Below are 72,089 nucleotides of genomic sequence, written 5' to 3' on the forward strand. Positions count from 1 at the left end.
ACATCGGAGAGAGAGCATGACATTACAAAATCAAAACAATACCATGCACTTTTTCCACATAAAACACATGGGCATGTCATGATCCTGCCACAAGGCCTGAAAATCATGACAAGGAAGGCAGAATCATGACAGGCGTGGATGGAAATAAAGAAGTAGACTTGCTAGCAAAGAAAGCATTAAATCATCCACAAGTAGAAATTAAGTTAGCTTTAAGTGAAGATGAATTCAAGAGAGTGATATCATCTGAAGTAAGGAAGAAATGGCAAAAGTTATGGTACTGTGGGTCTAAAGGAAGACACCTTTTCCAGATTCAGGAGTATGTTGGAAATGAGAGAAAAAGATAAGGAAGTAAGAAGAAGGATGCCATTATTTCAAGACTAAGAATTGGACTTACAGCATTAAACTATACTCTTTTTCAAATAGGTAAGCATGAATCGGGAAAGTGTGACAAATGTAGAGAATTAGAAACAGTGAGGCATATCCTCAATGACTGTTCTGCAGATGAAAGGGAGAGATTAATACAAGAATTAATACAATTAATTAATTATTGTAGCAAACGAGTCAAGGTAATCAAGAGTACATGAAATATTATTTAAATGCCTAAAAAACACAGGAAAAATAGATGGAATATAGTGTTTTTTTTGTATTTCTTCCTTCCAAATCTATGTACACTCAAAACTTTAGATCATTCGGTGGTGGTAATGTTCCTTTTTGTGGGTTTTTCCAAACTGCCATAAAACACCAGAAGAAGATGAATCTGTCCAAGTAAAGACGTTTACAAATGTGTCCGCTGCAGCTCGATATACGCAACAATTGAAGATATTACAAGAAATGTATTTTTTAGTATTAAACACGTTTCTATAACGATTTCTTCAGGCTCCGAAAATTCTTCAAAAAGAACACAAAGAAAGGCTTTTTCAGCTGTCAAAGTTATATTCTTGCATCATCACAACAGGGTGTGTCAGGACTCTGTCCCTCCTGTCACAAGTTTTCTAACTCCCTGGACAGAGTTGTGACAGTACCACGTCTTCGGGATTTGTAGTGTTATGTGTGAAGACATGTGGCTTTTGCTGTTACTTTGTGGCGCGTGTCCTTCTGTCATGTCGCTCAGCCCCGCACTCCTGTATCCCGTTATCATGCCCTTGGTGTTTAATCACTGTCACATGCCCGTCACCTCACTTTTGTAATTATCCCTCGTTAGTTGTTCCATATTTAAATCCCTTTTATTTCTCTGTTCCTTGTCAGATTGTTGACGTTATTTCATGGTGATAATTCATGTCAAGATGTCGTTATGGTAACGACAAATGCATACTTGCTGATTAAAAAAAATACAGCCCAATGAAATCATATAAATTAAACGTTATATGGGTTATTTCAATCAACTTCATAGAAGAATGTTGAGTGAAACATGTTAGTTCAGAGAGTCTGCTTTTTTATTCCTGTTTGGGTGGACGAGGATGTCCGAATTTTTTTTAAATCTCATATATGACAAAGAAGTAATGACCATTCTTGATGGAAAACATTAGTGAAACACGCAAATCTTCCAAGAAGGGCGAGCGAAGATGATTTTAAAAGGATATGACAAACCATGGACTATTTGGCGAAATAAATAGAAGAGCCATGAGCAAAATAACATGGCTCTGAGACGAAAGGAGTTTATCGTATACGACAAAAGGCCCACAGTGGCTCATCCTAAAAGTTAAACCTCCATTTTTCTTTTTGATATTTGGCGCCAGTTTATCAGGAAGTGACAGTTTTGTTCTCTTTGACTCGTTGGATGGAAACGGGGCTTTATTCGCAAATGTTTTATATGAAATTCCAGTTTTGCGCATAAATTTAATTCACATCTTTGGATGGAAACATGGCTACTGGCTGCATCCTTAGGTAGCTGACTTGTTGCCACTCTGCCCCATGAGGTAAAGAATTCATGGACAGCATTTAAGCATGAAGGCACTCAATGAAAATCCTTCAAACAGCCTTCAGAGGTAGCAATACAGAATTCTGTTTGAAATTTAAACAGAGGTCGCCTTTGTGATAACTAATCAATTACATTAAAACTACAATACTAATTTCTGACCAGAAATGCAAACCAAAGTTATAAATGAGAAAATTATGTTTTTAGTGCCGCCATTTTTTATTTAGAACTCGACCCTCCTCGACCAATCACATTCCCCGCACGAGCGCACGCATAGAATTGTAGGACATTAAAGGCATTGAAGGATACATCCATGCTACCTTCAAAAATCGACCTGATGGAGGTATCTCAGGAGACAGGAAGTCAAGAAAACATTGGATTCGGGCATGTCTTGATGCCTTCCTACCTTGAAATGCAGCCTCTGAAGGCAGCATTTTAGAGCTTTGGGACGCAGCCAATTTCTGACTGTTTCAAGGCTCAGCCCTCTGGGGAGGCCCCAATGGCCGTCCGTGAACTCGTGTTCCGTGTATGACCGTAGCGTAGACCCAATGCAAATGTACCTGTTTTTAAGATAGACTTTGTTTTTTTAAGACATGCAGTTTCTGTCAATCTCATATTACTTTTGAGTACCTATACAGTAGTATTGCATGTGTTGTATCTTCAAAGAGTATTTATTCATTTTGATCAATTTTACAAAAGAGAGATACAGCTGTATGATTGTTTCCGGAACAAGACGAGTTGTATAATACCTGTCCGGTGCGCAATACCTGCATGGAGTTGTAGTTGCAATTGTGTGGCCTATGTGCTTGCCATTTTGTTGTCTCAAGTTTAACAATTCTAAATGTCAATTTCGAAGAGCGCATTGCATATTTCGCATATCTTTTTTATAGCTAATAAATTGTACTGATCTAAAGCATTCTGTATGAAAGACACATGTGCAGAAATATCTTGGAGGAAAGCAAATGTTGTCTGACGTTTTGATGAAAAGAGCTGGAAATACACGGATCATACATAATATTCAGTGGGAGTTAATAAATGAAGAGTATTAATTTATTTAATAATAATACTTATTTTATCGTAATACTACGAGTCAGCAAATTTCCTTGGGTGCAGATCTGGCCCAAATTAACTGTTGACCTGTGGCCCATTTAAGAAAATGTTCCCCGGCCCAGATTTGGTTCACATCTTCTAAGCCAGGGGTGCCCAAAGTCAGTCCTGGAGGGCCTGTGTCCTGCAAAGTTTAGCTTCAACCCTAATCAAAAACACCTGAACAGCTAATCAAGGTCTCACAAAGCAGACTAGAAACTTCCAAACAGCTGTGTTAAACCAAGTTGGAGCTAAATGTAACGGGACTGTAAGTCTCGCCTCGTAGGGGGAAATTAAAACACTACCCTGGAAGACTTAAGAGCGGAGGAATCTTATTCCCCTTTCCGGTGCTTTGAGCCTCAGTATGCACGTTATGTGTATATGTTTTACCTTACACTATTGTCAAATGTACTACAGGAGTAGGCAGTGTAGGCTTCAGGTGAGTATGTCAACACGGTGGCTTCCTGAAGTGCATGAAGTGAAGAATAAATTTAAATTCACATCCCCACCCACCTAATCCTAACAGTGTAAGTGAGACGCCCCTACCCCAAGGTAAGTTCAAAAATAACTGTCTAATGTATAAATATTAACAATTAGTCATTTATTTTTGTCTCTTTGTAAATTACGTTTCTGCTGGAAGGTTCTATTTCAATAACAAAATAAAAAAAACTTTTTCTTGAAAAAGCTTCAAATGAAAAACTATTTCAAAGCAAACCTCAAACACCTCAAAAGTGTTCCCTCAAATAAATGACAATACAAGACCACAAACTTATAACATACAACTGGTATTGATGATAGATCAACACAGATGATTCACTTCAAAGAATTAACTGAGTAAGTAACAGTGACATTTAAATGATTCTCATTAATCAATTTTACAATTCAGTTATAACACATTTCAAATTGAAAGTTGAAACACTCAGTTCTTTATCAGTGAGGTGTTCGTGTATGTGTGTGTGTACCGAACCGTTGTACCGGTCTGTGACAACGACAATCTTGATGTGATGACTTGTGATGACTTGAAACACAGCTGTAACGGTCAAGTGAACAGCTGAGACAGGACAGTGAGATGTCGTAAGGATGGCAGGGCAAATAAAAACAAGAAAGTTTTCGCTTGACCCGGGAAAAGAAACTCAGGAAATGTTCGGAGCAAAATGGCGCAGCTCAGTTCAGCTCGCACGCGGCGCGCATAGCTAAATGAACTGGATCACAAAAAAACGTCTTTCAAAAACGAATCACTTCTTCAAAGTCGATCGATCAGCTCGCATACGCACTCATACGTGTTCTGAAGAAAACTCACGGCCTAGCAACTCTCTCTCGTGCTCTCAGCCGGTCTCCAACAACGTTCTCTGTTAGACGACGCAATCTCCCAAAACCTCCGTTTCAGCTGCGTCTACGGTATCACAATGTTGATGTACACTAGACTCACGAAACTTATTCCGAACGTGCACTACTGTCTTACACTACAGCTGCAAAGGAAAAATGTCGATCTCTAGTAGAAAATCATGGCGTGTCTCCTTCACCAAGAGAAAACTGATGCTCTTCCATTATTTCCCAGACGTCTTTTTTATCTTTCCCCGCGCACGGCAGAGAAAATCCCTGTCATAATAAAAGTCCCATAGAGAAAAATACCTCTGTTACATAAACTCTGCAGGACTGTGGCCCTCCAGAACTGACATTGGACACCCCTGTTCTAAGCCATAACTTGACGAGATCTGTGCCATAATTCCACCAGCAGTGAGCCATATACTAAAGAATGCAACAAGAAAGCAGCATAACCATTTATTTATTTATTTTATTAAAAAAAACTTAGCATATAAAACAGTCACCCTTTTTTTTCAAAACGTAAAAATATTCCTAGTGTACCGAGGGTAAATGATCGTCTGTTATAAGAAGAAGACCCTGAAACGAGCACCATCTGCAGTAAAACTTCACGTCCTGTGAACCTCTGGGTTTAGCACACATTTAAAATTACCGCCTGTCAAAGTGATAGGTCAGCTGTGATTGTGAGAAAGCATTGGTTTTCGTGTATCTTGTGACCGATTGCTTCAGTACGTCTGCGCTAAATGTGAAGTCTTATTGGGCTTTTTCGAGTTGACCCATACTAGCCTCCCACCGACTGGCGATATCAGCGGGTCGCAGTTGGGGGGGGAGTAAAATGACCACCGTCGGACACATCGTGCTTCCCGTAGGAACCCCAGCAGACAACGGGATATTTGTTTCTTTATTACGGATTAAGTTAATGTGATCGGAAAACTATTTTTTGCATTAAGATCAGAACAATTAACATAAGATGTGATACAAAAATCTCATTTGTGAGTATAATCGTTACCGAGTGTGTCAGAATAAACACGCAACACATACGCCTGAACATTCTGGCCAATGAGAATAAAGTGTGTCGTCATCAAGGCTTTCGCAGCCGATTTTGTCCGATTGCAGCATCTGACCTAGGCGGCTGGTCTCGTTTTGCTATCGTGGTACTTTAATGGCACATGTGATCTCAAGGCGGCTGCAGCGCCGATCAAAAATCTGACAAATTAGGTGTGTTTGAGCTCATGCGGCACTGCGAAGACCGATCGGCGAGATTAGCCGCTGGCAGTAGAGGGACGAGTTGAAGAGGAGTAGTCAAGTCGGACCACAGGAAATAAAGTCAGACACCTGCTGATTGCCGTAGTGACGTTCGCGCCATGTCTACATTTCAAAGTGCGATTGAAGTGGATTAGAATAGTGGATTTGTCCAATAAACTAACGTTTAAGTTAAAAAGAAGCAACCATAAACTCTTCATATTGCATATGTTATGTGCTGCTTAACACTTTGTGCCTAAAAACATAAAATAATATATTATTAAATTACAAACGGAGTATTTATTCATTTCATTTTTATTTTATTAAACAACACAAAATAACATGCTTATTATATTTTTTCGAACAGAGTTTTAGCTGTTTTAAAAACATGCATTAATAAGTTTTAGTTGAACTGAGGGTGTTATAATAAACAAGAAACGCACGTGATCGTTGTCTAGCAAATCATGAAAAGCTATATCGTCATCACAGCCTGGTGCAGCCGCTCCTGGGATGCTGCGCCGGTTGAGCAAACCGGCTGACCTCGAAACGTTCTCGAGCTACTTTAATGCCACACGTGAAAGTCACTTGGCGTCGGTTCAAGTCGGACAAAATTTCTAACCGGCATGCACTGCTTCAAGTCAAATTTCGATCGATCTGCGCAGCGCTGCGTCAAGTCGAACACACTTAACTGTGCGTTCAGACCGCCACCGTCGAGAGCCCCAAAGTGGCCGGAAGTCATTCATTTTCAATGTGGTCCGGCAGCGAGGAGCAGTGCGGCGCGTCTTGGCCGTTGACGGCGTAAAGGAGAGCTTTATGGTAATGAGCTATGACGCGGTTCGGCTGCAACCAATTGGAAAGTAGAAGTCTACCGATAGGATTCCAGAGAACGCAGGCCTATAATTAACTTACTGTGGTTCCGACCACAATTGTTCCAAAACAAAATAGAGGAGAGATTAATTATTGCTGTGGCGGATTTCCCACTCATACACGACGAGTCCCTGTTTGCGTACAATGACACAAATAAATAAAAAATGCGGGACAAAGGTTCCTGGTGAGTTGCTAATTATGTTTATTAACGTTTTACATTTTCTGTAAATAAGCGGGAATTCCCTTGCTAACTTTAGCCCCAGTGTTACTGCTGCAGAATATTATTTCGTTAGCAAACGTGTAACTACAATAAAGTTATTTCCACCGATCAATTTCATGGTCAGTCTGAACAAGATCAACAGGCTTGTTTGCTTTGCGGTCCCTTTAAATGCAATATAAGATTTTGATTTACGTCAGAGCGTCAGCGCACCCAAGACTTTTTCTACTGCGTTGTTGGCGGGGCGACCAGAGCGATTTTTGACGCTCACTACGGCGGCGCTCTGAACGTACAGAAGGCTCGTTTGAGATGCGTCTTTGCTCGCCTGAAATGAAGACGAGAGTAGGACACTTTTTTGTGTTCCTGTAAACGTATCGCGGACAAAGCAGATGCAATTGAAAAAAAAACTATATTTTCACATGAAGATGAGGAAAATCCTTTTATCTATTATTACAAGTATTTAAATTTGCTTTTAAGACAGTGGCCCTAATAACAAATGTTTGCCTTTTTGCTAGGAACGTCCCTAGAATTCGTAATTTTTTTGAAGAAGTGGTCAATTTGTACAGTCCTTCTGACTTTCCAATTCATTTCAGACTTTCTAAAAGGCATGTGGAGGTATATAGCCTATGGTGTAAGAAGCAAGCAACACATCATGTTAAGATGCTGTACAGTGTAATATAATATAGTTATGTGTGTAGCATTTGTCTTGATGGATTGGCTTATTTATTTCATGGAATAATGTTGTTGAAATTTTTTTTACACCAACATAAAATACAATACAGTAAAAATGACAACAAAGAGGACTTAAACATTTTAACCCTCTAGAAAATCAAACATTCAACTACACAAATGTATCCAAAATCATTTGCTTTTGTCATGTTACATGTATTCAAATATCTACAGGTACTCTTTATTAATTTGCATTTTTATTAGATATTGCTGAAAAGATATAGAAATCAGAAATGATCCGTCAGGTGAAGATGGAAGAGATCTGTTTTAATCGATTCTTAAAGATGGCGACAGAATCTGCTGATCTTGTAGCAGCAGGCAGATCATTCCACAAATGTGGAACCGTTCCAGAGAAGGTTCTTGACAGCGAGTTTTTACCTTTTTGGGATGGCACCACAAGACGTCGTTTGCAGAGCATAAGGATCTGGCGGGTACATAAGTCTGCATAATTGAATTTAAATAATGGGGAACCAAACCAGTGATGGTCATGTAGGCCAGGAGCGGAGTCTTGAATTTGATGCGAGCGACTATAGGGAGCCAATGTAGCTTAATGAAGAGCGGAGTGACGTGTGCTCGCTTCGGTTCATTGAAGACCACTCTTGATGCTGCATTTTGGATAATTTGTTGGCAAGGCCTTCACATAGGAAACTGAAACAACAATTAAAAGAAAGAAAGTGTTACTGTAAAAATGTTATGAGTAAATTTGAGCCTAGTTTGATTTGTCCGGAGTGTGGAGAGTCCATTTTTAGACAGATTTTTCTAATGAGCGTTATTTCATCATTAAACCATTATCTTTGAGGAAACTGCAGATTTTTTTGCAAATTTAAAGCTTTATCAATGAAACAATTTATAAAATCCTAAATCAAACGCAATCCTGACACAAATTGCTACATAGTTCAATAAAATAACATCACTTACCTAAACACAAAAAGTTATGATGAAGGAAGATAAAGGTGCTGTGTGGACTGCAGGATGCACTTGATTTTTGCGAGAAAGTACAATCCAAATATCACCCACAAGTTGATGTTTTCCACCGTGTCATGACTTTAACATATGTGTTTCTCGTGTGTTCGTTGTCATCTGGGCCATATACCCCCAAACAAGATGTGAACCAATTGAACATTCCTGCCATTTTTAAAGTTATGGAAAAACGATTATGGCGCAAATATATATTTAATCATGCCATAGCTAGGCCAGAACTGATTAATGATTTTCACATATGGGCCAAATATGCTTGCTATGTTTGAAAAGCAGGCTTGGAGAAAAAGTGACGGACAAAACTATGGGGAACTGGACAGTAGAGCTTTGTGTCTAGCAAAACCATTGCATCATTATAACAACACTAAAGAGCGAGCTCTTACTTTCTGCTGCCAACTTTGAATTATGTTCACTGAAACGCGCTTTCACCAAGAACATGATCCAAAGCACTGATAGACAGCTTGTATGTATCTCCATCTACCATAAATATGCACATAAATATTTCACCGTCTGTGTAATGATAAACTATAGCCAATACGTCCGTTTCTTGTTAAGCAGTGCATAGAAAAGTTGCTGGTGGACGCAAGTAGCCATTCACCTTGCGTTGCACAAGACACTGTTATCTGTCAAATCTGTAATTTCTTTTACCTCTGCTCTTGTTGCTTCTTTAGAGTTATCTCGTCATTTAAAAAAAACGATTTGACGATTCCCCGCCAAAGACGAGTTATTATGGCAATCAGTGTTTGTACTGTTTTACAGCTCGTGGCGCTATTACACACCTATGGGAAAAAGTACAGAATCCCAGAACCTAGGACGTATATGTTTAAGAGGTTTTTAATGATTGGAATGAGTGGAATCTGGGTGGAATCTTTGTCAAAAAACGTTAATCATCTCAGCTGTTAATTCAAACTGATGCATTCTTGAAGAAACCTACCCACATCAACGGAGTGATAAATGAAGATAGAAGAATACGGTTTCTTTTGTTTAAAAGCTGAGACTCAAAATGGCTAGTCATAAATAACAAAACCTATATAATGTTAATAATAATAACGTTAAATGCAATTAATACAATTTACTCCCCTGACTAGAATACAATTATGTATAATGCCGTGTGTTGTGAAGTATAATACAGTCTGTAATTTATTGGAGTTTTGTAAATTTTTTTATTCTTTGTTGAATAACATTAACATTAACATTAGTAATTATATGGGGCCAGGCCTAATACCAGGAAAGTTAGAATCCTGTTTGTCTGGGACACTGGTGTGGGTGTGTGGGACACAGTATTTTTAGTCTGGTGTGTGGAGTGCATTTTTGCCAAAGGGACCCCAAAAAAGAGCAAATTTACAAGAAAAACAATGGACAAATGTGTAATTTTAAAGGGGAAAACCGTTATTTTCCTGTTTATTTCTGGCACCCCAGCTGTGCCCAGCTGACAGATTTTTTTTAACAAGATTACATTTTTTACAGTTTATTTTTGAAATATGGTAAAAACTGTAAAATTACAGAAATTCAGAACATGTAGAATGAAAACGGGTTTACAGTTTATTACTAAATGAATCGGTGTATCATGTAATTTTACAGAGGTTTTTTTTACTGTATATTTCTGTGGCTCCACCTGTTTTATGCATGAAAACTCCTTACCACTTGTGCAGATGTCACTACCATTGTAGCACCAAGACACATTAGTTAAAAAAGTTCTGGCATAGCCATGTCCAGATCGGTGCCTTCTCATACACAGATTGTTCATCACGTCTGCCAGACACGTTAAAAAATCCAATAAATCTCTCTTGAATTGCTGCATTTCCATCAACATATTGCACAGAAATTGACAGTTGAGCTTGTTGTTATATCTGTTGTTTCGTCTACTTGCCATGCAAAAAAGAAAGCAGCATTGATTTCATTTTTAAAAGTTAGGGAAATGACAGAGGTGATATAGTGAATTAGATCATTCTGAATACGATTTGATGATCCGGAAAACACAGTGTTTCTCTGCAAATGCATCTCCAGCAACTCATCATGTTTTGCCTGATATTCAAGATATTCTCTGTAGTGACCCTTATTGTCTGAGCTAGCGTTTTCATAGCGACCGTGGACTGCAAGTTCTTGTCGGGCAAGCAGGGCTGTGGTGTCAATTAAAGGCTGAGTAGGCAATCCTGTCCAGAAACATTTTTTTGTCAAGCAGACACGTCATCAGCATGCTCATGTGTGATGTGTAGGCAGCAGGACAATGGCGGACAGAGAGCAGGTACTTGAAGATGTTCGTTATTGTAGTAATGTAATTCACTTTGTACTGTAATGTTTTCTCACCAGTGGCGATCCATGACTCCTCTTCAAGGGAAGCAGTAATGCGAAGCTCGGTAAAACATGTAATGTATTTAGCTCGTCATGTCAAAATAAGTGCCTGCTGCAGACGAGTTGAAAGTTTTATTTAAAACAGAGACACTTGCGTTTGCTAGAGTCTCGTGTAATCAGAGTTAATTGTTAATGAAGTGTCTTCTGAATGAGAGCGTCTCTTTTATCGTAAACCCTATCGACGGTCTGCTGCAGGCACGTATTTTGACATGATGCGTGATGCAAAAAGGTTCACTTGAGGTAGGTTCACACAACACGTATTTCGAATTCCTGTTCCCTATCAAAAGCTATACTCGATGCTGCGTTTCAAACGCTATGGGAGTACAGTCTTTTTTCGGAGATGTGTTCCTCCCTGTGAGAGGATCTAAGCAGGTGACAGGCTCCACTCGACTGGCCGCAGGAACAAGAGGCCCCGAAGTGTTCAAAGCTTGACGACAGATATCTGTCGGGTGGCCAGAGGGAGGAGCCCCATAATCGGGCTCTCCCTTTCTTTGAGGATCTCCACGGCGAGCTATCTCGCTCATGGCAGAAACCTCACTCCTCCCGTGTTTTTGTGCCATCGACGTTGATTTATTCGACCATCGTTGGTGCGAAGACACGGGAATACATGGCGAACTATCTCTCCCATGGGACATAGTCATCCCTGAAAAAGCCTTCTCTTCCCACCAAGCCTTGCAGAGTCACATCTGCGCTGGTGGAAGAGGCTTTTCAGGCAGCAGGTCAGGCTGGTGCTGCTCTGCACACCATGGCAGTTCTGCAGGCGTACCAGGCTGACCTACTGGACGATGTCAGCACTGGCGGGGTTATTGACAAAGCAGCGTTTTCAGACTTACGCTGCGCCACAGATTTGTCTCTCCGTGCAACCAAGCAGACGGCCCGTGCCATCGGCCGTTCCATGGCTGATTTGGTTACTGCAGAAGGGCACCTGTTGTTGAACCTCACGTGCATCAAGGACATAGCCTTTCTCCTTGATGCCTCGATCTCGCCTTCTGGACTGTTTGGAGATGCGGTTAACACTGTTGTCACCAGGTTCCGGGAGGCGAGACGACATGAGGAGGCTTTCGTCAAATATCTACCCCGCCATGCTCAAGCGTCTGGAGAGTCACCCACCCACTCTGGATCAGTTCCCCAGTCCCGGCCAGGCATACAGTCTTGGGTGGGTCCTGTCTACCTGAGGCGTGAGGTCCCCAGGGAGAGTGTGGCGAGTCGCGCCCCCCCCCCCCTCGCAGAGGCAGGGGAGCGGCCCACCGTGCCCCTCAGGCCACCTCGGGAAGACCTGACCTGAGCCACTTTATCTCTTCTAAAGACATGTGTGCCCGGGACCGTGGGGGTGTGCCCCCCCGGGGAGGGGTGCCCAAAGTTCCAAGAGAAACTAGAGGCTCCTCTTCGGTACTTTCAGAGAGTTCTAGGTCTCATGGCGGTGGCTTCCACTGTGATGCCTCCGGGCCTCCTGCATATGAGACCATTTCAGTTGTGGCTCAGAGCCAAGGGGTTTCATCCAAGGGCCAACCCCCAGAGGCATATAAGGATGACACACCAGGGGCTTCGCACCCTTTCTATGTGGTTCAGACCTCGATTTCTGACTTTAGGTCCCACTCTCGGTCCGTGTTGTCGTCGCAAGATGCTAACGACAGACTCCGCCCTCACGGGTTGGGGTGCGGTCTTAAATGGCCGTCCAGCCCAAGGGATCTGGAGAGGTCATCTTCTCAATTGGCACATCAATTGCCTCGAAATGATGGCTGTATTTCGGGCCCTGAAATACTTCCTCCGGCAGTTGCGAGGCTACCATGTCCTAGTGCGGGTGGACAACACTTCAGTAGTCTCGTACATAAATCACCAGTGCGGACTGTGGTCGCGCCACCTGAACAAATTGGCCCAGCAGATTCTGCCCTGGACAGAGGGCAAATTTCTGTCCATCAGAGCAATTCACATCCCGGGGCATATGAATGTGGGAAGTAGTCAAACAAGTAAGTAGTCACCCCGAAGTAGTCAAACAAATCTGGGAAAGATTTTACGAAGCAGAGGTGGACCTCTTTGCTACACAGGAGACAGCACAATGTCCCCTCTACTTCTCTAGCTAGGGCTCCCTCCACTAGAAGGTGCTACGCCCTTAGATGGAGAGTTTTTGAGAGATGGTGCCTTGCGCACCATGCAGACCAAATTCACTGTCAGATAGTTTCAGTGTTGGAATTTCTGCAAGAGAAACTGTCCTCAGGGATAAGCCCTGGTACTCTCAGGGTTTACGTGGCTGCCATTTCGGCCTGCCACACCCTGATTCAAGGGGTTACTGTGGGAAAGCATGCTTTAGTTGTCCGCTTTATTTGAGGAGCGAGACGACTGATGCCTCCTTCTAGAAGGACAGTCCCTCCATGGGACTTTGTGACAGTGCTCGAGGGTCTAGTAAGCACCCCCTTCGAACCTATGGAATCAGCGCCTGTCAGGCTTCTGACCTTAAAAATGGTTTTTCTAATGGCAATCACCTCTCTTAAGAGAATCAGAGATTTGCAGGCGCTCTCAACCTCGCCGTCCTGTTTAAATTTTGCCCCTGGGATGGTCAAAGCTATTCTGCATCCTCACCCGAGTTATCTTCCTAAAGAACCGTTCTCTACCGTGCATCCGGTTATTCTTGAGGCTTTTGCCCTCCGACGTTCACGACGTCGGAGCAGGAACGATTACACCTACTGTGTCCAGTACGTGCTCTTCAGACTTACGTCCACCGCACGAGCCAGTGGCGTAAATCAGAGCAACTTTTTATATGCTATGGGGGCCGCAACAAAGGGGTGCTGCTACCAAGCAATCAATGTCACATTGGGTGAGGGATGCTATCGGTCAAGCTTCACCTCTAGGAGTCAGAGCTCATTCCACAATGGGGGTTTCTTCTTCTATGGCCTTAGCAAGAGGAGTCCCCTTGCAGCAAGTGTGTGACACATTTGTTCGATTTTATAGTCTGGATGACCATGCCACTCCTGGCTCACGTGTCCTGCCTGGAGTCTACATCCCAGAGTCGTGCTTGAGGCCTCCTCTCGGATTGTGCACACACGTTACACAACCTTGGGGGGTCCAGACACTTCCAGTACGCCGGCGTAGGTATTCTCATTCCCATAGCGTTTGAAACGCAGCATCGAGTGCAGCTTTTGATAGGGAACGTCTTCCCTGAAAAAGTGGGAACGAGATGCTGCGCCTCAATGCCGCACTGTAGGCGTGCCCGGACGTCCTTTCAGACAAAGTTGGAACCTGGTGACGCGTCCGCATTCACGCATATTTATAACCGGCAGGTGCGGATGTAATTAGCCACGTCACCTGCCGAGGTTATTTAAAGCCAAAATAATTTTTGGCGTGTTTGACACACGTGCTTCACAACCGGTCGAACAAAGACTGTTCGCCCAAACGCAGCATCTCGTTCCCGCTTTTTCAGGGAACAGGGTTACAGCCAAGTAACCCGAGACGTTTCCCCTGAAGAGGAGGCACGGATCACCACTGTTGAGGTCCTTGACCTCTCCCAGCTCGAGGAAGAAATATATTTTCTCGGCTACTTAGTCTGACCACAGGAGTTCACATCAGCAGTCGGATGGACACTTGGATAACACCCCTCAGCACAACAAACCATTGCTCACGGTCACCACTCAGGCTTTACCCTGCCCAGTGACCTTACATCAGTTGGACTGTGACGAAGACTCAACACCCAAGGACGTTTCACCAGGGATCACACCAATCCCCTTCAGCTGGAGGTGATAAAGACTCGTAACTGATATGCATTGGGTCCCTGCTTTGATAGCAGCAGCAATCCCAAATGTTTACATAACAAGTGGTAACTCAATGTTCCTTTAGCTTTCCAGTCGTAGGGCAAACCTATCTAATCTACTGCCTATTTTGATCCAACATGCCACGCCCACCGGTCAGACTCGAAACACCAAGGATTTAGTGAGTATATTGTGTACATGAAGTCGGAGCGGTAAGCACCCTAGCTCACTATATACTGGGACACTGTTAACATAATTTTCTGTAACGTTTTTGTTATGGAAAGTATATCTATTTTAGTGCGCAGCAAAACAATATGCATACACAGGGACACACTAACGTGAAACGGAAGTGGCTTCTGTACCCTAGACAACACTGTGATTGATAACAGTCACAATAATCAATATTACAGCCCTTCTTTGCATTTAAGTTCTGCTTAGGGCCCAGAGGGCCCTCAACAAATACCAAGAAGTTTTTTGAAAGCATGTATAACATATTGGTTTTCTATCATATTTTGTAGGGTCAGGAGGATACAACCATTAAAATGTAATGTTATTATTACATCTGCATGAATTTACCTCCCCGGCGTCATGGATCAGTGGAATAATTCATTAGTTATTAACCTACGTCAGCAGCTTATTGGCGAGAGTTAAAGAAAATTACGGCAGACCGGAGGGGAGGCAGAGACGGTAAGAACATAGAAGAGCGAGAGAAAATTTGCTAGCGGAGGATTAAGTATATAATGAAAAACATATACAGAACCCCAGCAGAGCCACAGAAAGAAAAGAGAAAAAAGAATTTGGCCTAACTTCCAAAAGTCTCTTCTTTTTCACACAAACTCCATTGATAGATAACACAGTGAGTGCTGCTGCTGCCTTTCTCCCACCAAACACAGAGGTGTGTTTACTCCCAACCCCGGAAAATCACATTGTTTCAGTGAGTGCATCATTGATAACATTGCACGAGTGCCCACTACTGGTTGAACTTGTGAATAAGGTTTAAATGGAACACACTAAGCCCTTGACCACTTGGTATTCACTTTGAAGCTGAATTATTAAATAATCCCACATTCACTTATGAATTTGTTTTATGCACCATTCTATGTACATTTCAGTTGTAGGAAATATAGAAACATATCTGTATAATGTGGAGGAAAGTTACATTCAAAACATCAATGGTATAAAGTTTGACTGTAAACATAGGCTAAGCTAGTTATTAAAATATTATGCAATTAAATCTCAACATAATTAATATAATCTACAGTATTATGCGTTTATTCAAAAATAAAATGAATATACCATGCACTACAGTTTAGTGTTCTGCTGTTGAATTGTGGGATATAAAGTTGCTTATATGAAGTAGTTTTGCTCACTTCGTCAAAATCGGGAGATTGAGGGTCTGGCCTTAAAAAAATCCCTCGTTCACTTCATAACGCACTTCAAAATGGTGGTCGGTATTCCCCGAGGGGAAGTGCAGAGGGAAGTTTGCGAGGGCGTGTCTAAGAAAATTGGAATCCACCCCTGGCTGGACAGTGGGTCCCTAGGAGCAGGGTTGAAGAGCTGTCTTAACAAGTTATTTTCCATTAGTGACGTATAGTAAGGATTCCTACAAGATGAAATGTATTATTCTTTGTCTCACAGTCAATGTTCATTCACTTAATATTGGAAGAATAAATGCTTGATGAAATCGTTTCATTCTTCCTGTTACTTTTACATTTGTAATACTTCAGTACAATTTAATGTAGTACTTTTGTACTTTCATTTAAGTACATTTTTGCCCACATACTTTTAATTAAGGTACATTTTCTCTCACTGTCTATACTTTTATTTTAAGTACAATTTTTAAATAGTTTTGATATCCTTGGAGTCATACTTTACATTAACAACATCATAGAAAGATAAAAACATTTTGCAATACTTAATTTTAGCCATGTCTCTGGTGTTTTGCAACCCAGTCACGGCCGTTCATAATATCCTGTTTTATCCATTCAAAGGCGCAATTTGTAAAATCCGCCGCTAGAGTGCACACATTTAAAACAGATATGACAAAACAACAACAACGGCGTAGCTTGATGACGCTTTGAAGGAGCGTAGAATAATGGGAAGTGTTGTCTTAAACTCCACCACTAATAATAAATCAGATGTGCATGAAAAAATGAGTGATTCACATGAGCGATTGACTTATTACGTTTTTTTTCCATATTTGGTAACTATCATAACGGTAATGTTATATAGAGGTATCTACAGTGGTGTTCAAAATTATTCAACCCCCACTGAAATTGATTTTTTTGGTCGGTTTAACATTGATTATGATCATTCAGTCATCCTGCTTACAATTAAATCAAAGAGGCACGTGTAGGTCAGACAAATATAACATAACATTTATAATGAAATAACCACAAATGTCTTTTCTGAGCTCACATCATTATCAGTTTTATTCAACCCCAAGTGACATTCAATCTTAGTACTTAGAACAACATCCTTTTACAGTTATAACAGCTTTTAAACGTGAAGCATAGCTTGACACAAGTGTCTTGCAGCGATCTACGGGTATCTTCGCCCATTCATCATGGCCAAAAGCCTCCAGTTCAGTCACATTCTTAGGCTTGCGCACTGCAACTGCTTTCTTTAAGTCCCACCAGAGGTTCTCAATCAGATTTAAGTCTGGTGACTGTGATGGCCACTTCAAAATGTTCCAGCCTTTAATCTGCAACCATGCTCTAGTGGACTTGGAGGTATGCTTGGGATCATTGTCCTGTTGAAAGGTCCAACGTCTTCCAAGCCTCAGGTTTGTGACGGACTGCATCACATTGTCATCCAATATCTCCTGGTACTGAAGAGAATTCATGGTACCTTGCACACGCTGAAGCTTCCCAGTACCTGCAGAAGCAAAACAGCCCCAAAGCATGATTGACCCCCCTCCATGCTTCACAGTAGGCAAGGTGTTCTTTTCTTCATAGGCCTTGTTCTTCCTCCTCCAAACATAGCGTTGATCCATGGGCCCAAACACATGACTTTTGGCATACTGCAGTCGACTCTTCTTATTCTTTGGGGACAGCAAGGGGGTGCGCCTGGGAGTTCTGGCAAGGAGGCCTTCATTACGCAGGGTGCGCCGTATTGTCTGAGCAGAAACTTCAGTACCCATATCTGACAAATCTTTTCTCAGTTCCTCAGCAGTCACACAGGGACTTTTCTCCACTCTACGCTTCAGGTAGCGCACAGCAGTCGAAGTCAACATCTTCTTTCTGCCACGACCAGGTAGCGTTTCAACAGTGCCCTTTTCTTTGAATTTGCGAATGATGCTTCCTATGGTGTCTCTTGGTATGTTTAACATCTTTGCAATCTTCCTATAGCCATTGCCCTTCCTGTGAAGAGTAATCACCTGTTCTCTTGTCTTCCTGGACCATTCTCGTGACCTCACCATGTTTGTAACCACACCAGTAAATGTCTAGAAGGAGCTGAGTATCACAGTCATTTTAAAGCTGCCTAATTGGTGCTTATTAGGCTTTATTGCTGCTCCCTGATATCCACAGGTGTTTTCAATACCTGATTGAAAACACTTCATTGAACCTCTGTTCTTCAGAGTGGTAGTCTTTAAGGGGTTGAATAATTATGTCAATGAAGAATTCACAAAAGAAACATTTACTACTGTATTACAAAACTAATTGATGTCATTTTAGTTGCATATGGTTCTTTAAGAAGTCCTTGTAGGATTTCATTCTGAATACAATTACAAATGTACCCTTTATTTCCTTAAAACCATTTACAGCATTGGGGGTTGAATAATTTTGAACACAACTGTACATTCGCGTTTCATATTGGTAACCCCGGATTCAACCTCCATCCGCTGGGAACGTAGGAGTTTCAGCAGCGCCGTCGCGGTAAGATTTCAAACATTCTCCGTCGTTATAGCACCTGAGGACAGAAGTTGTTCATGTTATTTAGAGTTTTTGTACACGCCAGGAGCGAAGGCGGTATGTGACGAGCTACAGTTCATTGTATTAGTAAGTTGACGGTTGTTTTTTTAATGTTGAACATCGTGCCCGCCATAGACACGGTAAAAGTTACATGCTTCGACAGTTGGGATTCATGGGAATTTAGTGTTGAATACCACACACGGTCGTGATTATTTTGTGGTGTAATTCAAATTTGCAAATGCAGTTATCCGTTAAATTGAGTGCCACAATTAAAACGAGTCGCCAAAGCTTGCGGTAAGTCGATGTTCACGGAGGATAGCCCGGTAAAGTGATTAATGTACATAACCAGCTAGATATACAGTATATGTAACGGAGGTCAGCTGAGAGCTGTAGCAAAAGACGTTAGCGACACCCTCGTCGTTAGAGCAGGACTGTCTCCGAAATAGGACCGTTGGAGGGTGGGAGTGAGACGGCCCGTTACAAATACCAGTGTGATAATTTCTTGACCGTGACATCCCTAACGTTAGTTGTCTTACATTTCTGTATAAGTGCGGTTTTAAGTTTAAGTTACTCTGTGTAATTTGCTTAGAGTTTGTTTGTGGACCGTTTTACAGACTCACTTGAGCCTCATTTTGCGATGTTGTTACATGATGGTTATGTTGGTTAACGTGTTGTTTAAACATTCATTGTTTAAAGAGCCATGTTGGCTACTATGAAGTTGTAACTGAATAAAAATATTCCATGTACAACAAGGTACAAAATTCGTCTGTAATGTATTTTTGTATCAATTAAAAAAAATTAAACATTGTATATCCAGTATCCAAAACATACTGGATATACAGTGATTTATGTATTTCTTCTAAATGCAGTAAATTAAAATCAAGCAATTTGCAATTAAAAAATACAGCATTATACTGTTGCTATTCAAAATTACAGTTGTTTCCTGTATTCTGCAATTACAGTAAATGCCTGTAAATTCAATTATAGTACTGTGGCTGCTGCCAGTAATTTACTGTAAATTTTACAGGATTTTTTTACAGTGTAATTTTATTTCATTAAAATGAATTAGACTTAATTAATTTATAACTATTTCGTCAGATGATCTTAAAACGATTACTGCTTGTTCAGTAAATAAATACATGACACTCGTGCTAAATTAAGAAAAAAACATTCAAACAGTAAGACCTTGATCGATATAATACTCATAGATTTTCTTTCAGTAAAGGAATCTAAACAGTTGCTCGCCTGTCTAGTAAAACACATGCAAGATCAGCATCTATGTCTAGTAAAAATGTCTTCGTTGACAGAACCAGCTGCAAAAAAAGAATAATTGTGCAACATAACAACTGCGCAAAACAAGATAGTTGCTTGGTTTTTAGGGCAGTAAAAGCAGAAATCGAGTGTAACTCCAGAGACTGTGTTATCAGGGAGATGCAAGGTCTGGAGAAAGTGCAACACCTCAGCCAATTATATAAAAGTCTCTGGTCCCTTTTCTGCCTTCCGCTGAAGGTTGAGGGTTTTGAATCTAGTTTCTTTGGTAACGCGGATGTGACGCCGTTGACAGGCGACTACATTTTCTCACGATTTACGAATTTTTTTTTAGTTGGAAACATTTGAGATATTGTAAGAACTCAAATGAACAAAATGTATAACCCTGGCCTAGTGGTTTTTGGATATTTTACCGCAAAAAAGTTACAAACGGCATTTTTTGGGCATACAATGGTGTTTAATTTGCTTATGGAAACAGTCATAGGAGGAGGAATTGGGTCTTTCCTCTTTCAAAGTTAAAAATGGACTCAAGCTGAATAAGCATTTGTAAAGAATAGTGAGTCTCAGCATCAAACAAATATCTTCTTTAAGAATGAGAAAATGCTCCACCCTTTGGGTTTGCACTTTGCATCTTCATCAGCTTTTGAACCTGCCCTGTACCAGCTACAGATGCCGTCACTGTCCTCCAGACAGGCATACTCCAGAGACTGTGGAGATTTATTCCACATACATTTCTTCTCAGATTGGGAACAACATTGTCTGCCCGAACACCTAGAGATCTGTGGAGATAACAGTTTGACATGAGTTTGATCTGATGTACAGTTTGACATTGACATGAGTGTGAGGTGTTTGACTAGCCTATGTTATAGAAATAGTTTTTCAGTCATATTCTGACTTTTGTGTTTCAAATTACAAAGCCTACATCACAGTTTTAGAAGAGCTTGAAACCAAATCATGACAGAATAGTTATTTATGGGAAACTATCTGTCTTAACAAATAATGTTGCATTCTTTTTAATGAAGACTTGCATGGCAAGGTTGGCTAGTTTTGGTAGAAAAAAAGTGAATACCAAAGTAAACCTTTTCAAGGTTTTGCAAGCTGTATGTCATTACCGTGCAGTTACAGCCCATCTTATATGTTTGTTTGAGGTTTTCTTGCTTTGTTAAGGAGAGTCCATCCCATTGCTTGACAAGGTTACACAAATTTACCTCGATCCCATCATTTTTATACAGATATCCTTTAAAATGAAAACAAAGCAAAATGATACATTCTTCTTGATATCTGATGTTTATATGTGAGTGCTGCTTGCAATGCAAAATTTGGCACTGGGCAGCTGCTAAAGGGCTCAAGATAGAATACAAAGTCTGTGCGATGTTGTGAATTTGGGATATGGCTTGTTTATATTGTTATACGGTTGCTAAGGTACTCTTATAAATTGCTAGGGTGTGGCAAGACAGTTATCATTGTGATACTTACAAACTGGTTTTTCAACCAAAATAAAAGAGCCCAGCCCAATGTCTACATAACCCCATTCTGAATTCTAGCTACTATATAGTATGAAAGTAGTTGGTTCAAGCGGTGGCTTATTCATGTGTTTGTACGGTTGCTAGGGTGGGGGAAAGTCCCAGTTTTCTCCAGTCTGTCCCTGCAAAAATTTCATACAATAGTTAAACCTATGGGATTTTTTTTCGCCTGACTAACATTGAACACTCAATCAATAAAAATTTGGTAACACTTTCTTTTAAGGTCAAATTCTCGCTATTAACAAACCATTAACTATGACTTTTGCCTCAATAAACTCATAATTTGGTTTTTATTAAATGGTATAATAGGTGTTAGGTTCAGGTATTGGGTAGGATTGGGGAATTAGAATATGGTCATACAGAATATGTGCTTTATAAATGCGAATAAACAGTCAATAATCGAATAATATGCATGCAAATAAGCAACTAGTTGATAGTGAGAATTAGTCCCTAATCAAGGGTTATTACAAGTGTTTAATAACAGACCTCTCTTTAATAAGTCTGTAGATTTGACACCTCATTCATGGGTCTATGACAAACAGTTTGTCCAGAAAAGAGTTTGATTTCATGGTAAATTTAATTTCATTGTAAAACGCAAAGGTTTAAATGATTTTACCTGAAAGCAGGTATCGCCTCTTCTCCAGTGTGATGCCACACATGCCTTCATCTTGATTTGTATACACATACTGAATTCTCTTCGATTTGTTAAAACCCTTAAATTCCTAAAAATAAAAATATACATTATTATACCTACATTTATATTTGTGGTGTTTAATGCTTTAGGTTTAAGACCATTATCCTGTTTAACATTATTCCATTAATTCTGATTCTGATTTAAACATAAGCAGTAATGTCCCATGAAAAGCTTTTTCGTTCTTCTGAAATATACAGATGTTTGAAAGTGCAAGAATAGCATCTCACCTCGATTATTTTGATTTCATACCGAATGAAGTCCTCTTCATTTTCCACAACTTCATTCTCTCTGGTTATCTCACCTAAAATCACTGACGGAAAATAAAGTGTCAGAATTGTCAGATATGCTGTTTTGAACCCTCTTGAACATAACGCAACAGCTTTACACTAAGTTTAATTAGCAGTAGGTTCTGTTTACACAAAATGAATATAACAGCATTTCTTAGTGATTTACTATTTACACTAACCGAAAATAGCTGTATTTTCTTTTGATTATTGGAACATACAAATGGTGACAGATAACTTTACTATTTGCACCTCAGTTTTTTTGTTAATATTAAACACGAAGCATTAAAACATTTTTATATCATATTTACAAAAAATAATTAAATATTGCAAACTTATTTAGATATAAAAGCCCTAAACCTAAATGGGCGCGTGTGTAGACATATAATGACAATTAATAATTTAATGTGGAATGAAACAGTATAGTCGTTAATGTTAATGGACTTCTGTTCTTGTGACACAGTCTATAATTCCACGAGTACAGTTTGCATAAATGTGTGAACGGATTGCCAAAGCATGGGCACGGATCAATATGTGGGTACAGATTAAATATAATTGAGGGAACGGTTTACAAAACCGAGACCACAGATTAGAAACTCGTGGGTACAGTTTACTAATGCGAGACCACGGTTTTGTAAACTGTAGGAACAGTTTTAGAATCTAAGTTTTTTTCCTTGAAAGAGCGAATTACAAAACTGTGGCCACGGATTTACGGGTCTTGTTTTTATTATACGATGGGTGACCAGACAGGCTCCCTCTTAATTCGGCGATAAAGTCCATTGTGGGCAATGACTAGGCTATGTTATTGTGGCGGCAGCAGAGATGCGCGGATAAGATAAAATGTCACCCGCATCCGCCGTTTCAAATAAATTATCCATCCGCCACCCGCCCGCACGTATAATTTTCTCTGATATAGATATCCGCACCCGACCCGATCGTCATTTAAATTACTCGTCAATTTTTTAGCACTGTCTTTGTCTATAAATACTTAAATCTAATTTTACATACATGCCTCACAGTCGTTGCATATTACATACCCAGTACTTGATTCATCCTTGTTAACACTTCGCTAAAACCCTCCCACGCGGTTTTCTACCTTTATTTTCTTTTTAATTCTCCCTTTTTGCATTTCTCTCGGATCTGTTTCGCCTCCATTTCTGCTTTGAGAAATAGACTAGGCTATACCCTACCGCCGCCACGCGCGCATTTCTTTTAAATTACTGCAAATTAGCGCCTGATGAAAAATGCATTTCAAACACATTCGTATTTTTAGAGAAATGCTGTTAATATTGTATATGATACCATCCACCTGCGACCCACCCGCAATTAATCTCAATGTATTTTTGATTACCCGACCCACCCGACCCGCGGATCATCCGCACCGCTCCCGGATTTAACCGCCATCCGCGCATCACTAGGCGGCAGAGACACCAACGTGTAGGCTATGCACCAGCACTCGAGTCCAAAAATCCGTGAAAATTACGCCTCGACATATGTCGAGATAAAACAACTTTTGTTAAGTCGTGATCGTAAGAAAACAAATGGTTATGGCGTGACCAAGAGAAAACAAGAAAGAAAGAAATATTATAATACATGGCCTTTTAGAAAATCTGTAGGTAAGACACCTGGCGAGCCATAAGATTTTTGAAAAGAGCGAAGTGTCACTCACGAGCCATAGGTTCCCGACCACTGTTCTGTGAGTGAAAGTGATATAATCATTTCTCGTGCCACAAAGAAACATTCAGTAAAATGTTCTTTAAAGAACCATCTCTTAAGAACCTTTTTTCGACATCAATGATCTTTTGTGTTGGAAGTTGCTCATGGTTTTATAGATACATGACAAATCAACTGAAATACAGTGTTCCCTTCTAGAGGTCGACCGATATGCGTTTTTCATGCCTATACCGATTATTTCCATGCGAATTGGACCGATAACCGATATTTTAAACCAATATATATGGTGTAAAAACGTAAATTTATATAGAAATTAAGAACACAGGCTCTCAAACATTTAAAAAACATTTTTAATTCTGACTGAGAAATCTTAATCATAACACTCATATTAATAATAAAAAAAGGAAAAGGGAGCACCCAGCAGAATTCTGTGAACATTTTGTAAACCTCTGACTGAAGACCGACGATTCAAGTTCTTTATGCTTTAAAATGGCTTGTATTTTTTAAATGGCGTCACTTAAAATGACGTGCAAAACGCCAGCTCGATCAATTACAAGAAACGCGTGTGCAGTGTGCTGCTCGAGCAAAATCATTGTTATACTATGGATGTGAATTATATCTACGTGATAATAATGCCTAAATCCCGCGGAACCTGCAGGAAACCCGCAAAGCTGCTCCGAAATTCAGGCACTAATTATATTGAAGTGTTTTGCATCTTCAGTGTAGTGGATTGTGATTTATTTCAACGTCTGATGCTGTCTTACCTCAGAGAGCATGAACCCGAAGCAGCGCTTTCGATGCGATAGTGAAATTATCTTTCTGTTCCGCAGCCTGCCGCGTTGATTGGCCGGACTCGTGACTTAGTCCCAACAAATCAGAGGGGCAGTGGGCGTGCATTCCTCTAGGCAAAGCCCTAGACTGACGTGTTCCGACTGCTCTCGCTAAATCCTTGGCTGCATCAGAGCCAAATAGCGCATTCCAAAATTAAATGACTTTATCGGCAAATCGGCTTTGAAAATGATCGATATAGATTATCGGCTAAATCCTTAATATCGACGCCGATATTCGGCCAATTCGATAATCGGTCGACCACTATTCCCTTCGGTTTGGCTGTAGTCAAGTCCACTGTTGTTGAGTCCAAGACCAGGACAAGTCGAGACCGATTCAAGACCGAGTCCAAGTCAAGTCCAGAGAGGTTTGAATCCAAGTCAAGACTGAGTCCAATTGAAACAGTCAAGAAATAAATAAAAAAATCATGACTACAAGATCACATACTTAACTATTGATTCTTTATGTGATGCAAGAAAAAGCATACCTTCTATTCTAAGATAATCATTTTCATTTTTGTTTGCTATGATCAAAAAGCAGATAAAATCAGGTCGTTTTCTTTTCTTTCGGTATAGCACTAAAGTCACAAAGCCGAAGTGTAACGTCACATTTTTTATTAAAGTGTAACAGTTTTATTCTGCCAATAGAAAATGTAACAAATAACCAGCAAACACTTGAATATGTTTCCATTTTAGAACGTATTTATTAGAGTCCTCAAAAGTAACCAAAAAATAAACCACTTTTTTAAGGAACTTTTTCATCAGCACTCCTAACAGAAAGACTGTGCAGCAATAAACACCTTTGTGTGTGTGTGTGTGTGTTTGTGTTTGTGCCTGCACGTGCCCCTGCCCGTGTTCGTGCGTGTTCGAAATTCGATAGAGGAGCCGCCAGAAAGAGCAAAGGCACTACGGCTCGTTTAAAAGCACGTTTCGGTGCCCATCCTTATATAACATGTTCATATCGCAATGACAATAAAAATACGATCAATCTTTTCTTTAAGCCCAACTTTTTAAATTTATAAAAATACTCAGACTGCAATGCTAACTCTGAAACATGCCATTAACTTACCTCTCTTTGTGATGCCTTTGCAGGTGTCTTACGAAATTGGATGTTGTCCCACAGGTTTCGGGGAAAGTTTTGATACAAAAAGTTTCCTTTTAAGCGCACTGTCGATAAATTCTTCATGGTTTGTTTTTGAGTTATATGTTCTCATCAATCATATTATTTGTGTAACTTAAGTTTTTGTTTTGTTTTTTTGATGTATGCTAAATACAAGAGTTCATTGTGCGCATGTGCGAAGAAACTGAACTTTTATTTTGACTCGAGTTAAGTGAGAGTGAAGCTTACCTGCAACAGTGTGTTTTCTGCTGCTCGTGTGTGGGCAATGATGTTCCCTCGTGTACTGATGTTATACCAGTGCGTTGAGATGTAAATCAACAAATAAACAACACGAAGAAGTTATATCTGAACGAGTCTTTAATGAATGGATGACAACAACATATTGCACATAAACATGACGGATGGAAATGAAAACGTAACAGGTTATGGGCCCAGGCGCACCAGTGCTACAGGAGGAAGATGGCAGAGGCTAGTCTTCGACGGAGACGAAAATAATTACGAACTATGGGTAGTAAAATTTCTTGGTCATCTGAGAATAATGGGTTTAAAAGAAACAATACTGTCTACCGGGAATATAGACGGAGGAAAGAATGAGGAGTGCTACGCTGAACTAATCCAGTTTCTCGACGATAAAAGCTTGTCACTGGTGATGCGAGAGACGACTGATGACGGCAGGAAAGCTCTACAAATACTTCGAAATCACTACGCCTGTCAGGGTAAGCCTAGAATTATCGCCTTATTCACTGAACTAACTTCGTTAAAGAAGGAATCTGACGAGACGATAACAGAGTACATTATCCGAGCTGAGAAAGCGGTGACTTCCCTAAGAAACGCAAAAGAAATAATAAGCGATGGACTGATGATAGCTATGATCCTTAAGGGCCTGCCAGATTCCTACAAACCCTTCGCTATCCATACTACACAGTGTAGTGAAGAATCGACTTTTATCCAGTTCAAAAGCAAACTAAGAAGCTATGAAGAGACAGAAAAATTTGACGATAAACCCAAATCTGACAATGTGATGAAAGTGCACATAGCATCCGTGACCTGCTACGGATGTGGAAACCGCGGTCATATAGCGAGCGATTGCCGCCAAAAAGGCATACCTAAGTGGTGCAACTACCATAGAAGTTCAACACACAGTGATGAGACATGCCGCCGAAGGAAAGACGGGTATAAAGATGAAGCAAAACAGGCTGCAGAAAAACAAGAGGAACCTGAGAAAGAACAAACTTTTGTGTTCAAAGTCAGTCAAACATTTCTTCCAGATAATATTACTAAAATTGGACTAATGGTAGACTGTGGAGCAACATCCCACATCTTAACAGAGGAGAAAGACTTCACGAAATTTGACGAGAGTTTCGACCCAAAGTCACACTACATGGAGCTGGTGGATGGAACCAGGGTGAACAACGTGGCACTAAAGCGGGGCAACGCAGATATGTTACTGCTGGACATGGAAGGAAAATGCGTCAGGATCACTCTAAAGAAGGCCTTGTTCATACCATCATACCCACAGAGCATCATCTCCGTTCAAGCTGCTACAACAGATGGAGCCAGGGTGATCTTCCAGGAAGGACAGAATGAACTGATAAACAAGGATGGAGCTGTGTTCCGCATAGAAGAGCACGAGAGACTGTAGTACTTGAAAACGGTAAATAACAACAAACAATGTGTTGATGCATCAGTGACTGATATAATGTCCAGGGACAAAGTGAATCTAACTTGTGACGTTAAAACATGGCATGAGATCATGGGACATTGTAATATTAGTGATGTGTTGAAATTACCTGAAGTGGTAGAGGGTATGGAAATCACAGGTAATACTAAACTAGACTGTAATGTTTGTACTGAGGGGAAGTTTATCAACAGCAGAAATAGAAAAACTGACACCAAAGCGAGTGAGGCCCTAGAGTTGATACATACTGATCTATCAGGTCCCATTGAACCAACTTCTCAAGATGGATATAAGTATGCAATTTCATTCACAGATGATTTTTCAGGGGCAGTATCTGTTTACTTCCTTAAGAACAAGAGTGACACTACTCTAGCGACAGAGAAGTTCCTTGCAGACAGTGCACCATACGGTAAAGTCAAATGCATAAGATCAGACAATGGCACAGAATACACAGGCAATGCATTTCAGTCACTTTTACGAGAAAAGGGTATAAGACATGATACATCATCTCCGTACTCTCCTCATCAAAATGGTACAGCTGAGAGACAATGGCGAACCATTTTTGAAATGGGAAGGTGTCTACTAATTGAGAAGGGATTACCAAAAGTTTTATGGCCTTATGCTGTGCAAACTGCAACTCGCATTCAAAACAGATGCTATAATGACAGAATTAAGAATACTCCATATTTCATGTTGACAGGAAGAAAGCCAGACCTTTCTAAAATGTGGATTTTTGGATCAGAATGCTATGCGTACAAACACAACCAGAAGAAATTGGACCCTAGATGTGAGAAGGGAATATTTATGTGATATAGTAAAAATAGCCCATCTTATCTGGTATATAATCCACAGACAGGAAATGTATCAAAACATAGATTGGTGAAATTTATAAGGAAGAGCAGTGCTGAACAGCAGACACAAACCGATGAAGATGATCTAGAAATCCAAAACTACAGAGACAGGACACAGGATGGTGAGAAAAGTGGTGATGTCCCACAAAGTGAGGAAAGCACAGAGAACCGGGTCCTAGATGGAAATTCTGTGAGTATTGATACAGACAATACAGAGGTTTCAGAACATGATGGAATTATGGAAAAAGTAGACACAGAAGACAACAAAAACAGTGCATGTTTAACAGCCTCGGCTAGTCAAAAACATCAGCGCTCGAAAAGAGAAAAGAGAGCCCCAATGTATTTACAAGATTACCTGACAGACTTCAGAGATGATGTAACCAATGTGAGTGTTGATTATTGTTACAGAGCAGTGTGTGAAGTCCCACAAACCTATAGAGAGGCCCTTATGTCACCTGAGGCTCCTGGATGGGAATATGCTATGAAGGAAGAGATGGACTCGCTTAAAGAAAATGACACATTCGAATTGACAACTCTACCAGAGGGCAGAACGACAGTGGGGGGAAGATGGGTTTATGCCCTTAAAGAAAATGCAGAAACAAGAAAAATATTCAAGGCCAGGTACGTTGCAAAGGGATACAACCAAACTGAAGGCATAGACTACCATGACACATTTTCTCCTACAGCAAATCTCACCTCAATACGGGCATTAATGCAGTTAGCTGCTCAGAACAACTTCTTAGTTCATCAGATGGACGTCAAAACAGCATTTTTACATGCTCCAATAGAGGAAGACATATACAATTGTGTTCAAAATTATTCAACCCCCAATGCTGTAAATGGTTTTAGGGAATTTAGTGTACATTTGTAATTGTATTCAGAATGAAATCCTACAGGGACTTCTTAAAGAACCATATGCAACTAAAATGACATCAATTAGTTTTGTAATACAGTAGTAAATGTTTCTTGTGAATTCTTCATTGACATAATTATTCAACCCCTTAAAGACTACCACTCTGAAGAACAGAGGTTCAATGAAGTGTTTTCAATCAGGTATTGAAAACACCTGTGAATATCAGGGAGCAGCAATAAAGCCTAATAAGCACCAATTAGGCAGCTTTAAAATGACTGTGATACTCAGCTCCTTCTAGACATTTACTGGTGTGGTTACAAACATGGTGAGGTCAAGAGAATGGTCCAGGAAGACAAGAGAACAGGTGATTACTCTTCACAGGAAGGGCAATGGCTATAAGAAGATTGCAAAGATGTTAAACATACCAAGAGACACCATAGGAAGCATCATTCGCAAATTCAAGGCAAAGGGCACTGTTGAAACGCTACCTGGTCGTGGCAGAAAGAAGATGCTGACTTCGACTGCTGTGCGCTACCTGAAGCGTAGAGTGGAGAAAAGTCCCTGTGTGACTGCTGAGGAACTGAGAAAAGATTTGTCAGATGTGGGTACTGAAGGATCTTCTCAGACAATACGGCGCACCCTGCGTAATGAAGGCCTCCATGCCAGAACTCCCAGGCGCACCCCCTTGCTGTCCCCAAAGAATAAGAAGAGTCGACTGCAGTATGGGGGGCATGGTGGCTTAGTGGTTAGCACATTCGCCTCACACCTCCAGGGTTGGGGGTTCGATTCCCGCTTCCGACTTGTGTGTGTGGAGTTTGCATGTTCTCCCCGTGCCTCGGGGGTTTCCTCCGGGTACTCCGGTTTCCTCCCCTGGTCCAAAGACATGCATGGTAGGTTGATTGGCATCTCTGGAAAAATTGTCCGTAGGGTGTGAGTGCGTGAGTGAATGAGTGAGTGTGTGTGCCCTGCGATGGGTTGGCACTCCATCCAGGGTGTATCCTGCCTCGATGCCCTATGACTCCTGAGATAGGCGCAGGCTCCCCGTGACCCGAGGTAGTTCGGATAAGCGGTAGAAAATGGATGGATGGATGGACTGCAGTATGCCAAAAGTCATGTGGACAAACCACAGAAATTTTGGGATAGTGTTCTGTGGACTGATGAAACTCAACTCAACTCAACTCAACTTTATTTATATAGCGCTTTTTACAATTTTCATTGTTACAAAGCAGCTGTACATGAGACACATTTAATACAAGTATGAATTCTAAAGCAGCCCCCCCGGCCAGGCAGATAGTGCAAAACAATATGCAAACGGTGGTGAGGAACCCAAAACTCCCATCGAGAAAAAAAACCTCAGGGGAACCCAGGCCCAACCAGGGGATTCCAGTTCCCCTCTGGCAAAAGCTGCTGCCTCTGCACAAGCTCAACAGTGCTTGCACAACAAGGCTTAGTAAAAATATAAAAATTAAGGATTAAAGATTATCATTAACAATCTAATAGCATTTGAAATGTTGTAGGAAAAACAAAGTTGTCGCGTCCTTTATCCAGCTCTATCCTCTTAGCACTTGTCAGGTCACCGCTTTCCATTCTCAGCTCTGCCATCAGGTCTGGGCATGAACTGCATCCTGCGGTAACCTTGGAACAAAGAGACAAGACTGGCTGAGAGTAGAGTACTGTTCTGCACTCTTTGATGCAACAAGTGCATCATTTGTTGTTGGATGTGTTCCTGGTTCCGGTTGATCTAGATAATGCAGCCTAAATCCTCTGAGGATTAATATTATGGAGGTGTAGTGTATGCAAGATTAAAAAGATGAGTCTTTAGTCTAGATTTAAACTGACAGAGTGTGTCTGCCTCCCGGACCGTGCAGGGAAGAATATTCCAAAGTTTAGGCGCTAGACAAGAAAACGATCTACCACCTGCACTTGATTTTGAAATTCTAGGTATTACCAACTGACAGGACCCCTTAGAGCGTAATGTACGTGGAGGTCTGTAATACAATAGAAGTTCATTCAAATACTGCGGCGCTAGACCATGTAGGGCTTTATAGGTAATAAGCAAGATCTTAAAGTTAATGCGATGCTTTATAGGTAACCAGTGCAAGGTTGACAGAACCGGGGTTATATGCTCATACTTTTTTGTACGTGTAAGAACTCGAGCTGCCGCGTTTTGAACCAGTTGCAGTTTTTGTAATAGGCCCGCAGGGCAACCACCTAGAAGTGCATTACAGTAATCTAGTCTTGATGTCATGAATGCATGAATTAATTTCTCTGCATCTGAAAGTGACAGTATATGACGTAATTTAGATATATTCTTAAAATGGAAAAATGCAATTTTACAGGTGTTTGCGACATGGCTTTCAAATGAGAGAGTACTGTCGAATACAACGCCAAGATTCTTAGCTGATGACGAGGATTTTATGGAGCATCCGTCAATCGTTAAGCAGTATTCTTGGTTGTTACGCATAGCAGTTTTCGGTCCAGTAAGTAACACTTCTGTTTTGTCCGAGTTTAGTAGTAAAAAATTGTTACTCATCCACATTTTTAAGTCAACTATGCAATCCTTTATTCGATGAAACTGCTGGGTTTCATGAGGCATCGAGGAAATATAAAGTTGTATAAATATAAACAAAATTAGAACTGTTTGGGCCCATGGATCAACGCTGTGTTTGGAGAAGGCCTATGAAGAAAAGAACACCTTGCCTACTGTGAAGCATGGCGGGGGGTCAATCATGCTTTGGGGCTGTTTTGCTTCTGCAGGTACTGGGAAGCTTCAGCGTGTGAAAGGTACCATGAATTCTCTTCAGTACCAGGAGATATTGGATGACAATGTGATGCAGTCTGTCACAAACCTGAGGCTTGGAAGACGTTGGACCTTTCAACAGGACAATGATCCCAAGCATACCTCCAAGTCCACGACAGCATGGTTGCAGATTAAAGGCTGGAACATTTTGAAGTGGCCATCGCAGTCACCAGACTTAAATCCGATTGAGAACCTCTGGTGGGACTTAAAGAAAGCTGTTGCAGTGCGCAAGCCTAAGAATGTGACTGAACTGGAGGCTTTTGCCCATGATGAATGGCCGAAGATACCCGTAGATCGCTGCAAGACACTTGTGTCAAGCTATGCTTCACGTTTAAAAGCTGTTATAACTGTAAAAGGATGTTGTACTAAGAACTAAGATTGAATGTCACTTGGGGGTTGAATAAAACTGATAATGATGTGAGCTCAGAAAAGACATTTGTTGTTATTTCATTATAAATGTTATATTTGTCTGACCTACACGTGCCTCTTTGATTTAATTGTAAGCAGGATGACTGAATGATCATAATCAATGTCAAACCGACCAAAACAATCAATTTCAGTGGGGGTTGAATAATTTTGAACACAACTGTACTTAGAACAACCAGAGGGTTTTGAAGAGAGATCTGACATAGGTGACAAGTTAGTATGCAAGTTGAAAAAATCTCTATATGGTCTAAAACAGTCTGGAAGAAACTGGTACAAACTTTTAAATGATCATTTGGAACGAAACAACTTTGAGAGAAATCAGTCTGATCACTGTGTGTATAGGAAGCAGATTGAAAATGAGACAGTCATAGTGATCATCCGGGTAGATGATTTGATAATTGCAGCAAGCAGTGAGGAACAACTCAACAGTTTTAAAGAAACAATGAAGTCCAAATTTAACATGAAGGATCTAGGGAGAATATCTTTTTTCTGGGGATTCAGTTTGAGCAAAAAGAGGGAGAAATTAAAATGAATCAAAAACGATACATTCTCAAAATGCTTGAAAGGTTTGGAATGTCAAATTGTAAACCAAAAGCTACTCCGAGTGAGTTAAAAGTGGAGTGTAATTGGAATGAGGATGAAAACAACAAAGAGATTGAGAACCCCAAAGAATACCGTGAACTTGTTGGAAGCTTGATCTATGCAATGACGTGTACCAGACCAGACATTAGCTGGATAGTCAGTAAACTATCACAAACCCTTGCTAAGCCTAAAACACATGACTTAGTAGCTGCTAAACATGTCCTGAGATACCTAAAAGGTACAGCTGACTATGAGCTGTGTTTCAAGAAAACTGACAAGGCTTTAAGTCAAATAGCATTCAGTGATTCTGACTGGGCATCTTCTGTAGAAGATAGGCGTAGCACCTCAGGATACTGTTTCAGCCTAACAGAACAAGGACCTGTCATTTCATGGAAGTCTAAGAAATAGCCGACAGTGGCACTGTCGACCTGCGAAGCCGAATACATTGGTCTAGCAAACACCACTCAGGAAAACATGTACCTAACTCAACTGCTATATGGCATGGACAGTAGTGTTTACACTTGCACCACGATGTACGGTGATAATCAGGGTGCTATTGCACTGAGTAGAAATCCAGTGAATAGATCTAGATCTTAACACATTGATGTGAAATATCATTTTATCCGTGATGCTGTCAATGAGGGAAGAATACATATTGTGTACTGTGCAACAGAGGACATTGTGGCCGACATTTTGACAAAATCTGTGTCAAAAATTAAAATTCTAAAGTTCAAAGGTTTTCTGTTTGGGAATAAAATATTTGTGATAACATTGTAAATGGCTTAAGACGATGAGAACAAGTGGGGGTGTTGAGTTATATGTTCTCATCAATCATATTATTTGTGTAACTTAAGTTTTTGTTTTGTTTTTTGATGTATGCTAAATACAAGAGTTCATTGTGCGCATGTGTGAAGAAACGGAACTTTTATTTTGACTCGAGTTAAGTGAGAGTGAAGCTTACCTGCAACAGTGTGTTTTCTGCTGCTCGTGTGTGGGCAATGATGTTCCCTCGTGTACTGATGTTATACCAGTGCGTTGAGATGTAAATCAACAAATAAACAAAACGAAGAAGTTATATCTGAACGAGTCTTTAATGAATGGATGACAACAACATATTGCACATAAACATGACGGATGGAAATGAAAACGTAACATTTGTAAAAACAAATTGTATAATGCCGCTTCTCGCTGACATTGTGCCTGATGAATGATTGGTGTTCTCTGGTTCGCGCAGCGGACGAATCGTTCATTTGAACCGGTTCTTTCTTTTTAGTGAACCAGTCGAAACAGTTCATCTGAATCGTTCACTTTTAAGCATCTCCTTTAAACAGGGGTGCAACTGCACATTTCCGAGGGGTATGCGAGATCAGTTTTGACGGCCCCTATCCGCCAGCCCTGCCTAATACAGACGAAAAGCACAAATAAAAAATCAGGTGACAAGTTTTATATTCCCTTTGGAGTCATTTTAGTTATATTTTAAATAATGTCAATATATAATTGACATAAGTACATAAAGTTAGTGCGCAGAAATGCACAATTAATGTGCTGCAGCAAATTTTTATTTTGATAATAGAATAATTGGAAAATTGTTTTTTTTCCGGAAAAAAGGTTAAACATTTTTATTTGATATTTTGCTTATAATAACTAAATAAAACCCCAAATAAGGGTAATTAAATTTAATTAGTGTATTCTTTGAAAAGTGAGTTTCACTTATATAGGCCTAATCTATAATTTTGTCATGTAACTGATGGACTTTTTTGTCCTGCGTGGTCAAAAATTGAAGAGAAAGGCAGCTCAAATAACTCTAACAAATGTTGAAGTTTATTGATCAGAAACAGCGCTGGGTTGTCTCGACAAAGAACCAACCCAGTGTGTCATTCTAACAACATATTTATAGTGTTTATGTGAGAGGGTGTATCTTCTTTCTTCAGGCAGTGCCTCCCTCTCTTGATTCAATCAGCTTCGTTCTCCTTTGTCTGCAAACATCATATGACACCCCACAATACCCAAATTCTGCATAGCTAAATACTCAGATAATGATATGTGTGTGCATGCACTTCTTTGTTCCACCTTTGGTCTTTGACCCTTTAATTTATTGTCTGCACTCACATTCCTAGAGGCACCAATCTGCATTATCTGCTTTCCCCAATCATTTGTACACAAGGCTACACACACAAACACACATATACCACATCTTGTAGCAAACACATTCCAATCATCCCTTAACTCCTCAGAGTTTTCTGCCTACACATTCTCATTAAAACACACACATATTATGTTTATCAAAACTGTAATAAAGAATAAACTTTTAAATGTAATAAAACTTATTAAAAAACTCCTTCATAACACACCAAATATCGTATCACACTAAGACGTACACCACACACTTTTGTAGAGAAGTTTAATTTATTGCATACGACCAAGTACACTGGATAGCTCATTATTACTCAATTATACTCAAAAATAAAGTTTATTTATTAGAATTTTAAATCAATACGATACTTAATGGGTAGCCATTGAAGCGATGATTAAACTGGGGTTATGTGATCTTATTTTCTTGACCTGGTAAGAAATCTGGCAGCTGCATTCTGAATTTACTGTAGTTTGTTTATTGATGATACAGGACAACCACTAAGTAGATCATTACAATAGTCAAGCCGTGAGGTCACAAATGCATGAATAAGCTTTTCTGCGTCAGCAACACAAAATATTTCGTAATTTGGCATCATTTGGAAGAAGGCTGTTTTTGTGATATTTGAGATGTGATTTTTAAATGACAGGTTGCCGTCTAATATAACGCCTAGGTCTTTAACTGTTTTTGTTGGAGTAACAGTGCAGCCTTCAATTTGCAAGCTGTAATCAGAGATATTCTGTTTACGTGTTTTTGGTGCTATAAGTAATATTTCCATTTTGCTAGAGTTTAAAAGAAGGAAATTACTAGTCATCCAATGTTTTATGTCCTCGATGCACTCTGCCAGTTTGGATAGTTTGAAGGAATCATCTGGTCTTGATGAGATATATAGCTGAGTATCATCTGCATAAGAGTGGAAGCTAATTCCATGTTTTCTAATAATGTTGCCGAGGGGCAGCATCTATATGGAGAAAAGCAAGGGTCCTAAAACCGATCCCTGAGGTAATCCATAATATACTTGCGTGAGATTTGACGATTTCCCATTTAAATGGACATTTTGATATCTGTCTGTTAAGTAAAATCTGAACCATTGTAGTGCCTGTCCCTCAATACCTGTCATGATTCCGCTATCATGTCATGTTTATTCTTATTCTTGCAGCGGAGTCATGACTAAGTCTAGGGTTTTTTGTGGGAAGGACATGGCATGGCTTAGATATTGGCTGTCATGCTCCTTCTCGTGTCTCGTCTATGGCCCCGCCCCTCTCGTCTCCTCGTTAGCTTCCCTTGAGTGTTTAATTAACAATAAGCCTATTGTTAATTATCCTTTGTTCGTCTCCCTATTTAATGCCCTTGTATTCTCTGTCCTGTGGTCGTTTGTTCTTGTACATACTTGAAAACTTTGATGTCCGTTTGCTGTTCTGAACTCTTGTTCCAAGGAGTTATCCATACGCTGTGTCCCAGCGTTCATTTCCAGTGCTCTGTTCCTGTTTTTGGATCCTTTTGATTTTTGTTACAGTTTGTTACCCTACGTGAGTTTTTCGTTCCTGTTTGGCAGTCTTGGTTTATCCCCTGTATTTTACCCCATTGTGGGTTTTGTTTTGTGTTTTATAAAGATATTTTGTGTAGCGTTTTTAGCTGCTTGTTAAATTACGGATGAGTTTACTCATCAAATAAGATTCTCCACCAGATCTATCAAGATCAAACATATATGAAATGAGTTGTTAAAACGTCAAATTCAATCAAGGAATTAGTTTAGCTCAAAGGCAAATATGTATAATAATCGTCATTACACATACATATTTTACAATTCTTATTAGAAAGATAGTGATACAAATCCCATATGTATCCGTCCAGCAGATACATCAATGATTTTATACACTAACGTTATCTCATGACTATAAGCAACGTGACTTTACCAAACAGAATTAAGAGCAGAGGTAGCATAGATCGAAACACAGTTTAAGTGACCAAGTTTGTGAGCGTGAACGCAGAGAAACAATCACAAATGCCTTTATGGTTTTTATTAAACTCTACTCTACATGGTAAACATAATGAAGACAAACAAATACATGAAACACAAATGCGCTAGGATGCGCAGAGAGAGAGAGAGAGAGAAAATGAGAGGGCATGGCCGCGAGGCAGGTAAAACATGTCTGAAAACCATTAAAATCATCTTTAACAAAGAGGCACGATCTTAACGCAGCTAATCTATATTTAGTAACGGATACTTGCAATATTGTTGTTGGACCAATATCTGTAGCCTATGCGCGTTGATGGAAATCTTGAATGGTTTCAGAATGCAGTCCTGTTGAAACGCTGAGTTTGGGTTCTGAGTCCAGAGTTCCATGGCCTTAACGGACTCCCCAGAGGGGAGTCCCTTGGAGTGTCTCCTCGTCCTCTTTCTTTTCCTTTGTGATTCCAAAAGTCCCCTGAAAAACATGGTTCGGTGATGCTGTTTTAAATGCATACCTGCCCTGCCCCCAGATGGTCTGCGGGCCAATGCCATGAAAGTGAAAAGGGGGCCTAAGAAAGATCCTTTGTTTCTCATGGCACCTCATTTGCATAGCTCTGACAGTTTGGTCAGTTTGCGTTTAATACCTAAACTTAGTTATGGGCATAGTATGATGTGTGCTATGTTTTTATAACATAGCTCATCATATAGGGAATTCAAAGATGTGTAGTTACATATGAAACATGCAAGGCATTGAACTGTGAACGTATGAATACGTCAAATGAACCCTGAATCAAAACTTGCATATCTAACAAATACAGAGTATATAAAATAGCACGAGCGACAACACACAACCTAGACATTTAGATACATTTACAGAGAAGAATAGTTTAAATCAAATAAGTTCCTATTTGTCAGAGAAGTTTCTCTGCTTGGTCTCATGTCTTAAGTAAGAGATGAGACAGAGACTTATCAACAATGCTTTGAAGCGAAGGAGTCGTAAATATCCAACAGAGGAACCAAATGGTTATAACACTCTCTGTGAGAGTTCAACCTAAAACCAGACCCCATGGAGCTAGGTTTCCTTTGGTCTTTGAAGATGTTATCTTAATACCTAGACAAAAGGGAGTGAGAGGTTGAATGGCTTGATCCAGACACTACATTTGTTACCCCGTACCGCTGCCTGCATTTGGGTTCTTCTATCACTTCCATTTCGTGACAGAACAAACGAGCCACTAATGAACCCAGCAGGTAGTAACTCGTCCCAGACTTGGTGGCAGTCAACCTACAATGAGGTCCAGAAAGGCAACGGCCCTTTTCCTCCCCAGGGTAATCGGACCCTGGATGAATATGCACGGGGATCGGTGGCTAGGCGGGGCTGTCTCCCAGAGGTCCTAATGAACTCGTATTTCCTTGCTGGCCTGGTCAGTCCTCCTCCGCTGGAGGAACGGGAGAGGATGATCCGGGGGTCTTTCCAGGACCTGGTAAAGGATCTCTCGTGCAACGGCCCCCGGGACTCCTCCCACTTCCACTTGGATTCTGTCCCGGAGGACCGGGTTCTGACCACTGGGATGGTGAGGTTCGCCAGTCCATCCTACTCACCTCCCGTCTGCATCCAGAGGAGACGCCCACGGAGGCAGTCGTGGGACTCCCCGTCCGACTCCTCCTGCATGGAGCTAGCCGTGCCTTCCAACGCCTCTCTTCCATCGGCCGCACTCCCTGTGGGCCGCTCCCGGAGGAAGAAGTCCAAGAGGGGAGAGCGTTCCAGTACTGCCCAGCATCCGGTGTTCCCGAGGCTGGCTTTCAAGCTGGTCCAGCAACCGGCACCAACCACTTCCCAGCTGGCGGAGAGCGCTGCCCAGCCGGTCCCGTCCGGCACTCCCGGGCCTCTCCAGCCGGTCCCGTCCTGCACTCCCGGGCCTCTCCGGCCGGTCCCGTCCGGCACGCCCGGGCCTCTCCGGCCGGTCCCGTCCGGCACGCCCGGGCCTCTCCGGCCGGTCCCGTCCGGCACGCCCGGGCCTCTCCAGCCGGTCCCGTCCGGCACGCCCGGGCCTCTCCAGCCGGTCCCGTCCGGCACGCCCGGGCCTCTCCAGCCGGTCCCGTCCGGCACGCCCGGGCCTCTCCAGCCGGTCCCGTCCGGCACGCCCGGGCCTCTCCAGCCGGTCCCGTCCGGCACGCCCGGGCCTCTCCAGCCGGTCCCGTCCGGCACGCCCGGGCCTCTCCAGCCGGTCCCGTCCGGCACGCCCGGGCCTCTCCAGCCGGTCCCGTCCGGCACGCCCGGGCCTCTCTAGCCATGGTCCGTTCCGGCAGTCCAGCAGGGGACTAGGACAGTTCCTCCAAGGACTTCCCCTGTCAAGCCCTCTGGGGCTCCGAACTCTGGCATGCCCCCACGGGCTAGGACTTCCCCACACAGCCCCTACCCTTTTGGACTGCCCCCTAGGTACTCTTGTTTGCTCCCACCCCCCCTCCCTTGTTTGTTATTTTTATTGTCTCACCCCAACCCGTTTGTTATTATTTCTTGTATGCCCCTAATCATGTTTTCAATGTTCTGTTGGTTTTTGTCTGTTACCCAGTCTGTCTTGTCTTGTTAGTTACCCCTTGGTGAACACCTGGAGGTGTTCATTTGAGGGGGGGCTTATGTCATGATTCCGCTATCATGTCATGTTTATTCTTATTCTTGCAGCGGAGTCATGACTAAGTCTAGGGTTTTGTGTGGGAAGGACATGGCATGGCTTAGATATTGGCTGTCATGCTCCTTCTCGTGTCTCGTCTATGGCCCCGCCCCTCTCGTCTCCTCGTTAGCTTCCCTTGAGTGTTTCATTACCCACACCTGCCTATTGTTAATTATCCTTTGTTCGTCTCCCTATTTAATGCCCTTGTATTCTCTGTCCTGTGCTCGTTTGTTCTTGTACATACTTGAAAACTTTGATGTCCGTTTGCTGTTCTGAACTCTTGTTCCAAGGAGTTATCCATACGCTGTGTCCCAGCGTTCATTTCCAGTGCTCTGTTCCTGTTTTTGGATCCTTTTGATTTTTGTTACAGTTTGTTACCCTACGTGAGTTTTTCGTTCCTGTTTGGCAGTCTTGGTTTATCCCCTGTATTTTACCCCATTGTGGGTTTTGTTTTGTTTTATAAAGATATTTTGTTACCCCGTACCGCTGCCTGCATTTGGGTTCTTCTATCACTTCCATTTCGTGACAATACCGGTATAATTGTATAATAGTATCGAAAGCAGCACTAAGGTCAAGCAGGACTAAGAGTGAGATGTTACCTTTATCTGATGCAATAATAAATTAGTTTTTATTATTACTCTAAACAATTTGCCAATTTTATAAAAAAAAAAAATTAAATCATGTATCGTCCGAAAGCTCGGGGACAGTGTCAAGATATAGAGGCACCAGTTTTTGAGAGGCGCTATCTGCGATTAAATCCTAATATGGTAGGCCAGACATATAACGGTAGCGTGCACAGAGGGACGGGGGATTAAAAAGGTGATATCAAATGAAAACTGATTGGTAGAAGGTGATTTCAGGTAAAGCATGATTGGTTTAAGTCATTGGTTTGGAGTCAGATGTTTATTCGTTGGACATCTTCATAAGAACTCTGTGTGTCTCACTTTGCTTTCCTGGGCAAATAAAGTTTAAAGTCTTGAGATATGGAACTCTTTTCTCTGAGATTTCAATTTGCGATGGAAGTCTGATTCGCCACAGCATATTTGGTGACCCTGACGTGATCTAGATTATAGGGCAGGGGGCTGACGATCGTGAGGGGTAAACCAGACAACCTGATCGCTCAAAAAAGGGCCCTAAAAAATGTCACATTGTAGGGACGTGCCATGAAAGAAGTCATGAAGACGCGAGAGCACGTAGGAATCCTTTTAGGTGACAGGTCACGTGGAGGATATGAATGTGTTTTGATATATTTTTCTGAATTGTGTTGTATATTGTATTGTGTCCACAGAAAAATCCAGAACTGAGGGAGAGTGAAAAAATCTGTGTGTGTACAGAAGATAAGAGACATAATTTACAGAGTCAGAGAAAGATCTTAAGGACATAAAGTGTGTGTGAATTTGGCTCACTGTGAGCGCATGAGACTGAACGGCAGCCGAAAAGAAGAGCTGTATTGAATGAAATACGGAGAGTATTGTCAAAAGTGAGAAAATATATATTTTGCTGATTATAAATGTTTATAAGAAGCCCAGGAAAAATAAAAAATCTCAGACTATAAGGCCTGTGTGTGCACTGTAAAAAAAGTCAGTAAAATATACAGCAAAACACCGTCAAATTTCAACGGTAATGGAGCGCAAAACCAAAAACTTCCTTTTACTGTATTAAATAGATTGAATAACCGTTAATTTTGAGACTGGATAAAACTTTGTTTTTTACTGTAATAAAATGTTGAAATTATAAATATTTTCGGTAAAAACAAATAAATATGCATATATTTTACAATTAAATATTGTAATGTTGAAAATGTCTAAAAACCTTAGATTTTATGGTATTATTTGAGTAAAACTACATCTTTTGGGGTTGTGCACATTGGAATTCACAGTATAAATCTGTAGATTTTTAAGCAAACAAAAACATTCATTTTTACAGAAGCAAGATGTTAAAAAATAGAGTCCACCGTAATAATACAACCAGTAAATACCATTAAAAAAAAGCAAATATCAGCAGTTAAAGACGATAAAATTGATAGTATTTTTTATTTTAAAATTCAGATACTGATTGCAGGAGACATGTTGGCTTCGCTAACGGACGCAGTTTTGAACTCGTATTAGCGCCATTTATAGCTGCTTGGACCAGCATCTTCGGAATTTGTAGACATCCTGGCAACTTACAATTAATATGAGGTGAGGTGAGTACATGCAACTTCAAGTTATCTCTCTTATAAAAACCCACCAGCCCAGCTTTTATAGATAATTTTAGGAGTTCGTTTTTTATGAGTGAGGTTGTGAATTTAGTTAGCATTACTGTGGCGAGGGAAGCATTGCTCTTGATTAGCTTCTGTGTTTGGCGTGCTTAATTTGCTATGGAGGAAATACCAAAGTACATGGAGATATGTTAACCTGTAATTTCTGTGGTAAGGTAGTTCAGTCATCAAGGGGCTACGTGCTTCATTGTCAACTGCATCGGAATGAGCCACGTTGTTTCTTTCGGTGTATTGAAGCAGACTGCAAGCAGACATACAACAGGTATGGCGCGTTTAAGGCTCATTTTTACCGAAGACACTCTGCCCCTACCCATGTCACTGGTGTGGCGGTGCTTTCTGCGTTTACATGTGCAATGGCGATGTGTGAACGTCAGTGTCAAAACTCTAAAGAGTTAATAGCTCATCTGAAGAGCCATATTGTGGAAGGACACGTGGTCACTTGTCCAGTAAGAGGATGCACAAATACCTTTAGAGTTAAATCATCTTTTACTGCCCACATGTCACGTAAACACGGAGAGTTTTCAGACAGCAGCATTGGTGATTTATATAGAGAGTCTGCATGTCAATCATCATCTGTTCCAACCACATCAGATGACTTTGTACCCTTGATTTCTGAGCCTGCTGCACAGTCTATTACAGATGAAGATAACACGGAAATGTCCCCTGAATTCTGTGATCTTTTTCTGAGAAACGTTTCACAATTCTACTTAAAATTGCAGGGTCAGTTTCTACTGCCTGCTTCAACCATACAAAACATTGTGGAGGAAATGCAGAACATACATGAGTTGGGACAAACATACATTTTGGGTAAACTTGCATCACTATTAAAAGATGACACATCATTATCAGAGGAGGACATCAAGAAAGTCTGTGAGTCTGTCAAAAGCTATGATCTGTTTTCTGCATGTCATACCGGGCCATTGAGGACAGTGTACTCCAGAGCTCAGACCTTTAAAAAGCCTTTAACTATGTGGAACCAAAGAAAATGTTGTTAGGGAGAGATGAAAACAGAAAAGATAGGTTTGCCTATTATGTGCCTTTAAGAGAGACTTTGAGATGTCTGCTAGAGTCTGATCTGTGGCAGAAATCAGAAGAGCCCTCAACTGAGCTTCCTGCTGATGTTCTGTGTGTCATAAGTGATAGTAAGCTGTTTAAATCAAATGATTTTTTTGGTCAAAACCCATCATGCCTCAAGCTAGTACTCTACCAGGATGCCTTTAACCCTTTAGGCCCTGCAAGGACAAAACACAAGGTTTTAGCTGTATATGCATCAGTGGCAAACTTGCCACTTCATGTACGCTCAGACACAGACCAAATGTCTCTAGTCTTACTGTGCAGGGAGAAAGATTTTAAAGAGTTTGGTCATGCTAATGTGTTCTCTGAATTATTAGCAGACTTGAAAGAATTGGAGTACAGTGGGATTGTTGCATCAGATGAAACTAGAGTCAAAGGAACTTTGTTTTGCATTGCTGGTGATAATCTGGGTTCTCACTGTATTGGTGGCTTCACTGAAAATTTTAGTTCTTCAAAGTACTTCTGCAGGTACTGCCTGATAACGAAATCTGAATTTCAGGGTGCTGACCCAAATCTGTGTGGACCAGAACGTACCAAAGAGAACTACAACTTCGCTGTTGATCGCCTCCAGATTGACAATACACCAGACGTTGAAGGAGTGAAGTTCAGTGTTCAATTCACTCAAATACTTCAACGTTTGTATGCCAGGCTTGCCACCATGTCTAGGTCACGATATCTTTGAGGGAATTTTGGCTTATGATGTGGCACTGTATCTGAAGTACTTCATATAGAAAAAAGCATGGTTCACTTACTCCACTCTGAACCGACGCATCAAACAGTTTAGTTACCATGCCTCTGATGCTTCTACAAAGCCATCTGAGGTCAGCCCTCAAGAAGCTAAACTCTCAGGACAGGCTGTACAGAACTGGAACTTCCTCCGACTGCTGCCTCTCATAGTTGGTGACATAGTGACAGAACCCACAAATGATGTGTGGAACTTAACTCTGCAGCTGAAAGATATTGTAGACATGGTGTGTGCTCAGAAAATTTCAGTGGCTCAGGTAGCATATCTTGAAATTCTTATTCAAGAATATTTAGAGTCAAGAAAAGCTCTGTTCCCAGAATGCAACCTGAGACCAAAACACCATTTTCTACGCCATTACCCAGCACTGATTCTGAAATTTGGCCCACTGATAAGATTATGGACAATGCGCTTTGAAAGTAAGCACAGTTATTTCAAGAGATGTGCCAGAAATTTGAAAAATTTCAAAATCCTCTGCCATACACTCTCTGAAAGACATCAGATGTTTCAGGCCTATCTAGCAGCAGGTTCATTGTGTCAATCTGTCTTGAAAGTCAAAGATGGTTCTCCATTTCACTCAGTGCTGTACAGTAAAGCCATTCAAGATGCAGTCCAAATGTTTGACTTTACTGAAACCAATACAAAGGTCACGGTAGAAATGATGTACATGGGAACACAGTACAAGAAAGAACACTTCCTTGTCACAGGGGGCTCTGACTCTGTTGAGTTTGGTGAAGTAGTTCTCATTTTGATTAGGCATGACAGTGTTTATTTTCTGGTGTCGGTGCACGTGACAGAATACCATTATCAGTATCATCTGCACTCAGTGAGAAAGGAAAAAGAAAAGATGCAGTGTGTGAACATCATTGACTTAATTGATTTCTATCCATTAACATCTTACATGAAGTATGGGTACCAGATCATTCCATTGAAACACTGTGTGCTGTCACAATAATGGGGTTGTTAGTTTGGTACTTACGAAACACTATATAAAAGTGTAGTATTAAGCAAGATCAGCTTCATATTTTAACACCAAAGGTACCACTTGGTGTAAATTGACCTTTATTCACATTATTTTATCAGACATCTCGGAAATGGGGGACAGCATAAGGAGTTCCATTACTAAGGTGCTGCCGGACCTGTCTGCCTCAATCCTTGAAATTATACTGGAGGCACTACAATCATTAGGAGTGGAGACATCTGAGGACTTACAGTTCATCAGTGAGACTGATCTGAACTCTGTCCTGAGACCAGTTCAGGCAAGAAAACTGCTGGCTGCCTGGAAACAAACCAGTAAGTATTGCACAATAGCCATGAAAGGCTTTCTGTTTTTTCTATTATACTTTGGCCAAGGTCCAAAAAGTACAATTAATCGTATCGTTGATTTTGTTTTAAAGCACCAAATACGGACATTTCAAGCCAGGCCTGCCTATCGTCTTCATCTTCTTGCTCCTCATTTTCTGCCTCCCCCTCACCCAGTCCAATATATTCTCTAGACTGGGTAGATAAATTTAGAATTCCACTTGAAGATTTTCCAGAAGACTTGATCCAGTGTCTTCAGAGAGAGAAAATACCAAAGCCTCGATTGCGGAAGGAGATGATCCGCATCATTGTGAAGATGATGAAAGCCTGTGCCTCTCCAACTAGAAGAGCCTCGACTGAAATTGCAAAGAAACTGGTTGCGATGTGACCCAAGTCACTGCTGGATGTCATCGAGGGGGATGTGGTAGGACAGGGGTACCACTCTTGGGTAAAACAGATTCAGGCACGAATTGAAAATGTGAAGAGGTCTACTTCACCAGTGTTACAGAAGCGCAAACTGGGAGGATCAGATGATACTGATGAAGTCACACCTGAAAAGCGAGCATCTGTTCAAGACACATATGGCTGCATAAAGTGGGATATGAAGTTTTTGCCAGTCACTGAGACACTGGAAACCCAGCAGGAGAAGAAAGAAAGAATGAAGATTCTAAGTGAACAGACAAGCTTCAGTCATGAAGAAGTAACAACTCTAATGAATTGCACCTACTACTCTCAGCGCAAAGCAATAAATAGCGGAGCAGACATGCAAACCATCATAGAAGAGTGGCCTTTTTTTGTTTCAGGCGATTGGAATGATAGTCCACCTTGAAGAACTTACTGGGGTAGCGCTGAAAGAGACTTTCCTCACCAGTCTGGTAAAGAAGGGAAAACGGCTTCTGGACTTTCTGAAAAACACTTGTGCAGACAAGCGCAAGCGTGTCTTGGAGGCTGTCATAAAGCTTCGAATGCAGAGGGGACAGCTGAAGGGCTGCTCAGAAGACGTGAAAGATATGATGCTCCTGCTTCTCTCCTATTTCGATGAAAAAGAGGAGACCCTCTTCCACTATGTTGATGAAACATGTCTGGCAAAAGAAGTCCATGTGGAAAGCCTGCCTGTGACACCATATATCATTGTTTGTGGTGAATTGAAAATCAGTACAACTGCACAGAACTTAAGCTAATGCAAGGATACACTATATTAAATGTCTGCACTTTCACTATTTTAAGACACATTTGAATGGTAAAGGGGGTTTTACAGTTAATTCTTTTACACTTGTATTTCATTCCAAGGATCCTCCTGCTTTGCATCGAGACTGTTCATGCTCATCATTGACCACAAAGTCGTGAATGACCAAATAACTGACTTCATCTCTGCAATCTGTCTGATGCTTGGTAGCTACTACTGCCTGAACATCCACTATCAACTGGAACTTAGCTCCACACTTGAATTCCTTCAGAGGTAATTTTTTACTTTTCCCTCACCTTTCCCTTTTTTTTCTTCGTTGTATATGGTTTTATTATGGATTATTGTGTTTATCAAGGTGTTTCTTCAACATTAACCCAGAGAAGGGAACAAAAGTTGAAAAAACTAAGAAGACACTGCATGTGAACCCAAGAGTACTCACCCTCATCGCCGATCTCTCTGATCACGAGTGGCGAGAGACCGTTTAAAGACAGCTTAACTGTACATTGACTGGGAACTACTGTGTTCCCAGTCAATATTTTACACATTTCTCTGTTGTCTCTAAATCTTATTTTGTCTTTATTATGATTAAAAAGGTTTGTTTTGTTCCTGCCCTTTTCAGACACTGAATTTGAGCAGAAACCATAAGGATCCTCAAAGGACCTGTGACTCAGGAAATGGTGAGATTTCAGGTCATAACCTTTTTTTTTTTCATTAAATGAATTTTCCTTTGTCCCTTTACAATATTGCTGTTTTGTTTTTGTAAACAGCATCAAATGATAGTGACAGGTGAAACAGTTTCAAGACAATGGCAGGAAAAGCATGCTGAAGATTGAATCAAACCTTGGCTGGAAATATTTGGTATGTGTTTTACCGTAAATCAAATTGTTGAAAAACATTCAGCTACACTGAAACACAGGGAAACTTGTTTTGCACTTATTTTCTTGTTACTTTAATTTCTTGTCTCATTATTTTTGTCAGTTATTATTATTTATGGTGTATGCCCTTTATGTTTTCTTTCTGAATCCAGAAGGGATCTACCCAGTCCACAATGAAAGCTTCGTTGCCCCCCTGTGAGTCTTCTGGCAGAAATGATGGCGCCTGTATTCTTTGGTTTCCCTAAACATCACACCCTGTTTATACGAGGCTCTTCAATTAAGTCTGCACCCAAAGATTCAATAAGAGGTAAGCAGTGGTATTATTTAAGTTTTGCAAAAGAAAGATGGACAGGAGACACTAATCTTAATCAGCCGAGCTCAGGTTCATGTCCAGGTGAGCAGTTTCATACGATGAAGGAAACTGACGCTATAAAATGTAGATTGAATGATAGGTCTCATCACCATGCATTCAGTCATTAACTTCATGTTCTATGATAAATCAATTGGAAACTAAAATACAATGTTTTCTAACAAATTATGATTGTGATTAGGGCTGCGTTGTCAATGTACATAAGTAGATTTAAAGGATTAGTTCACTTTAAAAAAAAACTTTTGCAGATAATTTACTCACCCCCATGTCATCCAAGATGTCCATGTCTTTCTTTCTTCAGTCGAAAAGAAATTAAGGTTTTTGATGAAAACATTCCACATTCCATTCCAACATATTTTCCACTATATTATGTAGGGATGCTCCGTTCCACCTTTTTTGCTTCCGATACCGATTTCGATACCTGAGATTCAATATTAGTACCGATCCGATACTAAGGTAACATTTTTAAAGTGCACAATTACTTAATAAACTGTGTGCATTGCTGTCCAAGACATCAGGCTCGACTTAACATTCATTTCCTGACCCGTAAAACAAAATAACAAAAAAATGATTCACAAATTTAGTGAATTATTTATTAAACCAGCAAAATAAAACAAAATGTTCACTATCTTAAACTTGAAATTCAAAATTAAAGTGCAAATTAAGCAGCTGAATAAAAAACCTTGATAAACAGGTATAAATTAATGGAAACAAAATCTCTGAATAACTGTTATGTGCAAATATAATTTTAAAATCAATGCACAAACAATAAAGCAGCTGAAATTTAGCAAAAAAGCAATAGCTTCACTGCTTTAGATATTCAAACAGGAATCAGCTCTTTTTAATGCTTTAGTCATTAAAGCAAAGTCCGCTAAAGTTTAGTGGAAATCAAATTTAACATCCAACACCGAAAGATAAATAAAACACTAGCTTCCCTATCTTGGTAAAACTGCACATGTAAAAATAAACGGAAAAAGATATAGTTTAGTCGGTGCAAATAGAAATTCAAAATCAAATTATCCCCAAAACTCAGCGCAGTGACATCTTTATTTTTTTCGTATACGTGTTTGCAGACTTTTTGGTACAGTTCAGGTCTCAGTAAAATATTTACGCTTCACCATGTCGTACCGCGGCTCCAGGTGGTTTATAAGGAGTCTGAAGCCATTGTTCGCAACGACGGACAGCGGTTGCAAATCCATAACAATGAAATTCAGTATGCTTTCAGTGATTTTCGCTGCTTTCACACTACTAGATGTAAATTTCTGAATTCTTTCCGCTGTCTCCTCCAAAGTTAGCTGCTTCGTACCGTCTCGTTTTAGTTTCTTCAGCTTGAACTCGGCGTGCTTAAATTAGTAGTATTATAATGAACAGCTTTATCACCACCCCTCGGAACATTTACTTTGCATGTATTGCAAACAGCGGTGTAACTTGTTGGCGTAGATGTTCTAAAATAAATCTAAATGGCAGATATTTTTTGTCGCTCCATGCTGTTCGCTGCTCAATGTAAGCTATGTTCGCTTGTTCACGCGCACTACGTACAGAGCACGTTGCTAGCGTATGATGTCACACCCTTCGCAAAGCACAGCCACGAGAGTGTTTAAGCGCCGGTGTCTCCAGGAACTTTTACATCGCCTAGCAGAAATTTTATGTCAGCTAGATCGGGTATCGGATCGGAGCATCCCTAATATTATGGTCTTCAATGGGACCCAAACGGTTCAAGGTCCAAATGACAGTTTCAGTGCAGCTTCAAAGGGCTTTGAAAAGAAATGAAAAGTTGTGATTTTCTAGGCTGATATGGCAAGGAACTATATTCTCATTCCGTCGTAATAATCAAGAAACTTTGCTGCAGTACCATGGCGTCAGCAGGCGCGATGATATTAGGCAATGCCTCTCACAAACCTGTCCATCTTTACAAGGCACGTTCCCTGTGCAATCGGATCACAGGTGCTGCATAATATCATTGCGCCTCCTGCAGCCATGGGACGACAGCAAAGTTTCTTGATTATTACGCCGGAATGAGAATATAGTTCCTTGCCATATCAGCCTAGAAAATCACAACTTTTCATTTCTTTTCAAAGCCCTTTGAAGCTGCACTGAAACTGTCATTTGGACCTTGAACCGTTTGGGTCCCATTGAAGACCATAATATAGGGAAAAATCCTGGATTGTTTTCATCAAAAACCTTAATTTCTTTTTGACTGAAGAAAGAAAGACATGGACATCTTGGATGACATGGGGGTGAGTAAATTATCAGCAAAAGTTTTTTTTAAAGTGAACTAATCCTTTAAGAACTGCATACTTTACACCTAAGAAATCATTTATCATTAGATCTATTTTTGACAGAACGTTTTGTTCATTTCTGTGCATTTTTCTCAAGCACTGATCAAACTTCTGAAACTTTATCAATTTTTTTGCTGCAGAGGGGATCTTGCCAGTCCAAAGTGAACTCCTGATGGACATTGAAGTACTCCTGCAGAGCTTGTATCTTCGACACCATGCACATTGGAAACTCCACTGAGTGCTTTCCTTCACCAAGGCAGGACCCAGTGACTCATTACTGTTGATCGGTCAGGGGCAGGTCATTTTTTGTTTCATGTTTATTCATTTCTCCATGGATACATGCTGTATTCTCAAGATCTATGCTGTTTGGTAGGAATAGAGAAAATGATATGTTTAGTCTGTTTTCAAATGGTATGTCAAATTTTCTCATTGTTTATCAGTAATATTCACTACCTTGGTTATATATGAGCATCTTTAGATTTTTCTATATTTAGCGGTTGCAAATGTAAAATGTACGGTAAACTATTTATGTTCCTCATATTGTACTGTATTTTTAGCGGTAAAATACCGGCAGCTGTGGTTGCCAGGAATTTACCGTAAAATGTATCTGGTCAAAATATATGCTGTAATTTGATATACAGATTCACTGTGTTTTTTACTGTCAAAGGATTTAATAAGGTTTAACATATTTCTGTTATTTTTACAGTTATTTACCATAATAGGGTCTATCCTATTACTGTTAAATTAACAGCAAATTACTGTATATATTATTATATTATAACTTTTTTTTTACTGTAAATATCCGCACAAAGCAATGGAAAGTTGCATTTTTTACATAAAATTGATGTATAATTGACAAATAAATTTGTTTTTTTCTACCATGATTTTGGTAAAAAAAATACGTTGTCTACTGTAAAATTTAGGGTTACAAAACCAGAATACCGTATTGTCTTTTACAGATTCCACATTTTTTACCGTAAATTTGAGTTTTTTTTAACAGTGTGGGTGTGTGTGTGTAAGTTTGTATGAGGGCTCAGAGAAATCCATGGATGTGTTATTGTGTAGCATATTGATATAAGATTCTAATATAATTAATGCATAATGCTTGATATGCTTAGTATTAAGAATGAATCATGGGATTCACTAGTGATAAGGGTTTTATGGTTTTGGAATTATAACAGCCATTAAATATATATTAAGATATAATTAGATATTTAAAGAATACCTGAAATATCAATGGGTTGGATTTAAACAAAAATACAGGAAAAGGAAGAGAAAATTTTGTTTTTATTTTTATAAATAAATTCTACAGCCCTCATCTAGTAATCCTTATGCTCCAAAATAATGAAACACCTATTTTGCATACGTATCTGAGAGGTGCACCTTGTCATGGTTTCACCTCCCCTGGTCAGGTATTTCTTGGTTTAGAGGTGGAATCATACAGAATCCTTTGTTTCATGTGGGAAGAGATGTTTTTGACCTTGTGGCCTTCCATACTCTCCCCAAGTAGCGTCATCGTTCCTAGCCTCCTGTTTCCAAGTTTGTGTTAATTAGCTTTCCTTGATTGTTTATCCCCTGCACCTGTTCCCTCTTGGTTCCTCTCCCTTTAAAACATCCTCGTGTTCATTGTCATGTGCTGGTTCATTGTGTATTATGTACGTCTTACCTCGCTCTGAGCTGTGGTTTCATCGTACCTCGTGCCTGGTCACCATTGGAATGTTTCTGGTTTCTGTTCCCCTGTCTTAGTAAGTGTAGTCAGTGTTTTCATCAAGTGTTTGTTTTTTGTAGTTTTAGTCAGTTAGTGTCCTTGTATTTGTTAATAATTTACCCTGTCTTGTTTTCCCCATAGGGGGTCTTGTTTTGGCTTTTTGTTATAGTGTTCTTTGTTAATAAATACTTGTGTTCCCCCTACCTTCTCGTCCTGCCTGTGTGTGCCTGCATTTGGGTTCTTTGCACGCAAACTGTGACACCTTCTAAATCTCTCTTTAATGAACCATCACATGTAAACCAAAAGAGTAAAAAACTTGACACCGTATTAAACAGGCAGACTAATGCCATGTTATTTAAGAGACTCGTATGAAGAACATTTTTTGAAACTGTTGCAAGATTGAACTCAGAATTTATATGAGACAATTAATTATTGTGTATGAAGCTATATATTCACAGACGAGGACGTCAAGAGAATAAGGAAGGCACATGACCAATTGTTGAGTCATCTTTACAAACAATCCACTTAACAATTGTCCAGTGGACACCGCTAGACTGACACATGCTATGGGGAACCGCTCAAGTATGAAGACCGTTGACCACTGCAATTCATGATAAATCTTATACAGTAAATGGACACATTTCACAGCGAGTCAATTTGATCAAACTAATTATGTGATAAAGCCTTTGTTTAATATTGGGAAGTCATGTTTCACGTCAGGACTTTTTTAATCAAATCCTAAAAGAAAGTGTGCTAGAGTGCTATCTGTTCTTCTTTAGCCTCACAGCTCCCAGACTATACTTTGAATTCGAGGTCCAGCCAAAGTGTCCAACTTTTTATTTACTTGTCTTTGGGCACTGGTGTGGTTCCAACCTGCTTCAACCATGCTGCTTTCATGCTGCCTGTACTAAGTTTGTCCTGTACTAAGTCTTTACTCTTAAAACTTTAAGTCACATTATCACAATTAAACACGTTTTAAATATAGCTAATTTATTAGAACCATTTACAATAGAATGGGATTTGACATTAGTGGACTGCAGAGCCCCATTGTCACTAAAGTTTAGCGCAGTTTACTTGACTTATTTAAACAAATGTTTTTTTGTTAATATTTTTCTACACTGTTCTTCATTGTTGTTACTCTTATTGATGAACTGTCTATTGCTTGCAGCAAGATCAGTTTCCTTAGAAATACATCAGAATATTAAATTAGCCACCCTGTATTACCATATATTTAAAGGCATCAACAGTCTAGATAAATTCCCTATGAGCCCATTTATGGCTTAGATATAGCTTACTATAATCAATACAAAAGCAATTACGAAAATGTTTAAGTGACTTTGGTTTGTTTTACATTCCTGATATACATTTTATACTGCCCTAAACAGCAGAACTAATCACTTACGGTTAGACAGAAACTTTAATTTTAGATCAATGTGGAAAAAATCATATAAAATGATGTGTATATAATAAATGCATATGAAACAGTCGGTGAATGTGATATTCATCTATACTTAGCTGTCCTCATAGATGTAAACAACTAACGTTTAAGTGAGAAGGCAAAACTAATCCTATTGGCGACACATTGCAGAAAAAGAAACTTATCCATTTGTATACCACAAACTGAGCAATTTTTTCAAAATGCGATTGTAAAAGATTTTTTTTTAATGTTGAATAAAATAAGTAGTAAGTAAAAATCACAAGACACATACGGACATCAGTGATTATATATAAGTGAAGATTAATTGTTTGTTTGAAATTATTGGTAAGGACCATTTAAGTGTTGCCTGAATATTGGCACGGACCCATCCCTACCCAAATCAACGCCCTATGGGAATGATAACAGTAGCCTATGCTTTATGATTTATTTTGTGACAGGCCAACATGCGGCTTACCAGCTTTGATATCACTTCACAACTAGGTTCTTAACATTAGTTAGCCAACAATGGGAAATCCTCCTACAGCATTTATTCATCTCAATGGTTCAAAACATTAAAATCGTATTTGTAAACATTTATCAATGAACTAACACAAATAAAAAACTAGATAAGTATTAAGTATGTAGCATACCCTCAGAAGGATGGTAAGAGACTCGACTGATGGTTTTAATATTTATTGCCGTTTCAGAAAATCAGCTCCGTAAACCAACTTGAGAACTGACAAAATAAAGAAAACAAAGCAATCAAATTTTTCTGTCCCCTTTTGTCCACAATGAATGGTAAATGATCACTGTACTTTCTCAGATAAATCAACATTATACCAAACAATAAACCGCTGATTAACCAAGCACGACGTTAAACGAGTTAGCATATTTTTCGACACAAATCATCATCATAAAACGGAACCATTATCTTCAAAGCAGGCCTTCAAAACAGGCAAGAATTTATATATACAGGTGCAATTACAATTTATTGGCACCAACCCCAAATTATGAAATTTATATGTAGAGAAATTAAATCGAAAATAACAAATGCATCTAAACCAAATATTTCTTCTTTTCAAGATTGCAAAGAATGCCTACTTCCCTCTGGTGTGCAAAATGAGAAACAGCAAGCATAAACCAAAAAATGGGTTAGCTACACTCCCACCAAAATTATGCGTGTTTCATATTAAGTGATATGAACTACAAATAATTTTCTCAAAAAGAATGTCATTGTCCTTGTGTAGCCAAAAGCTTAAGGAGCTTCAACCATCTTCAACCTGCTCTTGGCGTTCCAATATGGAAGGTTAAGCAAGACGTTATCTCCTACTGAGATTTTCACTCTCCTTACAAGTCCATCGTTACCGCTGACAGTCTCTATGACCCTTGCGAGTCTCCATCCCCCTCTGGTTGTCAGTTCATCTTTGTCCATCACTATATCACCCACAGTAAGATTTCTCTTTGGTGTTTGTGTTTTCATGGTTGTGAGCTATTATTAACTTTGTTACATGGTGCTCTTGGGGAATAACAATTGGATGCTTGAAAGAGTCAGAGAGCGTCGAATGACGGAGTCGTCCTCCCACCTTGAGGAGACCGCCTGTGTCGAGAAAAGCATCAAAATGGTGTAATTTGTTGCAACGCAGTAGTTTATTACCTTTGCGTAACAATTTGATTTCATCTTCATATGCTTGCCTTTGCAGATCACGGATTAGGAAACGCTCGGCACTTTCTCTTTCGCTCAATGTAGAAAGAGCATGAGATGTGACCTTGTTTTATCTCGCCGAAGCAGACGGGCCACGGCTCTGTTCGCTCGGGACCATGATGAGAACTTGGACAGACGATCGGCTAGGCTCATTATTTCTAAGGTTTTTGTTTGCAACGCTTGTGCCTTTTTGACTTCCGGATCCCCTATGGATAGGTCTGGCACTGCATCATTTACTGTGGGTATCTTCCTTTCCCAGAGAAACATGGGGCCAGTGAACCAGCTGGAGGTAACTAGTTCACTTACAGTTTTACCTCGGGGTGCGCCATATGCCGGATTCTCATCCGTGGGAACGTCGTGACATTGCTGGGGGTTTGTGCAGTGTCGGATCTTCTGGACCCGGTTGGCGACAAAGGTGTGAAATCGCTGAGCATCGTTATTTATGTAGCCTAACACTACCTTTGAGTCCGTCCAAAAGTATTCTTTCCCGTCAACAATTCTCAATTCTTCTCTGAATATATAGCTGATGGAAACTGAAACCACTGCCGAAGTTAATTCAAGCCGTGGTATTGTAGTCACTTTTGTGGGAGAAACACATGCCTTTCCTTTCACTAGTGAACAGTGAATCTCTCCCTTCTTGTTCTTGAATCTCAGATAAGAGCATTGCCTGTATCGGCACGTGCTCGCATCTGAGAAGTGGTGTAGTTCAGTTTCTATGACTTCTCCGAAGTTAGTAGGTGAGTAACAGCGAGCTATGTTTATTTTCTGTAGGTTGGTGAAGTCACGTTGCCAACTCTCCCACCGTGGCTTTAGCCTCTCAGGCAGAGGTTCATCCCAGCCAGTGCCCTGGTTGCACATTTCTTGAAGAATTATCTTCCCAATGAGGACATATGGCGCGAGAAAGCCAAGAGGGTCATGTATGGAGGCGACTGTAGACGAGTGGCTGATGGTCCTTGAAGGTGCTGTTGAATATGAAGCTGTCCTCTTTTATACTCCATTGAATTCCCAAAGCTCGCTCCAGTGTGTCATTGAAGGTCAAGTCCATTGTCTTTGCCACTACTGCACACATGGGGGTAGGCTTTGTAATACAGCATGGTTGTTTGATACGAATTTGTGGAGACAAAGACCACCGTTTGCGCATATTTCTCTTTCCTCCTTTGCCAACTGAATGGCCTTTTCTACCGTGTCAGTGCTTGTGACTCCGTATTCCACATAAAAGTATTTTGCAACAAATTGGGCTCTACTGGATGGGAGTGGCTGTGTTCTTTGGCAAGATATTTAAGTCCATAGTTCGCACACCCAGGGGATGACGCTGCACCCAAAAGGTGTACTTTCATTCGATACTCCTGAGGTTGTGTGGTAGTAGAGGAACCAGAGGTAGTTGCGGTCGTGAAATTGGTGAAACATTTTCTCTATATCACACAGAAGAGCAATGGGATGCTGTCTGAACCTTATGAGGATGTCTGTTAAGATTATTGATCATGTCTGGCCCCAGCAACAGGTGTTCATTTAGGCTTGTGCCACAGTATTTTGCAGAGCAATCAAACACAACGCGTAGTTGTTTTTCTTTTCCAGTGTTTGAGCTTAAGTTTTCAGTGTTTGCAATCGTTTGTGTGCTGAACACGCTTACTTTACTTCCCTTTGTTTCATTTGTGCTTCTTTTGATATAGGATGAGCTAGACGAGTGCAGCGCATGCAGGGAAGTGATCGGATTAGAAGCTATCTCTGCTTCTATCGACACAAATTGACTGATGGTTCTAGTGGGCTGCTAGCCAATCTGGAACTTTCGGTGTCAGCTTTTGGTTCTCTTCGCAATCATTCAATATCTCTAAACCTTTCACGAGGCATGGCAACAGGCATTTAAGAAATCAGAGTAGGCCCTTAACCCTTCAGGATCTGTGGCCTGTACTTTTGGCCATTTTGATAGCTTGTCTCTGAAGGCCTTTTGTTTAAACTATCGTTTATGAATACCTTGAACATTGTCATGAAAGGCATCAAGGAGGAGCTACGTGGACTAAAATTGACTGTGTTGCAAAATTGCTTGGTCTTGGACCGGTTCACAGCTGCGAAAGAAGTTTGTGTAGTAATTGGAGAAACCTTTTCCACCTATATTCCAAAGAACGACGCGGATTGACATCTCATCGATGAAGGAATGAAGAACATCTCTTTAATGGTCGAGACTGAGTAAATCTGAGGTCAACTCAGAAGCACTTTACTGGGATTGGATTGCAAGTGTGTTTACCAACATGAAAAATTTGATATGAAATATGAAATATTGCATTCATTTTATTAACATTATGCATTTGGCCATGTGTAATGAAGTCATTTTAAGGAACAGCTGCATCCACTGCTCCGAGCCAAATGGTAGTTTATGCTGTTTCACAACATAGCATGGATGATGATGCAACACATGCTAATATTGACTTGGTCAGGTCAAAGAGCTCAGACCAATCTGAAGTTAAAAAACAGAAATACTCATGTTATGAATTATTTACAGAACGGTGGAAGGATTTTTTTATATATATCGCTTGCTAATAACCTACGTATTATTATATCATTCACTGAATGAACGTGCAATTTATTATTTTTTGAGCACAATGGATCAGTTTTTATTATTTTTGTTGTTAGATTTTGACTTAATTTACAAATCCCTATGTTTTGGTTAACACCGGGGTGCAGTGTGAGGCTTTTCAGCCTCAAAGGGGTGGTTATATGTTGGTTTTTCTATTATAGTATTGAGTTTTCTTATATAAAATGATACATTTAGTTAGTTATAGATTAAGTTATTCTTCTGAAATAATATTGGGCATGGGCCTTATGTAAGAGTTTGAGCTTTTGAACACCTGCATGCACAACAAATATTTTATCTGAACTGCATGTACATCACACATAATTTTTAATAAAGAAGTTTGGTTTGTGGCATACAGCCAAGGACGCTGGGTATCTCTAAACATGAGCTAATTTTTTATAAAACCAATGTTATGAGTTTGAACACTTGAACACCTGCACACACAACAAATATCGTATCACAGTAAGACATACAGCACACACTTTTGTTGAGAAGTTTAATTTATTGCATACAACCAAGGACACTCATTATTACGCTAAAGAATGAGCTAATTTTTTATAAAAACAAGGTTAAATCATGTATGGCCCGAAAGTCCCGGAAAAGTGTCAAGATATAGAGGCACCTGTTTTTGAGAGGCACTCATTATGATTAAATCCTAATATGGAAGGCAGGAAATATAACGGTAGCGTGCGCAGAGGGACGGGCTAATAAAAAGGTGATATCATATGAAAACTGATTGGTAGAAGGTGATGTCAGGTAAAACATGATTTGTTCAAACTGTGATAACGACTTGGGAACAATGTATTAAAGACGGAGTCAGATGTGTATTCGTTGGACATCTTCAGATGAACTCTGAGTGTCCCACTTTGCTTGCATGGGCAAATAAAGTTTAAACTCTTGCCATCTGGAACTCTTGTCTCTGAAATTTCTTTCTGCGATGGAAGGTCGATTCGCCACAACAACCTTAAACACTTTATATTATCCAGAAATTAATTAAGTTTTCAATTTCTGCCGTGCATGACAGTCCCGCGGACTTAAACCAATATACAGGAGTTATTTAGTTACATCAACAGCAAATTCTTAGATGAACTGCTGTGTGAAGAGAGAATTTATGAGCACACGCAGCTCTCGATCTTGAGTCGAGAGTGCGCAAACGTTTTCGAATCATTCGTTTTCGGATCTGAAGAAAATTGATCTATCAATGTTTTGTTTTGACAGAGAAAATAAAACATATATTGCTGGACTCGGACGAGACCGACTAGAATATTTATCGAGACCAATGACCAAGTCCGAGTACCAATACCAACGAGTCCAAGACAAGTCCGAGACCATTAAAAAATGTCTCAAATCCATAACCGGACTCGAGTACTACAGCACTACCTTCAGGTATATGTGTTCTGCAGTTTTAGAAAATGTTATAAACAGTATTAGAAGAGTTGCAGAAATAATGTTTATTTTAGATTTGACGTACCTATTTGAGAAGTGCAGAAGTGATGTTGAGGGTGTTGTTGGATACAACTGCAGCTCTCTGCTGTCTGTATATTCAGCCCTACAGACAAGAAGATCAGCACAACACCGAACAGTGTGATGCCCATCATGTACAGCACAAGACTGATGTTATACTTCCTAAAATATTTTAATCACGTATGATTCAGGCAGCAAAGAATTTCTCCTTTTCTCTCCGTTGTGGTCTTCAGTGTTGTGGTCTTCAGCCCACTGGGGATGTGGACTTATTTTGTAGTTTATACATGTCTGCCTGAGAGAGGGATCCACCCCTTTAACCACTCCTCCCACCTACATGTGTGTTTAATAATTTATATATAATAAAGGATCAAATGAAAAGACTCCATTATAATAAAAAATGTTATAACATTAAAGCATTGTCATAGAAAGTCCCACACTTTACACATTTCTGTCAAAAAAATATTCTAGAGTTACATGTTTGTTTTAAAAATATCCAAATACTATTAATTGCCCATATTTATTTGTTGTTTTAGGTAATTTAATGCTTTGTCTTATTTTAAATAATTTACAGTCATCTTGTGGTCTTCTATTACACCCTGAACCCGTGGTTGAGTAACGCTGCACTAGATTATATTTGTAGATTGATCACAAACTGGAGAACCGAAAACATATCTGTTATGGTATTACACTTTTACTTTGTCTGTACAGAAACTGCTAAATGTTATATTTGCATAATTGTTACCTTAAATTACTCAAGTATAGTACAGACTACATGCACTACAATTCCCTTGGGATAAAAGGGTATGCAAAATGCATACATGTAAATGTGAACTGATAAAAGAAGACTAACTGCCTGTTCTGTTTATTCTGCAGTCCAGACTGCAATGCTGACATTTCCTGCTGTGGTCGGACATGCTCATTCTGGAATGGAAAAAGTATGTACAATGAATACTCAAAGTGAATATTGTCAATTTAGAACAATTATTATATTACAGTGTTTTTGTTTATTGTAAAAAAATTTTTTTTTGCAGATTGAATATTGTTAAAGCAGGTGGTAAGGTAAAATGTTTCACACATAACATATAAACACACAATTTTATTAAGATTTATTTTGGAATTTTTTGCCTTTATTTGTACAATTGGATGAAAAGGAGGACAGAAAGCGAAGTGGGAATCAAACTCAGGTCGCCCGATGCAGAACTGCCCCACATGTCGGAGCACTGCCCGAGGGACTGTTATGGAACAATTTCATGATATGTCTATATATTTTTTATCATTATTCACGATGCATTTTAACCACATTTGTATGAGATTCAGAAAAGCACCCTTCACAGCAGTGCTTTTGATGTATAGTGTTTATAAAATCTGGGCCTTCTTTTCGGTCCCAACCCTCCAGTATGACCAAATCTGGGCATGTTCTGCCCGTTACTATGACAAAAAATCTACATTGAGCAAGGTAACAGTTTTGCCACAGTTAAAGACAAGACAAGGTGGTAAAGAAGGGGAAACAGGTCATGATGACCATGAAGGTGTTTGGTAAGAGAAGGATTGGTAAATAAAATAAGGTGACATCACGACTAAAACCTGATTGGTGAAAAATGATGTAAACCCCTTGCAAGTTTTAAATAAATGTTGGAGTCAGATTTTTTTTCAGACAAATTACCTCTAGGCGTCTCACTACTTTGTTGGCTTGAGTAGGCCTAATACAGGTTTTAAATCTCTTGACACCTGGACCTTCTTTGTTTGTGAAATTTTTCCAAAGTTTTTAGACTGATTTTCCTCAACATATTTTGCCGACCACGAAGGGATTGGAAATCAGTGGTAGCAGTGACCGGGTTTGTAACATCAGCGCTTGTTCACCGTCCTTCCCACTCACTTTCCCCAGCCTTCTGATTACACCCTCACCTGCGCCTTGTTTATGGAATCCATATAACTATCCCGTTTTACCCATGTTAGTGTTCAGTCTGGTTGTCGTATCTCGCGTACTGTCCGTGTGAGTAACCGTGTGCATTTGGATTAGTTACCCGAATCTATCTAACTGAGGAACTTTACCTCAATTTTTGGATTACTACCCAAATGGTCCGTTTGTGGAATATTACCTGAACATTTGGATTATTTTGGCATTAACCTCTATGTTTGATTGTTACTTGTATTATTCTTCTGACAATAAATGTCTTAAGTCTACTTTATTTATAGAGCCCTAGAGGACTACAGCCACAACAACATAAGAAAATAACAAGATAAAACATACAGAGAACAAGAAAAATGTAAAAATTCATTTGACAAAAATCAACAATAAAAAGCAGTAGAAAACCAGTGTGTTTTTACGTGTGATTTATAAACATCAACTGAGGGTGCGGATCTGATGTAAGGCGGAAGGGTATTCCATAGTCTTGGGCTGGTGTTATGCCGAAAAATGCACCCCTGCCAGATTATTCACCCCCTCATCCCCAAAAAAGTTGGAAGTCGTATCGACAATCTGGTGAACTCATCGTTCTAAGGGGTATATGCCACTGGCCTCCAGTTTTCTCCCTCTGCTTGCAGAAGTACTGCTCGTAATCCATCCTTAGATGCATCTGTTGAAATTTTTATCCTTTTTGTTTGATCAAAGAAAGTCAGTGCTGGTTGTGTAGTTACAAGAGACTTTAAGTGATCCCATTAACTCTCATGATTGTCTGTCAACTTGAATTCAGTCTTGTTTTGCAACATCATGTACACTCTCTTCAAAGAGAGATTCAGGAAGAACTTTCCAATAAAGTTGATCATCCCCATCACTCGTTGTACAGCCTTCTTGTCGGTGGGTCTGGACATGTTAAGAATCGCTTGTATCTTACTCTGATCTAGTTAACACCTCTCTCTGACAACTTGTCTCCCAGAAATGTGATTTCTTTTACTCCAAACTGACACTTTTCCAGAGGTGGAAAAAGTACAGTATATCCTGTTTTGTGAAACAGTTGCGCGTAGTGTTTTTTTTTTTCCTTATTAAATGTGTCGATTTGTAGGTATATTTTGGTTCATTTCAAAATATGATCTGGTTACACATTCATTTTTACGGCAGGGCTGCGAGGCTTTTCAAAATGCATGAAATAGCCAGCACATTTTCATATGACTTTCTTACCCCACGCTTACAGAACGGAGAGACATATGATGCACGTTTAAAAATGTCATTAAAGCAGAAGTTGTTCAGTTCGGTTCCATTCACACTGCATAAACCGTGAGATTAAAACGAGATTAAAGACTTCTAATATAAAGCATTATGTACCATATCGTTTTAACTTTTGCTATACAGTTCAAACTTCTTATTAATTACCAATGCAGCAAGTGTACAAGCAAATATTGTTTATTTTACCTCTATATCTTGCACATTAGGATTTTTTATAAGATACTTTATTTTACTATAGTTTGCACATCGTACATAATCCTGTCTTGAAGCTGAAATGGTTGCTAAAATATGGGCAGGGGTTTACTCCACTGTCTTCAGCAGTCAGAGTTCGATAGGGTTTCACATTTAGGACAGGTGTAATATACCGAAGTTTAACTTCTCCATCGCTCTTCTGGTATCAGCTCAAACTGCACCCATTATTCACTGGAGCAGTTTCTGGTCACGTTTTTTTAATTGCAATGTTTTCATAATTTTTTTACTCAGTAACGGATGTGATTTTAAATATAACAAAGTACAATACATCTCACAAATCATACTTCAGTACAAGTAAAATTACAGATTTTAAAAGCTACTTATTAAAAAAGTAAGAGTAAATTTAATTTGTTACTTTGCACTTTTCTTTATTCAGTTTTAGCCCGTAGTTCTGAACTCGCTGTAGTACTTCCATCAGCCTCTCATTATGCTGCTCAATTGTGGTTCCCAACAATATTATGTCATCCACATAGACGCGCACTCCTTGTATTCCCTCAACCATGTACTCCATTGCTTTATGAAATACTTCCGAAGAGATTCCAAAAGGTATCCTCAGAAAATAATACCGACCGAAAGGCAAATAAATGTGTTAAATGTGCAAATAATGTGTGCTGTCTTCGTGCAGTTTCAGTTGCCAGACACCCTGGGATGCATCCAGTTTTTTGAAGAATTTTGCACCTCCCTTTTCACTTATAATTTCTTCCCATGTTGGAATCTGATAATGTTCCCTTTGAATGTTTGCATTTAAGTCTTTTGGGTCCATACATACACGTAGATCACCATTAGTTTTTTTCACACAGACCATGTAATTCACCCATTCTGTTGGTTGATCAACTTTTTCTATGACTCCCATTAATGTTATTCTTTCTAGCTCTGTTTTTAGCTTTTCTCATAGTGGAGCAGGAACCGTTCTCGGTGCATGAACTACTGGCTTTGCTTCCTTGACCAGAGCCCAGGGCTCTACCATCCAATGCGGTTATGGTCAGTGGTTCTCGGAGAGCGAGGGCGGGAAAACTCAAGTGCTTGGCCAAGGTATAGTCCATTAAAATTCCCAGCAGCCCCAGATTCAAGAAAGCCACAACGTTTGTGACGTTGGTTGTCCCAATGGAAAGAGACATTGAAAGACGGCAGAAGCTGCAGGTTGGATAATGGTGATTACTATCATTCCAGCCCACCTCTTCTTGGACCATTAACTCAGAATAGTTGGATCTGAAATGGCTTGGTTTTCTACAGTATAAACAGTATCTCAGCCTCATGCGTCGGCCCCTCTCTGCTTGTGACAACTTGGCCCTTCCCAACTGCATGGGTTCCTTGATGTTCATCATGGGCACTGATAGAAGCTTGGGGCTCAGAAAACCCAACCTCCCAGCGGCGCTCCCATCTGCGATCCCGGATGCCGTTGTCCACCCTAATAGCAACAATAAGGGACTCAGAAGCTAGGTCTCGAAAAGCAAGTTTATCTTTCAGTTTTGGGGACAGGGCAAGGTGAAATGTCGCCTTAAGTGCTCGTTGGACCCATCCACTCTCTGTGGCTAAAGTGCAGAATTCAAACGCAAACTCCGCCACACTCTGAGTTCCTTGGGATATCGGGAGTAATCTGTGATCAATATCCTCCCCACCAGTAGGATGATGGAAGACCTTCTTCATCTCTTTAATAAACTGTTCACTACTCTCAGTGAGTGGAGATGGTTGTTCCCACTGGGCAGTAGAGCAGTCCAGTGCTTTTCTGGTGAGGAAAGTGATGATGAATGCCACCTTGCTGCTCTCAGTAGCAATGCTGTTAGTTTGTAATCCGAATGCCAGGGTCCATTGAGAAAAGAAACCACAACACCTCTCCGGGTTCCCATCGCATCTCTCTGGTGTGGGTAGCCAAGGCTCTGGTGAGAAGCCAGTCAGTGGAGGTATGGATATGTCAGCTGGTCCAACTTGGGCGTTTAAAACTGGAGAGGCAGGCTGCTCACTTAGACGTCAAAGGATCTCTGATAGGATCTGGTCATGTCTGTGGAAGGTCGGTTTAGCATCCCCTGCTGGGTCCATTTCCTTGGTTCAGTCTTGCTGTAATGGGTGCCCAGTGCTAGGACCGAACTCAGGTCTTGAGGTTTACTGAAGTCAGTTTTTTATCATTGAGCTAATGAAGATGCTAATGAAGACCAAAGGCAAAATAATTACAGGCAGGAAGCTTAGATGATTTGAACAAAAAAAACTTTACTTGATTCTCCAAAAAAAGTACAACAAAACGGGAGTCAAAATGTAAAAAAAAAAAATAAGCAGGTAACAGCCAAAAACAAAATCCTAGCATTTTATGTGAAGTTAACACATCCATAGAAGGCTTAAGACTAAACACAACCTGACAAAAGAGGCAATCTTAAATAGACACAAACACAGGTGTCGCTCATAAACATGAGTACTATCACAATGAAATCTATCAGCTGAGGCCACCTAGAGGCTGGGATAGGTATCAAAATGCAGAAGTTGTGAAACCAACTGATGGTAGAGGAGCCATTACATGATAGAGCCTTACACTCGAGAATTTAAACCGTGCTTTACTGCCCTTTCGGGTTGTTTTTTGCGGTAAAGAGGGTTTTGCTTAGCAACACATGACCGACAATACACAACAATGTTCTTGCCTTTGACAGGAATAAACTCAAAATAATAATTACATTTCCAGCTACAGAACACATACATTTCTCTCTCCAGCTATTTCGTCTTTAAAATATAATTGATAAAATTATAAAACGGCAACGATGTAAAGCAGCTGGACTTTGAACTACTTACTATTTTTGAATTTATAATGCTTTAAATTACACCATTACCAAAAAAGTAATCAAACTACAGTAACTCGTTACTGTCCAACACTTGTTTTTTAGGGATACAGCAGGTGTAAAGAGGGAAGTGATAGTATGGTATTTAAATAATTTGACAGAAGTTTGAACAGCTGGAATAAGTACATTTACTGAGGAAGGTTGTGAGGATAGGTCGAAAGACTATTTGCAGGAAATCTCTAAGAAATCTCTAAGAGAACAAAGGTTATGATAACCAAAGAGTGGGTCATTTGATGTGTCAGTGTGTAAGGAAGTGGAAGGTGCTAATAAAGAACTATGAACCAAAAGCAAGGAAAGAGAAGAAATTCATAAAAAAAGGGGTGATTTCATGAAAAACAGACTTTTTCAATGTTAAAATGCTAAAAGCGGGTCACTTGTGCATCTGCCAACTCAGAAATGTGACAAAAGACAAATCATTAACTTTATTATTTGAGCCTATCTCTGCAAGCCTTTGAGAAAATGAAAGATTCAGAAATCGCTCTCTTAATGACGTAAGCAGCCGTTCTTATTGATATATATCTGCCCCTTGTTCTGAACGCGTCGCCGCCATTGTTGTTTTCACATGTGTGTAGTTCCAACACCATGGCAAAAGTAGCAAACCTTACGAACTGTTCTGTTGTTGGCTGCACGTACCGACACAGAACAATGTTCCCAGCCTCACGGGAGACAAGAGAGCAATGGATTCATTTAGTTTTCAATGGAAATAATTCACACTGAACGAGGCAAAGCTGCAAATAAAGACATTTTAAGTGCCGGTATTTTTTAAGTAAGACCCCAGGGACATGCAGTAACTTAAAAGTAGATAAAATGTCACTGTGACACATTTGTCCATTAACTATTAGAAAGCAATGTCTGTTAGTGGTGGGCAATACTGTAAAATTTGGTATTTTACTACTGCTTGACAGTTTTCAAAACATCTCCTTCGTTTTCAACTCAACTCAACTCAACTCAACTCAACTTTATTTATATAGCGCTTTTTACAATTTTCATTGTTACAAAGCAGCTGTACATGAGACACATTTAGTACAAGAATGAATTCTAAAGCAGCCCCCCCGGCCAGGCAGATAGTGCAAAACAATATGCAAACGGTGGTGAGGAACCCAAAACTCCCATCGAGAAAAAAAACCTCAGGGGAACCCAGGCCCAACAAGGGGATTCCAGTTCCACTCTGGCAAAAGCTGCTGCCTCTGCACAAGCTCAACAGTGCTTGCACAACAAGGCTTAATAAAAATATAAAAATTAAGGATTTAAGATTATCATTAACAATCTAATAGCATTTGAAATGTTGTAGGAAAAACAAAGTTGTCGCGTCCTTTATCCAGCTCTATCCTCTTAGCTCTTTTCAGGTCACCGCTTCCCATTCTCAGCTCTACCATCAGGTCTGGGCATGAACTGCATCCTGCGGTAACCTTGGAACAAAGAGACAAGACTGGCTGAGAGTAGAGTACTGTTCTTCACTCTTTGATGCAACAAGTACATCATTTGTTGTTGGATGTGTTCCTGGTTCCGGTTGATCTAAATAATGCAGCCTAAATCCTCTGAGGATTAATATTATGGAGGTGTAGTGTATGCAAGATTAAAAAGATTTTAGTCTAGAATTAAACTGACAGAGTGTGTCTACCTCCCGGACCGTGCAGGGAAGAATATTCCAAAGTTTAGGCGCTAGATAAGAAAAGGATCTACCACCTGCACTTGATTTTGAAATTCTAGGTATTACCAACTGACAGGACCCCTGAGAGCGTATTGTACGTGGAGGTCTGTAATACAATAGAAGTTCATTCAAATACTGCGGCGCTAGACCATGTAGGGCTTTATAGGTAATAAGCAAGATCTTAAAGTTAATGCGATGCTTTATAGGTAACCAGTGCAAGGTTGACAGAACCGGGGTTATATGCTCATACTTTTTTGTACGTGTAAGAACTCGAGCTGCCACGTTTTGAACCAGTTGCAGTTTGTGTAATAGGCCCGCAGGGCAACCACCTAGAAGTGCATTACAGTAATCTAGTCTTGATGTCATGAATGCATGAATTAATTTCTCTGCATCTAACAGTGACAGCATATGACGTAATTTAGATATATTCTTAAAATGGAAAAATGCAATTTTACAGGTGTTGGCGACATGGCTTTCAAATGACAAAGTACTGTCGAATACAACGCCAAGATTCTTAACTGATGACGAGGATTTTATAGAGCATCCGTCAATCGTTAAGCAGTATTCTTGGTTGTTACGCATAGCAGTTTTCGGTCCAGTAAGTAACACTTCTGTTTTGTCCGAGTTTAGTAGTAAAAAATTGTTACTCATCCACATTTTTAAGTCAACTATGCAATCCTTTATTCGATGAAACTGCTGGGTTTCATGAGGCATCGAGGAAATATAAAGTTGAGTATCATCAGCATAACAGTGAAAGCTAATTCCGTGTCGCTTTATTATATCTCCTAGAGGTAGCATGTATAATGCGAAGAGCAGAGGTCCCAAGATTGAGCCCTGTGGTACACCGTACTGGACTTGTGATTTGCGGGACACCTCATTGTTTATTGCAACAAATTGAAAACGGTCGGATAAATAGGACTTAAACCATTTCAATGCTATTCCGTTAATGCCGACGCAATTTTCGAGTCTATGTAGAAGTATGCTGTGGTCAATGGTGTCAAATGCAGCACTGAGGTCTAGCAGCACCAATAACGAAATACAGCCACGGTCAGACGCTAAAAGCAGATCATTTGTAACTCTGATCAAAGCAGTCTCTGTACTGTGACATGCTCGAAATCCAGACTGGAATTCATCATTAATGTCATTCCTTTGGAGGAAGGAGCATAATTGAGTTGAAACTACTTTTTCCAGAACTTTAGATATAAAAGGTAAATTCGATATAGGCCTGTAATTCCCTACTTCTTTAGGGTCGAGTTTTTTTTTTTTTTAAAGAGGCCTTATAACAGCCACCTTAAATGCTTTAGGCACATGTCCTAATGTCAGAGATGAGTTAATAATACTAAGAAGAGGATCTATAATTTATGGGAGCATTTCTTTCAGTAGTTTTGTAGGTATAGGGTCTAGCATGCATGTTGTTGATTTAGATGATCTAATGATTTTAGACAGTTCATCGTGATCTACTGTAGAAAATAATTGCAATTTCTCCTTAGAGGTGCTGTAGTTAGTTTGTTCAGCGGATTTCACTACAGGTTGCATTGTTATACTTTTTTCTCTTATATCTTGGATTTTACTCGTGAAGTAGTTCATAAATTCATCACTGTTATGCTGATAATCAGAATCTGACGTCGATGACAACTTATTTTTTGTTAATTTAGCCACGGTGTTAAATAAGAACCTAAGGTTGTGATGATTTTCCTCTATTAGTGTTGAAAAGTAGGCGGATCTAGACGTTTTTATGGCATTCCTGTAATTTCGAGTACTATCCTTCCATGCTATACGAAATACCTCTAAATTCGTTTTCTAAAAGTTGCGCTCCATTTTACGGGATGCCTTTTTTAGAGTCTGAGTGTGTTCATTATACCACGGTGTTGGGCAGCTATTTTTAATTTTCTTCAAACGCAGAGGAGCAACTGTGGCTAATATTTCCGAGAAAGTAGAGTTAAAATTTTCAATAGTAGTGTCAAAATCGTCAACGTTTTTACTCATGCTAGATATTTTAGACAATTCAGGCAGATTATCAAGAAACGCATCTTTGGTAGTTGAAGTAATCGTTCTACCATATTTGTAACAAGGAGTTTGATTTGCAGCCGTAGGCCATTGAAGCAAACATAATATCAGATAACGATCCGAAATGTCTTCACTCTGCTGAACGATTTTAACATCGTCCACATTTATACCATAAGAAAGTATTAAATCTAAAGTATGATTACGAAGGTGAGTGGGTCCTGACACATGTTGACTAACGCCCATGGAGTTAAGAGTGTCTTTGAAAGCCAGTCCCAAGGCATCTGTATCATTGTCTACATGGATATTAAAGTCACAGACGACAAGGACTCTATCTGCGGCCAATACTAGTTCTGATAAGAACCCACCAAAATCTTTAATAAAATCTGTGTGGTGCCCTGGAGGCCTATATACAATAGCTAGAATACATTTAAAAATGTTTTGTCCTTAGTATTAGGTGTCGATACGTGAAGTACCATGACTTCAAAAGAATTGTATTTAAGATTGGACTGAGAGGTGATAAGAGAATTATTGTAAAGTGCAGCGACACCTCCCCCTCTACCTTTTAGACGAGGCTCGTGTTTATAGTAATAATCTTGGGGAACGGATTCATTTAGAGTAATATAATCATCTGGCTTTAGCCATGTTTCTGTCAAACATAGCATGTCTATTTTATGATCGGTTATCAAATCGTTAACAAAAAGTGCTTTATTTGAGAGAGATCTAATATTAAGCAATCCGAGTCGTAACAGCTGATTATCTGTATTTTGTTCATGTTTGATTTGTTTAACGTTTATTAAATTACTTTCAAGAGGTTTACGCAATATCTTATGTTTGCTAATCCGGGGGACAGACAGAGTCTCTATTTTATGTTGTTTGTAAAAAGGGATTATTACATGTTGTATATTTTGTGTATTCTGTTACGCGAGACGGCAAGCAGACAGTTGGTTAAGCCATTCTGTCTCCTTCCTGACCCGGGCCCTAGGTAGTCAGACTTTAGCATTATTAAGACCGTGTGCCAAATTTCTAGAGAGGAGGGAAACCCCATCCCAGGAGGGATGGAGACCATCTCATCTCAACAGGTCAGGTCTGCCCACTCTTCCATTTATTTATAAAATCTATATTATTCTGCAGGCACCACTCAGACAACCAGCCATTTAGTGATGATAATCTGCTATAAATCTCATCACCACAGTAAGCAGTAAGGGGGCCAGAGAATATTACAGTGTCTGACATCGTTTTTGCGAGCTCACACACCTCTTTAATATTAACTTTAGTGATCTCCGATTGACGGAGTCTAACATCATTTGTGCCGACATGAATAACAATCTTACTGAATTTACGATTAGTTTTAGCCAGCACATTTAAATTTGACTTGATGTCAGGCGCTCTGGCTCCCGGTAAACATTTGACTATGGTGGCTGGTGTCTCTATGTTTACGTTCCGGACAAAAGAATCACCGATCACTAGGGCACTTTCAACAGGTTTCTCAGTCGGTGCGTCACTGAGCGGGGCAAACCTGTTTGAGACTTTAATCGGAACGGTTGAGTGATGTTTTGTCCTGCGACTATGCCGTCTCACCGTCACAAAGTTTCCCAGCTGCAGGGGATTTTCAACCGGAACCGAGCTGTGTGCGCTAACATTGCTCGCATCCGAAGTGTTTTCTACAGTCCTAACACTCTTACTATCCTCAAATAAAGATTGGATGCGAGACTCTAATTCTAAGATCTTCTCCGTCAGCCTAACTACTTCCCTGCATTTATCACATGTAAAACCCTCGCCGCTGACAGAGAAGGCTAAGCTAAACATATGACAGGAGGTGCAAGTAACAACAATAGGAATAGAAGCCATAACTCACCGGGTATGAAGTGCAATCCTAACTTACCAAGGTTGCTTGATGAGTCTTAGTATATACGCTTAAAAAGATACGGGGAGATGATATTCCACAATGTAAACAGAAGGCAAGCTAACACGCTATTATGCTAGCGGCGTTACGCTTCAATTAATATAGATTTAGAAAATAAAGTTATAAATAATTCGGCAACGACAGTGATAACTATAGTAAAATACACTAATATTAAGACCAGGAACAAATGTGAGGTGAAGCAAGTGTCAGAGGATACAAACTAGCCGCCGGCAGCGATGCAATCAGGAACCGGAACCGGAACACAGGTCACACCCGCCTTCCTCACCACAACTATTTTAAACATTGACAGTGTGGAAAGACAGATAATTAATTGAAAGTGCAGGGACATGATCCCAACTAAAGCGAACACAGATCACACCTTTGATGCTTTGTTGAAATTTCAACATAAAAACGAGTTTGAATTCATGTGTAAACAACACAATAATGTTGAGTTTTTTGTGTTGTAACATAATTTTCTAGCTAACTAACCACCAGTGTGTTACAATGAACCCAACCCATGGGGTTAGCTGTTATGTTTGCACTTCTGTCACTTTTGCAGAACAATAGGTTCTAGAAACAACCTTTAGAGCAGAGATGTGTTTGATGCTTGTGTTAAAATCTGATTAATCAAGCTCAAATATTTTTTGAGCTAAAACCAATAAGCGTCAGGTTGTGGCGTGCTTTTCGCTAAATTTATGTATTTTATTCAAAAGAATCATTTTGGAGCAATGCTTGCTACAAGGACCTCCATTTTTTTTATTTGTATGTATTTTATTATTTGCAGTATTTGAAGAAAATTAAATCAGGGCAAATTGGTCAAAGCAACAATAAATGCAATGTTTGCAAAGAAAGCAAGTATATATTCTTGTAAAAACAACACACTAATGATGTTTTTACACATCTTTGAGGAACACATCGAAAGTAATGTGATAAAATTATCCACAGACGCTTTTCATTCTCTCAGTCTTTTGCTTTGCTGTTGAGTTGTTTTATATCATTCCAGGGGGTTAGTTGTGTTGTAATTTTACAAACATTATTTGTTTTATTTCCCACATGTATAATATATGTATTATAAAAATAACCGAAAACAAAGAATTGTCTTGATTTGTTGGTAGTTTTACCCTTTTTTAGTGTTTGCTGTGCCCTATTTTTAATGCTGCAAGCATTATTGAATTTAATTTGTATTCATTTAAAAATAATGGCAAAATTGGTCACTTGATGAGGGTCCACGTAGTTTTTGTCATCTACTGCCACATTTCTTACATTATGCTGTGAGTAAAATGTTAATACTTAAAAAAACATTTATGTTTAACAACAAAATGTAAAATAAACACCAAAGAGACAGATGATTTTGGTTGGTTGACAAAACATTACAATCTGTATATATGTTATTATAATTCCCATAAGAATAAGAAACACGTATAAAGCAATTAATTGGGTTTACACTTACTGGTGTTGCCAAAAGAAGATATTGATAATTTTTCATCTGGACGTTTGTAGTCTGTGAATGACAAGATCATGACATAGTTTGGTTTTGGTGTGTGACAATTAATCCACTAGGTGTCGTAATAAACTTGCGATAAGTCCGTCAATAACAGCAACGTACAGTAGGTGGCGCTATGAAAAAGTGGCGCCAAAAAAGTGG

At 39.9% G+C, this 72,089-nt stretch overlaps 1 protein-coding gene across 1 annotated transcript; it reads right to left on the reverse strand.

Moving 5' to 3' along the window:
• Positions 1–20,055: 20,055 nt before the first annotated feature.
• LOC130410075 (metalloproteinase inhibitor 4-like) lies at positions 20,056–58,911 on the reverse strand. Its single transcript, XM_056734489.1, has 5 exons — positions 58,654–58,911; positions 22,077–22,159; positions 21,772–21,877; positions 20,745–20,869; positions 20,056–20,411 (listed from the first exon to the last, which is right to left on the reverse strand). Exons 1-5 carry the CDS (start codon positions 58,778–58,780, stop codon positions 20,202–20,204), a joined length of 651 nt encoding a protein of 216 aa, XP_056590467.1. The 5' UTR covers positions 58,781–58,911; the 3' UTR covers positions 20,056–20,201.
• Positions 58,912–72,089: the final 13,178 nt, after the last annotated feature.

This window comes from Triplophysa dalaica, chromosome 21 (assembly GCF_015846415.1).
Source record: "Triplophysa dalaica isolate WHDGS20190420 chromosome 21, ASM1584641v1, whole genome shotgun sequence".
NCBI lineage: Eukaryota > Metazoa > Chordata > Actinopteri > Cypriniformes > Nemacheilidae > Triplophysa > Triplophysa dalaica.

What these genes read in the sequence shown, in the direction of transcription:
- LOC130410075 (XM_056734489.1), bottom strand. Translation starts at nt 58,780, where the DNA reads ATGATGGGCATCACACTGTTCGGTGTTGTGCTGATCTTCTTGTCTGTA. An exon ending in CTTCTGCACTTCTCAAATAG is followed by an intron (nt 22,160 to 58,653) that starts GTACGTCAAATC and finishes ATTTTCCGTCAG; the next exon opens with TGATTTTAGGTGAGATAACC. An exon ending in ATGAAATCAAAATAATCGAG is followed by an intron (nt 21,878 to 22,076) that starts GTGAGATGCTAT and finishes TTTTATTTTTAG; the next exon opens with GAATTTAAGGGTTTTAACAA.